The sequence below is a fragment of the Ochlerotatus camptorhynchus genome, unplaced genomic scaffold (assembly GCF_037179485.1).
Source record: "Ochlerotatus camptorhynchus isolate MF236.1 unplaced genomic scaffold, CSIRO-AGI_Acam_v1.1 ptg000262l, whole genome shotgun sequence".
In the NCBI taxonomy this organism is placed as follows: Eukaryota; Metazoa; Arthropoda; class Insecta; order Diptera; family Culicidae; genus Ochlerotatus; species Ochlerotatus camptorhynchus.
The window spans coordinates 2,210,121-2,282,209 of record NW_027040752.1 but is presented as its reverse complement, the minus strand read 5'-3'; the positions used below and the strand labels follow the sequence as shown (position 1 = coordinate 2,282,209).

Here is a 72,089-nt window from a genome sequence, read left to right as displayed (position 1 = left end):
CAGACAGACAGACAGACAGACAGACAGACAGACAGACAGACAGACAGACAGACAGACAGACAGACAGACAGACAGACAGACAGACAGACAGACAGACAGACAGACAGACAGACAGACAGACAGACAGACAGACAGACAGACAGACAGACAGACAGACAGACAGACAGACAGACAGACAGACAGACAGACAGACAGACAGACAGACAGACAGACAGACAGACAGACAGACAGACAGACAGACAGACAGACAGACAGACAGACAGACAGACAGACAGACAGACAGACAGACAGACAGACAGACAGACAGACAGACAGACAGACAGACAGACAGACAGACAGACAGACAGACAGACAGACAGACAGACAGACAGACAGACAGACAGACAGACAGACAGACAGACAGACAGACAGACAGACAGACAGACAGACAGACAGACAGACAGACAGACAGACAGACAGACAGACAGACAGACAGACAGACAGACAGACAGACAGACAGACAGACAGACAGACAGACAGACAGACAGACAGACAGACAGACAGACAGACAGACAGACAGACAGACAGACAGACAGACAGACAGACAGACAGACAGACAGACAGACAGACAGACAGACAGACAGACAGACAGACAGACAGACAGACAGACAGACAGACAGACAGACAGACAGACAGACAGACAGACAGACAGACAGACAGACAGACAGACAGACAGACAGACAGACAGACAGACAGACAGACAGACAGACAGACAGACAGACAGACAGACAGACAGACAGACAGACAGACAGACAGACAGACAGACAGACAGACAGACAGACAGACAGACAGACAGACAGACAGACAGACAGACAGACAGACAGACAGACAGACAGACAGACAGACAGACAGACAGACAGACAGACAGACAGACAGACAGACAGACAGACAGACAGACAGACAGACAGACAGACAGACAGACAGACAGACAGACAGACAGACAGACAGACAGACAGACAGACAGACAGACAGACAGACAGACAGACAGACAGACAGACAGACAGACAGACAGACAGACAGACAGACAGACAGACAGACAGACAGACAGACAGACAGACAGACAGACAGACAGACAGACAGACAGACAGACAGACAGACAGACAGACAGACAGACAGACAGACAGACAGACAGACAGACAGACAGACAGACAGACAGACAGACAGACAGACAGACAGACAGACAGACAGACAGACAGACAGACAGACAGACAGACAGACAGACAGACAGACAGACAGACAGACAGACAGACAGACAGACAGACAGACAGACAGACAGACAGACAGACAGACAGACAGACAGACAGACAGACAGACAGACAGACAGACAGACAGACAGACAGACAGACAGACAGACAGACAGACAGACAGACAGACAGACAGACAGACAGACAGACAGACAGACAGACAGACAGACAGACAGACAGACAGACAGACAGACAGACAGACAGAAGTTCATTTTTATATATATATAGATTCATCTCACTCCTTGATTGATGCGATATAAGCGACTAGCATTCGGTTTATCAGCAGCTCCGGAGTTGTTTAAGAAATCCATGGAAACAATTCTTGGTGATTTTCCTTGGCTAATTGTTTCCATTAATGATATTTTAACTTTCACTTCTAACATTGAAACTCTGAAGGTATATTTATATTATGCATTTTTTTTTAATTACTATTTAAAAACCAACATTATACCTACGAACAGAGCAGACGCCTTAAGGAGAAAAATGTCCTTCTGAATGATGCTAAGACTATAGAAAATGCAAATCAGACAGATTTTCTTGGTTATCATCTATCATCTGAAGGGTTAAAGGCATCGAATGAAAAGCTACAAGCTATCACCAAATTCCGTCAACCAAAATCAACAGAGGAACTCAGAAGCTTTTTGGGGTTAGTCACATTTGTAAATCGTTATTTTACCGGATTTATCAACTATCTCGCATTTCTGTGGAATAATGAGCATCAACAAGCTTAGAATTGTTGAAATCGAGTTTGGCTCAGAATAAAACTTTGGCGTTCTTTGACCCAGGATTAGAAACATTTTTAGTTGCTGATGCTAGCCCGGACTAGCCTGGACTAGGAGCCCTACATTTTTTTTCAAAAATCCCACGAAGAGGTGTTCAAAGTAGTGAGCTACGCCTCTAAGACGCTGTCTGAGGTCGAACCGAGTGTGAAGCCTTAGCTTTAGTTTGGGCACCAGAGAGGTTTCATTATTACCTGTATGGAAAATTCTTCTGGTTGATCACGGATCATAAACCGTTGGTCTCTATTTTTGGAGATAAAGCTAAACCATGCGCTTAGAATCGAAAGGTGGAAACTTCGATTCGACGAAATCAAACATTGCTGATCCTTTCTCAAGGCTTTACGTCGACAGCACATCTGCTGTGCAGAGTTTTGATGAAGAAAGTGAGAGGATTATTCAACTAGTTTCAACCGATTCCTGTCCGATTGCTGTTCCACTATCTGAAATAATAGAGGCAACCAAAAATGATATTCAGATCAGTGAATTGATGAAATACCCTGTAAAACGGTGGCCAAAAACATTAAATCAGTACAAGTTGAATGATCTTTCAACAGATGGGAAAATCTTGTTAAAGGGAAACATGAAGAAACGACTCAGGGGATAAGTTTGGTGAATCCGCATTGATGCTATTGTAAAAGATTATGCTAATTCTTGCGATGGTTGTCTACTAGTTTCGGAACCAGACATCGAACCTATTTATAGGACACCCATTTCTGATGGACCGTGGCGTAAATTAGCACTGGATTTTACTGAAGTTTCCAACGGAATTCATCTACTGGTTCTCGTAGATTACTACTCAAGATACCGTGCTTGGATGGCTAAACCTATTGGGAATGGCTTCCAAGCAAACCAATCGATGTGGCAGAATGCTTTCATCGAAGATCTTTTTGTTTATAAAGTTCGAAGGACCACCATGGTGAGCTCGGTCGTCGCATTCCGGAGTATTTGGCAGTGTTAGGGTTTAGATTAGTATATATGTAGAAAAATAATCAGGTAGATTGATAGGAGCTAGGACAGAAGCACATAGGGTAAATGTCGGCTTCGGCACCCATTGACTACGGCCACACCATTGAAACAAATAACTAAACCTGGATTAGAGCTTTTCGTAGAGGGGATCTAGGATAAGAGATGAGCCTGGTTGATTTTAAGCCAACCGAACTGTCAAAACCAGAGCTAATCGAGCAACGCAGCAAGTCGTTTGTTTTGAATACGCTTCTCTCTTATCCTAAAAACTCTCTCTACGTAACACCTTTGGCAGTTGCGCTATAATCTCGGCTATCATAGCAAAGAAAGTCGTTCCTTCGTTAGTCACGATAATGTTTAAGCGAGTGGTGCTCTGGTGTTGTTCTGGTGACTTGAGTTCTGGATCAGCTTCAACGAACTTCGCATTAACTTGTGTCGCAATATCCGAAGTGAATCGAATGGTTATCATTGGAGCCAAGCCAAATTCATGAAGCACAAATGAAATATGCACAACAACATTGGGGTAAAATTCATCGCTTGTTAGAGATAAACCATAACCTGCCAGTACAGAATACAAAGGCATGAGGTATTTCAAATGATTGTTACTTTACATCAGAAAAATGGTCTCAATAGAGTGTTGTGTTATTGTGTAATGTAATTAGTTGGTTCCGGACCCTGGTGCAATTTTATTTGTAATGCAATGGGAAGAGCGTTTGGGAGTGCATCGTCAAAATCATAAAAAGAAAGCCCTACATCATTATGTTTTCATTAGACTACATTTAACCAGCGTCATACTGTGCTTCTGTTCCAAAATGAATACTAATTTTTATTTCTCTTTCAAAATAACTGGAATTCAACATTCAAAATGATATATTTCATTGATAAATTACTATAAAGGATTATTTTGTTTTAGAAGTATACCGGCCCAGTATATCACGACATCCTGTTTGCGGCAAGGAATCGAACGACTGTTCTTCCTGGAAATGACAGATACATCAGGCAACAACTGACCATCATCAAGTCTGATTGAATACTCGCCACAGTGAGTGGGTTGGCCTCGTAGTCTTACGTCAATAATGCGTTCGTGATTCGGACATAGCCCTTAACTTTTTTGAATCAAAATGCATCCCTCTGATGTAAGCTCCCTGAACTATTACCAGTCATAATGCCGAACACATGTATGTTCTCTATTTGTGCACGAATACCAAATACCCAACGACTGGGAATACGAGGAAATTTTTGAATACAAATTAGCAGACTACGAAAAAATCAAACATAAATTAAACGGCGTCAATAGGCAAATAATTCTAAGAAATGAAGGAAACGTCGAAACTGTAATGTCGAAGAAATACCTTTGATGAAAAAAAAAGACGCTTCAAAAGCACTAAAAAACCAGTCTGGTATAACAGACAAATAAAAAATTTGAAAATCGAAAACAGAAAGCACATAAACATTCCAAAAAATACAATAATAGTGAAAAATTTGGCAATCTATTTGGATATATGCGATCAACTGGATTTATCCATCAGTAATGCATTTGAAGAATTTAATTCAGAAACTGAACTTGCAATAAGGTCCTGTCCTGTCTATTACGTAGAAAACCAAATTAAAATCTGACAATTTTCCATCAATAATACATCTTGACGAACGTGTCGGGGATAGCTCGGAAAAAAATTGTAATCTTCTTGCATTTTTTTTTTTCAAAAACTACGACATTTTCCGAAGAAGATCGCGATTATTTTGCATTTTATCCAGAATTTTCAAGGGACATTGGTGTCAATCAACTTCAAATACAGGATATTTTGCAGGCTTTGATTTGTTTTTTTTCCCTTTGGTTTGTTTTTTTCCGTCGATCTTGTTTTCCGTGCTGAGCACCAATGCTACCGACGTGCCAGGAAGGCAGCTCCCACACCTGGACCCTACCTATCGACCCATCAACTCATGAACCGGGGACCAACGGCTTTACTTCCCATCCGAAGGAAGGCGTGATCAGAGATGTTATGCCTCAGAACATCCCGTCGGCGCCGACTGGGATTGAACCCAGGCTGCAGGCTTTGATGAGCCTCAAAAGTTTTTTTTTTAAAGTCTAGCAATGAAACTCACTGGTCCATTGTCTTGGCTTTTTAATACGTCACTTGAATGTGGAACCTTCCCAAAAATTTGGAAAAGGTCATTTTTAGTACCTATTTTTAAATCTGGCCGGAAAGCTGACGTACATAATTATCGTGGAATAGCCATTATCTCTGTTGTTTTTAACTAGTTCGTTTATTTACTAGACTCAGTCGTGTGTGACACTTTGCGGAGCCAAAATCAGTCATGTTTGAATTTACATTTTAAATAGCAGTAGTTCTAGCACAGACAAACAGACATAACACATTGAATATTTCTCACTGTAAAACATCGTCGCTAAAACATTACCGCCATCTGTTGAGTACACTGTGGTGGGTAGTACGCTGAACAGATGGCGGTAGTGTGAAAACGTCAAACTCAAGGGAAATGACTATGCGCGCCACAGGTGGCGGTGCTACCAACTACGATACTTTTAAATTGACCGTTAAATGCTTGTTCGATGAACAAAATGCGAGTGTTATGTCTGTTTGTCTGTGGTTCTAGGTTAGTATTGGGTACCAATTACTCGTGGCGGATTCGAGGTTAATGGGTAATAATTTCTATTGGAAGGAGCTAGGTAGGAAACTGGTTTCTGAAGCCTCCTTCAGATACTACTCTCGGACGGTTGACCAAATCCTGGCTGGGCAGGGGCAAGTAGCACAGGAACAGGAGGATAATAAGACTGACTGACTAACAAACAAAGGAATTCGTAGATGGCTTGCATGTAGGGAAGATCACGTGTTCCCAATACATCTCTTACTTCACGGAAGGGTTGTCTACCTCGGGCCACTAGGGTATCCAATAGTCGTGCTCTGGAGGCGTCATTACCCGGGCAATACCAAACTGCGTGATCGATGTCATCATAACCGGTTCTGCACCTACATATATTGCTGTCAACGAGGTTTATTTTATAGGGTTGTGCGTCTAGCGAGTAGTGGTTGGACATAAGTCTTGACATCACTCGAATGAGTCCCCGACTTACATCCAGACCTTTGAACCACGCTCTTGAAGAAACATTTGGAATAATGGAATGTAACCACCGCCCAAGAGAATTAATTGTCTAATCGTTTTGCCAACTTTAAAGAGAACTCTGACGAACTAATGGGAAAAATTCATCATATAAAAAATATTTTATCATAAATCTCGTCTTGTTGTGCGCCCACCTTTGCGAGAGAGTCTCCCAGGTAACAATTTGATGCTTAACAAGTGTTGTTTAATCGATTTTAATTCAGCCTTAGATTGAATAATTGCTGTACATAGATCACGTTACCCTTTTTCAGCTTTTAAACATCTAAATCTGGTGATTTTAAGCAGCCAAAAGCTGAACAGTTATTTACATTATAAGCTTTTTAAAGCATTACATAACAGTCTTTTCCAACCCTTGTTCAGCCTTCTAGTTTTATTTCAAAAATAATAATGGAAGACCGCTTCATATCTTATGCATTTATATGGAACTGCTTTAAATTGTTGCTGACTTATTGATCTTACATATTTATGTTGTTAATATAAGTTTAAAAATTACCTTTGGATTTTGGGATTCGAACCGGCAGTCGCTGAATCACAGGCGTCAACCATACCTACTGGACCATTTAAGCATATGTGTGGCAAAAGTTATGACCATTAACTTGAAGCATGTCAAATTAAAGTTGAATTACAGCAACCGGAAGAGTATTATGCAGCAATGCAGAATTGTAAACAACAACTAATATTTTTGAAATGCGGTCTGAAACTTCAGTGCAATATAACAGACAAAACACAGGAATACAAATGTATACTTGTCGCAGCCCACATCTACCAGCTATTCCTAAAAATCTCCTTTTCCTTGTCTCTACTGCTGCCACTGCTGTCATTGCCTGGGATTGAGCAATGTGAGGGAACCGAATAGCCTCAATCAAACTGAGACTATCCGAAAAGATGAAGTAATGGTCTATGGGCTTATCGGAAATCATCCCCAATGCGAAATTGATTGCTGCTAGCTCAGCAACATAAACGAAACAAGGTTCCTGAAGTTTCCGAAAGGCGGTTGAGTATTGATTGAAGACGCCGAAGCCAGTGGATCCATCAAAGCGTGATCCATCAGTGAAAAATCTTCTATTGCAATTGATTTGTTGGTACTTTTCAGAAAAAAATGCGGGGAATTGAGATAGGTCGAAGTTGATCTGGAACTCATTGAATAGCCTGTTTCATGAAGAGATCATAGTCAATGGGAGAACTGTAGTTAGTAAAGCATACACGACATGGGTTATAGCAAGGAAGGCTAATATCCGATGACATATAATTAAGATAGATTCGCACGAATCTAGACTGGATGCTCAATTCGAGCATTTCTTCGAAGTTTTCAATCACAAGGTTGTTACTGACACTACATTTAATCAATATGCTTAATGAGAGCTCCCAGAAACGGTTCTGCAGGGGTTTTACGCCCGCTAGGACCTCTAGGCTCATATTGTGTGTTGAATGCATACAGCCAAGGGTAATACGTAAACAATGATATTGAATACGTTCCAATTTGGTTAGGTGGCTTTTTATATAGTTTAATGAGGTCTTCCGGGTGAGCACCCTACCATGTCCCGGAAATTGATCGTAGAAAGTTGATCCTTTGTTGACACTTTTGTTTCAAATACGTAATGTGGGTACCCCAAGTGCATTTTTAATCAAACCAGACTTCAAGGTATTTGAAGGTTAAAGATTGGGCAATGTCTCTGCCAAAAAGATTTAGACGCAGTTGGGCTGGAAACCGCTTCCTTGTAAACCACTACCAATTCAGTTTTTATGCGGTGAAAACTCGATCCCTAAATTTATTGCTAAGGAAGACAGATTATTTAGGGAATTTTGCAATGGTCTTTGTAATATTTCTACCCGTAGACCTCTCATGGAAACTACGGCATCGTCTGCAAGCTGTCTAAGCGTGCATAGATTATCTAAGGAGTTATCAATATCTTTGACATAGAAATTATAAAGTAAGGGACTTTTTTTTTCCTTTGGTTTGTTTTTTCCGTCGATCTTGTTTTCCGTGCTGAGCACCAATGCTACCGACGTGCCAGGAAGGCAGCTCCCACACCTGGACCCTACCTATCGACCCATCAACTCATGAACCGGGGACCAACGGCTTTACTTCCCATCCGAAGGAAGGCGTGATCAGAGATGTTATGCCTCAGAACATCCCGGCGACGCCGACTGGGATTGAACCCAGGCCTGCTGGGGTGAGAGGTAATCACGCTTACCACTACACCACCGGCGCCGTTAAAGTAAGGGACTTAAACATGAACCTTGGGGTAAGCCCATGTAGCTAATTCTAGAAGTTGTCAGCTGACCTAGATTGAAGGTCATTTGTTTTTGTGACAGCAAATTATACAAGAAATTATTCAAAATAGCGGGTTATCCACTACTGTGCAAATTGCCAGTTGAATATCAGATGAAAGCATTGCTAGACAATCGTTTGTTCCTTTACTCGTTCGGAAACCAAATTGCGTATTTGAAAGTAGATTGTTTGATTCAACCCAATGGTCAAGTCTTAATAGGATAATTTTTTCTAATAATTTCCTCAGGCATGATAACTTAGAGATCGGACGGTAAGAATTGTGATCAGACGCTGGTTTCCCAGGCTTTTGAATAGCTATTACTTTAACCTGTCTCCATTCTGGTGGAACTATATTGAATTCCATAAATGAATTAAGTTAAGTAATCGTCTTTTAGCGATATCGTGGAGGTTTTTTAGACGGTCGAACTTGACCATATCGCTTCCCGGAGCAGAGTTATTCGATGAAAGAAGTGCAATTGAAAATTCCAGTATTGTGAATGGTTCATCCAGAGAACCGTTACTTCGGGCTGTATCCCGTAAAGTTGGTTGTGCTGGAACAGAATCTGGACAAACCTTTTTCGCGAAGTCGAATATCCATTGGGAGGAGTATTCTTCACTCTCATTGGAAGATGAGCGGTTTCGCATATAGCGAGCCTTTTTCCAAAGCGTTGTCATCGAGGTTTCTCTAGAAGTCCCTCTATAAAAGTACGCCAGTAATTTCTTTTCTTTACTTTTAGTAAGTTTTTAAGCTTTTTTTTTCAAGCTGTAGATACTTTTCAAAAAGCTCAGATCTTTCATGTCTACGATAATCTTTAAAGGCATCGGATTTCTCAAGATACAACTTTGTGCATTCGTCATCCCATCCAGAGGTGACGGGTAGACTGCCAATGAATGTATGGGAAAAATTTGACCATCAGATTTCGCTAACAAACCATGTACAAAATGTTTATTGCCTCGAAAAATGACCCTATGCAAAATTTGAGCTCAATCCGACATGATTTAGGGGTGGCGCAAACGCGTCAAAGATTGACTTTTTTTACTTTCGAAAATCTTCCAAAGGGGAACATGAAATTTCGGAAATCAAAATTTTTTTTTTGATGCCAAATACCTTAAAAATGCATGAAACGTCGAGGTTTGGTGTTATCTCGAAATTTTTTTTTTTCAAAAATCGGCTTTTTTTATGAGTTCTATATGGAATATAGAAGATTGATGAGTCGGCTTCTAAAACTGTTCACAACTGTCTTCAACCTGCTTATATATCGAATTAAACCACCATTTAGCATCTAATACGAAATAATTCACTAGGGTGGTCCAATTGTTCTTCATTAGGGTGGTCCAAAAATCAAAATAGGTATGTAAAAACCATTACTTTTTACCAAACGCATGTATCTGAAAATATCATCATGTTGTGTTTTGGAATTTTTAAGAATCCAAACTTCAAAACATTTGATTATGTTACTTTTTAGTATCTGAGACCACGTAAAATAGAAGCATAGACAGACATAAATCGTAGAATAATTCTGAAAACTGTACAGGACAACCGTTAGTGCTGTTTAGTTTACAGTACAATCTGACGAAAGTACAATGACTTTTTAACATATCCACTTAATACGGGACAACCCTTTATATGTGTTTCTTTTAAATTCCTACCCTATAGAGGTGCCAAAAAAGTAAAGCATATTGTTTATCTGGCTTCCTTTTGGGTATTAATTAAAAAACACACACTAACAGTGTTCTCCTACAGGCAAGCAACGGTCTCAAGTACTTATTTCTACGTAAACTTTTCTACCTTGGCTTTTTCTACCAATGCTTTAGTATAAAAAAGGATGCGATCTGAGGGTGTATGATCAATCAGTAGTGCGTTTAAAGAAGACAACAAGCAGAGAACTGATAGTGAATAGTACGACAGTTTGTTAAAAATGGTTGACATTTGGCTAGTTGGAGAATATCTGCCGTCGTTTGGCCATTCTGTTAACTTGCCGACGTATAGTGAAGTTTTTGGTAAATATATGTTTCATTTGCGTGCTGAAAAAAAAGTTGTAAGCTTAGTGCCTTCCTAACAATAAAGGAATTAAAGGATGCTTGGAAAAAAAAAACTTAACACATTAGCATAAAGAAAAAACTGTTGCTATTTTTCAATACCTGCAAAGCCTTATTAGAATGCATACTTAGAATGGTTAAGAAAGACGTCGAAAAAAGGAACACATTTCATGGATCATTGCGGAGTTTGTTTGATATCGGGAAGAAGTTTAAGGCAAAAACCCGTGAAGAAAAGCAGGCGATGCAATATTTGCAAAAACAGCGGGAACAAGCTCATCTTGAAGAAGAAACTGAGGTTCTCCCTACCAATGAAATCATTTCGTGTAGCGATTTTGTGGAAGAAGGGTCAAGCCAAAGACCGGATCAAATTTGTAGTGCAACCTCAATTGAAACATCATCACAAAACGACAGCCAGGCTGGGTCAGTGTACTCGCCTAGTACATCCGAAAGAGCTTCTCCAAAAACAGGTACGTTGTGATGTTTTACTAATGTTTTTTTTTTCTTCTTTTAGATTATACACCTATTACCATCCATATTAATACATTTTGAACGTTCTAGGTTCTCCAAAACCAGCTTTGACACGTAAATCGCAACTGATACGAGTTGTTACAGTTGAGGTAGCTGCTGCATTGGACCGCTGTAAAGTGAGTGATCGAAATGCTGTTTTTCTAATATCGTCGATCGCTAAAGCTTTAGGGCACGATGTTTCATCATTATTGTTGAACAAGGAATCTGTCAGAATCGCCAGAGCCATCAAAGTCCATGTTTATGTCACGACCCCAAATTCATTCCATCATCTCAGTTCTTAGTGTTTTTCAAAAACTGCGGAGCTCTAGGATCAGTTTCATGGATTGAACACTTTTACGGATGTTCCGGATCTTCCGGACGACGGACATCCAGGTTCATGTTTATGTCACAACCCCAAATTCTATCATCACAGTTCTTAATGTTTATTTAAAAAAAACACGGAGCTCTAGGATCAGGATCGTGGATTTACTGCTTTTATGGATGTTTCGGATCTTCCGCTGGACGGTCCGATGGCCATTTGGGTCCATGACCCAAATTTATTCTTATATCACAGATCCTAATGTTAAAAAAAAAAACGTGGGGCTCTAGGATCAGTTTCATGGATTGTCCACTTTTATGGATGTTCTGGATCTTCCGAAGGACGGTCCCACGGCCATCCAGGTACATGTTTATGTTACGGCCCCAATTTTTTTTTTATATCACAGTTCCCAATGTTTTCAAATAACCGCAGAGCTCTAGGATCAGGTTCATGGATTGACCACTTTTACGGATGTTCCGAATTTTTCGAGGCCCGTTCCGTTGTCTCCAGGATCCATATATAGGAACCACGACTGTATTCTGGCTAATTGTGAACATTTGTGCCCATTAATCCAAGTTACAGATCTTGCGCCTCTTGCAAAATCCTACAAACACATCTCTCAAAAAACGTGTAACAATTCTTTTCGCTTTTTAAAAAATTAGACGACTCTATTTTCGATCTTTTTACGATCAAAATTATCTACAAACCCAAGGAATTCTAAAAGTACCACAATTTTTGAAATTCATTAAGAAATGGCTAAGAACTTGCCGTTATACGTTTTTCGGAGGCATCGTATTCGGAGTGTTAACAAATTTATGGTGGTCCTGAAAAGGACCGTTTTGTCGTGATGGTTGAGTAATGCTGAGCTATTAAGGTATTCAACACAGATTAGGATGGCAAGCTGCATGTTGCTTGAAACGGTGACGCACTTGACATAGATGGCCAACAGCGGATCATGACGAGCAACTGAAATCCGATCAGCAACTTATTGCTCCTTCTTGGGCAAATGGACCGCTCAGTGGGCTGCAGCTCGCTCTTGCGGGCAGCCTTTTGTCGTGTACTGGACAACAATCTACAACCACGTGCCGAAAGTACTGCTGCTCCTGATAATGATGACCACTGGACACTACCACTCACAACACGCGGTGAGACCGGAGTGAATTTGATTTTTAAGTCTGTGTTAGGGAAAGCGCTGTTCGCAGTCAATCGGTGATAATTTTCATTATTATAGTAACAGTTGCACATTCGTGTAATTTTCAATAGTGACCTTTTGAAAATTGATAAAATGTTCATTTTAGAAGATTTGTAGATGACATTCCAATCGATTGGCATGTTAAGAATTAATATCCATCCACTATTGACAGAGTTACAAGTGGTCAAAACCTGACCACTTTTCAAAACGCGGTTGATTTTGGTTTTTTGAAATTGAATCTCCAATATGTTGCCAAAAGACGCAACTTACGTTTGTGACATAAATCCACTGCGACCAGTTATTTGATCCTGATCTATTGTGGTACACCTCGCGTCCTTAGTTTAGTGCATATCGTATTACTCCATCATCATTGAGAAATGTTGAAGTATTCGATTTTTTACAGTTGTCATTCTTGCCTTTATCGCAAGGATCCGACTCTAATTGTAAGGCTTCCTGGTAGATATTAATGCCGGTAACGCACCACGGTAATCTACCAAACTCTTCTGGGCTTGAATATTTTTGCCATATAAACATTATTTTTTTTCTACAACTTTGTGTACGACGTCATTCCGACCAGAAAAGCCGTTTTCGTGCTTCTATTTTTTGAAAAATTTCAAGGACCCCATTTTGGAAACTTTACAAGATCTAAAAGGCCCGAATTTTAACAAGAATGTGAATCACTACCCATAACAAACAATTTCACAAAGTTCAATAGAAATTGGAGAAGGTCAAGTCTGATCGAATCGTCGTTTGGCGTGGAACTGGTTACATGTAGATCGATATTTCTGCACCCAGTTAGTTATGATTAAAAAAAAGAAAAAGAAACAAGTAGCCATGAGTAATCACCATGACAGGCTTGTTATCGATATTTAAAATTGAGCTGATTAAACCGATAAATCATTCAATAATCAACTTCTTTATTTACCAAATTTTGACCACCCCAAAAATATGTTTAGTCGACTGGTCAGCAAATGCTTACACTGAAAACGAATTTATCTCGCAGAGTGAGTGACTTTTAGTCATTCGTTGGAAGAAATGTATGAGCTGAATTACTTATAAAAAATATTGCGCAAAAGTCTGTGATTGACAATGACAAAAATCAGCTCTGCTCGCCACTACGAGATTGTGGATTTGCCATGTATTACTATCGTTATCTGAACTCGACGCTGTGGAGCATATTAGTTCATCACAATCCATTTATAAGAACGATGTGACGGTGAAGTCAAGTTAGTCCTTATCAGAGTGAGTGACTTTTAGTCATTCGTTGGAAGAAATGTATGACCTGAATTACTTATAAAAAATATTGCGCAAAAGTCTGTGATTGACAATGACAAAGTTCAGCTCTGCTCGCCAGTACGAGATTGTGAATTTGCCATGTATTGCTATCGTTATCTGAATTCGACGCTGTGGAGCATATTAGTTCATCACAATCCATTTATAAGAGCGATGTGACGGTGAAGTCAAGTTAGTCCTTATCTAGAGTGCTCAGCTGTAAGGTGAAGAACTCAGCGCCTTGAGGTATTTTTGTGGTGCTTAATTCGGTGAAAAAAATTGTACTCAGAAGAATTCAAATAGTGAAACTAACGAAGTGTAAATTGTGTCGCAACTAAGTGTGAGTATCATAATATTTTTTTATGGCCCACCACTAGCCCCCACACCAAAAAGCTCTTTTGAGCCCCCTGGTAGTGCAGTCATCTCAAACTAAAAGTAAGATATTAAAAAAAATAATAATACAATCAAATAAACATATGCTTCATTGGTGTGTGCACGGAAGTGATGAACACTTAAAAAAAAACTAAATAAAGAAGGGAAGTCCAGTGGAACTATGTTCCTTTAAAGGGATCCCAGAAAAACAAAAATAAAAAACTTTTTTTTAGATGGTTACATTTACTATTTAACAACGTTTAAAATAATGTGTTGAATAACATTTATAGAGTGCAATTGTTTTTTTTTTGCGGTTGATACAGATTTAGATTTAGAGACGCATTGATCTGTAGTACTGATTTAAACTGGTTTTGAATAACATTCTGTTGTTGATCAATTTCAATCGCTCTGGCAGTGTGTTATATATAGAAGGGCCGTAAAAACATATTCGCATTTGACCAATACTACTGAAACATCTAGTTCTTACTAAATTATTTGCATATCTCGTGTTGTGACCATGAGAATTAATAGGTAAAATCAAATTATGATACATGTTTGAATTTTTTATTATATCATAAATAAATAAACATGTTTGTAGCTCACACAACCCTCGTATTGGTAAGGCGTTTTGCATGACGTTAGTGTATAGAAGAAGTGTAGAAAGTAGCCGTGATAGTGAATACACAATTTTTAAACATCTGTTTTGCAAAATTTGCAGTTTTTTAAGTTTATATTTGCAGGCACGGCCTCATACAATGATCAGATACTGCAGATGTGAGTGTATGTATCCAGAATAAAATTTAAGGAGTGCACCACGAGGAACAAAATGTCTAACTTGATACATTTAACCACAAAGTGATGAAACTTTACTTTGAATGTGTTCAATATGACTTCTCCAGGAGAGCACAGGATCTAAAACTAGACCAAGATATTTGAGTTTGAACACTTTTTCGACAATTGTCTGTCTAACAGACGGATTCGAGCGTGGATGATATTTTTTCCGTCGAGAGTGGAATAACATGTATTTAGTCTTTACCAAATTTAGAGATAATAAATTTAAATCAAAAAACCTCATGAGAATTCGCAAATCATTGCTAGAAATAAGGGAAGAAGTATCTTGACTTGGGTAGAAGATTGCTGTATCATCAGCGAATAGCCTTGGTATTCCTTTAAGAGACAGATTCCCAAGATCGTTTATATGAATAAGGAATAAAAGAGGGCCAAAATTACTGCCTTGAGGGACACCAATATAAAACGTTTGCAAAGAGCTTCTTGGATCCTCGATAGCTACATCTTGCTGCTTATTAGTTAAATAACTTCGAATAATGTCATTTGCTGCACCTCGTATTCCATAGTATTCTAATTTTTGCAAAAGAATGCTATGGTTCAGAGTATCGAACGTCTTTTTTAGGTCAATGAAGAGGCCACCAACAACGCACTTACTGTCAATTTTACAAGATAGGTACTCTACCAGTTCTACTATGGCTGTAGAAGTGCTATATCCTTTTCTGAAACCGTATTAAAGTTGGTAAAGAATATCATATTGATTCATAAAATTAACTAATCTATTGGTGAACAATTTTTCAAAAATTTTGCTAAAGACAGAAAGACTAGAGATAGGTCGAAAATTACAGGGATCAGACGAGTCACCGGATTTGAATATATGAGTTACCTTTGCTATTTTACATGCAGCTCGTTTATATTTCCTGTCACTTCATTCACATTTGCAGTGTCTCAGAAAGACAGAACGTTCCAATCGAGTAACGTTGTTCAAAGGATTTAAGTTATTTTTCGTTATTTTATTAGCAAGGTTGGTTCCAATTTGGGAAAAGAAATTATTGAAAATTTCACAAACTTCAGAATTTTTAGATATTTTTGAACCATTGTTATTAAGCTCAAAACGAGACACTGGTTTTGAACGTCCCATAATCTCGTTTAAGTTTTTCCACAATTTGGCATGACAAGTACTTTCTAACACATTTTTATAATAATCTATTTTACATCCTTTTTTGGCGTCATCTGTTCTTTTAGACACATGTTTCAACAAATTCTTTAAGTTGTTATTGTGAGGATCTTTTTTTAACTTTTTTTTTTTAAAGATATTTGTGTTTAAGTTTAATCCATTGCCATACGTAATAATTGAGCCAAGGATAATGTTTAGATTTCATTTTGACTTGTTCACTTTTAGTTTTCGTACATTGTGCTAAAATCTGTTGTATGTATTTGTTAAAGTGTTGATTGAATCATTCACATCATCACTGCAAACGAAATCGTTCAAAAAACGAGTGAAAAGATCATTTAGCTTGATTTTGTCAACAATTTTTGTAGTCAAGACAATACATTCTTTAGATCTTTTAATTTTGAGGGAAGAAACTACTAGCAAGTGATCACTCACATCGGTAAAAATAGTATCATATCTTATGCTTCCCAAATCATTATTACTGGATGCAAAATGATCCAAGATGTTTTTACTAATTGGTCGAGTTGCAAATGTATTTGAACAAACATAATCATAGGATTCTAATAGGGTTTTATACCGAACGACAACATTGTTAGTTGATAAATTGATGGGAATATTCATATCACCAACGAAGAAACGAGAACGCGTGTTTTGAACCGACAATATGTTTTCAAATTCATCATAGAACTGGTTAAAATCAAAAGATGGCGGTCTGTATAAACCAACCAATAAAATCAATTTCTCTAAACTTCCAGACGTAGAAATTGAAAACCGCCAGTTGTAACGTCTTTCAACACATTAAAACTCAATCAATCTTTCAAATAAATAGTGATACCACCAGAAGACGTATCACGACAAGAAAATACAGAGTTATATCGTAATATTTTGTATAAAACACAAATATTTGATTTTAGCCACGTTTCGCCAACAACTAACACATCAATTGGGATTTTAATACTATCTAAAAATAGAGGAATACTATCAAACTTTTGCAAACTTTTCATACCTCTTATGTTCTATTGAGCAATTCGGAAATGGCCATCAATGCTTTGAGTATAATTAAAATTAAAATCACTTTTACAATCATGATACACATACAGCCATTCAAGTACGCAAACATTCAAAGAAGACAAAAATTTTGTCAAAAAAAATTTATACAAAATTACAATTCTTCTATTACTTGCTGCTACTATTGATACCGCGCTTACTTTTGGGCGGTGATTTATTACCGTAACGGTTAATCAGTTCATACAAATCATTGCGTGTTTTGATCATTTCCGGCTTAGAGTGTTCATTTTTTTTCACTTAAGGTGATACTCTAAGGAAGTTTTAGTTTGAAACTTTAAAAGCACAAATGTCAGCTTCCACAAAACATACAAATTTGAAATTGCTACTCCTTGTTTGCTGTGCTACTACCAACAGAGAGTAGCAATTTCAAATTTGTATGTTTTGTAGAAGCTGACATTTGCGCCTTTGAAGTTTCACGCTAAGGCTTCCTTAGAGTATCACCTTAAATGTTTCCGCCTCTACTTGCCCATACTTGATGTTGAGTTTTTCTTGGTACTCTCGCATTTCACTCAACGGATTTAATTCGTCGGGCATTGTAATTGTAGTCGGATTACCATTTATCACGTAATTTTCATTAACTGAAGAAGAGAGTAGTTTCCCAAACTCCTTCTTTTTCGCAAAAACATTCTCTTATACATCATTGTCCTTGAAAGTTACGTGAATAGGAATCAACGAGTTCTCAGTTTTATTTTTCCCACTGAGTCTAACAGCTGACATAATCGAATCAGTGCCAATGCTCAAACCATAGCAAGAGATAACATCCCGAACAATTTTTACAGTATCTTCATCAGGAATGAAAGGGACCCCGAGAGCTACAGCGTTGTTATTATTCGCTTGACGAGCACTTTTATCAACTTTGTGTTCCAAATTATGGACGATTTTCGGCATAGCATGTTGCGTGTTCGTGAGCCTATCTATTTTCAGTTATAAATGCTCTTTTTCTTTCTTCAACTCTGAGATTTTTCAATAGCAGTTGTTATCTGCTGTATTTCGCACCTTACACTCTTCATTTACTGGGAGACAGCTTTACAAACTGCTCCCTTAAGTTCAGCGGCTAGCGTATCAACTATTGCAAATTTTTTATTCAGCATTTCAGTGATTCGTTGATAAATACTGGAACAGTTATGCGAGCAGAAATACATCCTGTCTTTTAAACGCCGGGCTGCATTACCAACGAGATTTCGGCATTTGTAGTGCGCCTCAGAGAAGCAGTACATGCAAGTAACCTATTTATTAGCATCTTTCTCAACTTTTTTACATTCGACACATATGCTGTCTTCTTCTTCCATCAGTGCGAGTTTAAAACAAAAACAACAGACCCAAAATCAATCGCTGGTGGTAGCCAAAAATGCACAGCTGCAATAACGAAGCAAACGTTACACACACCAATTCAACAAACTCAATCGACACGAAAGTCGCGTAAAGCTGACTGACAGAGCAATCAAATTATCATGACAAAAGATTTTAATTCGATTTATAATTCAATTTATAATTCAATATTTTTAACAGGTTCAGATCATTGTTGGGTGCCATAGCAGCACACGGAGAAAGAAACCAACTTTTCAAATAAATGTTTACAATGAACACAAAAAATCGAGCTAGTTGATTTTTAGTTTTATCTGGTAAAGCAAATTCATGCCGAAGAATAAACATTTTCAAAGAATAAATGATTTTGGCCATCCACCTTGCATTGTGGAACGCACCAGGAGCTCTTATTTGTAATTTTTCATCGATTTTTCCACCCAAATATAAAATGGCAAGTTGTAGAACCTCTCGGTTATCACCACGGTGGTGTTGCTCTCTAATTTGTTTTTCATAAAACTCCAATAACGCCAATCTTTCTGGTTCCGAAATAGCTATTTTAAAAAAAATCATGAAGTCTTTTCCAAAATGTGCCATGTTGATTGGAATTCCTTAAAAATCTCAACATTTGGAGACTTTGACGTTTCAAATTTCAGAATTTTAAAAGCTTTGCCAAGTAGCAGTTCATGTATGTGGTGTCTACAAGGGAGGCCTATAAGCTGCCTCTTAAACAATTTGTCCAGGTACTGACACGCACCTTTTTTTTCTACCGGTGTTTGATGCAGTAGTATCAAAAGATGTAAACATAATTCTGAAAACAAACGATGAAATAGTCAGAATTCTGAGGTGAACATACAAGATTTAAGATCATACCTGTCCGCAAGCCCCCATTCGACGACTGCATTGTACCAACAATCAATACGAAACTAACGATTTTAAATTGGCTCACTACTTGACTAGCCTATTGGTCCCAAGCAAATCGATTACGTACCCCATTCTAGTCAAAATTCTAGTACTACACTATGTTTGTTTTGATTCGCTATGAAAGTTTGACAGATAAAATGAGGGGTTAGTGGATTTTACTATGTTTCGAGGGGTGAATACGATTAGCTTGGGACCGAAGATAGTACCAGAGCTGAGCCAAAAAGTTGAGCTAGTTTCTTCGGGACCTACCAGTCTTAGAGTTACCTCTATGATTGTACACCGCTTCTGCTTGTTGTGCCCCCGTAGAGTTTTCGATGGGTGGAACAGCCAATAATTTGATAATGCCTTCGCCTGATACAACTATGGCCAAGCGCTCGGTTTTTGGTAGAGCTTTGGATGGTAATATGTTAGGTGCAGCTTAGAATCCCAATGTACTGTTAAATTTATATCTGGCTTAAACGACGCTTTTTAATCATGTTGCATTTGTAAGCGAATTCCTGCTCTGGCGATTCTGACAGATTCCTTGTTCAACAATAATGATGAAGCATCGTGCCCTAAAGCTTTAGCGATCGATGATATTAGAAACACAGCATTTCAATCACTCACTTTACAGCGGTCCAATGCAGCAGCTACCTCAACTGTAACAACTCGTATCAGTTGCGATTTACGTGTCAAAGCTGGTTTTGGAGAACCTAGAACGTTCAAAATATATTAATATGGATGGTAATAGGTGTATAATCTAAAAGAAGAAAAAAAAACATTAGTAATACATCACAACGTACCTGTTTTTGGAGAAGCTCTTTCGGATGTACTAGGCGAGTACACTGACCCAGCCTGGCTGTCGTTTTGTGATGATGTTTCATTTGAGGTTGCACTACAAATTTAATCCGGTCTTTGGCTTGACCCTTCTTCCTCAAAATCGCTACACGAAATGATTTCATTGGTAGGGAGAACCTCAGTTTCTTCTTCAAGATGAGCTTGTTCCCGCTGTTTTTGCAAATATTGCATGGCCTGCTTTTCTTCACGGGTTTTTGCCTTAAACTTCTTCCCGATATCAAACAAACTCCGCAATGATCCATGAAATGTGTTCCTTTTTTAAACGTCTTTCTTAACCATTCTAAGTATGCATTCTAATAAGGCTTTCCAGGTATTGAAAAATAGCAACAGTTTTTTCTTTATGCTAATGTGTTAAGTTTTTTTCTTCCAAGCATCCTTTAATTCCTTTAGTGTTAGGAAGGCACTTAGCTTACAACTTTTTTTTCAGCACGCAAATGAAACATATATTTACGAAAAACTTCACTATATGTCGGCAAGTTAACAGAATGGCCAAACGACGGCAGATATTCTCCAACTAGCCAAATGTCAACCATTTTTAACAAACTGTCGTACCACAGACAAACAGACATAACTCTCGCAAGTTGTTCATCGAACAAGCATTTAACGGACAATTTAAAAGTATCGTAGTTGGTAGTACCGCCACCTGTGGCGCACATAGTCAATTCCCTTGCGTTTAACGTTTACACACTACCGCCATCTGTTCAGCGTACTACCTACCACAGTGTGCTCAACAGATGGCGGTAATGTTTTAGCGACGATGTTTTAAAGTGAGAAATATTCAATGTGTTATGTCTGTTTGTCTGTGGTCGTACTATTCTCTATCAGTTCTCTGCTTGTTGTCTTCTTCAAACGCACTACTGATTGATCATACATCCTCAGATCGCATCCTTTTTTATACTAAAGCATAGGTAGAAAAAGCCAAGGTAGAAAAGTTTACGTAGAAATAAGTACTTGAGACCGTTGCCCGTAATACCCAAAAGGAAGCCAGATAAACAATATGCTATATGCGGGTACTTTTTTGGCACTTCTATAGGGTAGGAATTTAAAAGAAACACATATAAAGGGTTGTCCCGTATTAGGTGGATATGTTAAAAAGTCATTGTACTTTCGTCAGATTGTACTGTAAACTAAACAGCACTAACGGTTGTCCTGTACAGTTTCGGAATTATTCTACGCTTTATGTCTGTCTATGCTTCTATTTTACGTGGTCTCAGATACTCAAAAGTAATATCATCAAATGTTTTGAAGTTTGGATTCTTAAAAATTCCAAAACACAACATGATGATATTTTCAGATACATGCGTTTGATAGAAAGTAATGGTTTTTACATACCTATTTTTGACTCCACTGCGTCCTAGCAAGAAGTACGGTCGACTTAGTTCGCGCTCCGCTATTTTGGAAGTTTTCTCGCTATTCGCTTGATTTAAATTATCAGTTTTTTCTCGCTTAGAGTTCCCAGCTAAATAATTAACTAAAAGTGAGTTTTTTTTCTGAGAAGAAAGTGTGTTTTCGGCATCATCGGAAGGAAAATTGTTTTTGCGATTGCCAATTCGCCAACCATTTTGCGCACCATCGGTGCGTGGTAACGCATACCTGCACACGGATCATCGTCATCGAGTGTCAGCATCTGCCTCCGCATTACACCGCTCATCTATCATCGTGTGTTCAGCTGAGTGCCGACCCTCACATAAGCACTCACCAACGAAGACCGCCCGAACACGCGGATCGAAGATCATCCACGCTGCGCGTCGCTCCGCTGCTGCTGTGTGAACGATCGGTAGTAGTAGTATCGGATTATCAGATAAGTTTTTGTTCTTGTTTCTCTCTTTCGCCCATCAGTTAAATTTTAAGTTTGTGTTCTGTGTTCGTAGTTTTTTTTGTGTATTGTGTCCGAGTGATTATCGTTTCAGTGGTAGAGCGTTTTTCGCTCCCACTAGTACGGCAAAATGGACATTTTGTCGCAAGACGAAATGGACGTTTTGTCGGAAGATGACACTTCTTTGCCACGCGATGGCAAGAAGGGTCGAAAACGTACGTCATCTCAGAAGAAGGATGATGTCATCCCTGGTTCATCGTCTCAGTCTGGCAAAGGACAGGCTCAGATAAACCCCCGATCGCGAGCCTATCCAGATGACTTGACTGGCCCATGGGTTGTCTACTTTCAGCCCAGAAACAAACCTTTGAATGTAATGCAAATTACTAATGATCTGACGAAGCGATACTCGGCCGTGACTGAAATCACGAAGGTTAGGCACAATAAACTTCGTGTCTCTGTCTCTAACCTGAAGCAGGCTAACGAGATTGCTGCCTCCCAGCTCTTCACGCTCGAGTATAGAGTTTACATCCTAGCTCGTGAGGTGAAGATCGAAGGTGTGGTCACCGAAGCGAGTCTGACCCCCGAGATCTTGGAGAAGCAGGCGGTTGGCCGTTTCAAGAACCCTTTGCTTCCCCCGGTGAAGATACTGGATGTTCAAAAACTGGGCTCAGTATCTGTCAGCGAGGGTAAAAAGAGTTTTACCCCCACAGACTCGTTCCGTGTGACCTTTTCTGGTTCAGTCCTTCCTCACTACATCGAGCTGGGAAAACTTTGACTACCTGTGCGCTTGTTCGTTCTCCGGGTCATGAACTGCCAAAACTGTAAGCAGTTGGGACATACGGCCTCCCATTGTGGTAGCAAGGCACGCTGTTCCAACGAAAACGCATCCGTTCGCGGAAAGTTGAGAATGAAGAACCCCAAATCAGCTTGCCCAAATCAAGGAGTGGTGGGAAAAAGGAAGTTTCTACTCCTCCTGGATTCAGAAGAACTGACTATACCCAGGATTTTCCACCTCTCCCGGGGACATCCAAAACCTCTGATGTCCCATTTTTAAGAACAGAAGCCCCTTCTTCATCTGGGTTGTTCTCATTTGATAAAATTGTGGACGATATCCTCAAGTACCTGAATATTTCTGATCCTCTCAAAAGCATTGTTCTGGCAATGCTTCCTACTGTGAAGACCCTCTTGAAGCAATTGACATTGAAGTGGCCCCTCCTTGCAGCAATCATTTCCTTCGATGGACAATTTTCCAAACGAGGTCGAGGATTTGATCACTATTCTACAGTGGAATTGTCGAAGTCTTATTCCTAAATTAGACTCTTTTAAGTTTTTAGTTCACAATAATGATTGTGATGCATTTGCTCTCTTGGCTCTCTTCAGATATTGATCTTCCTTTTTATGATTTTAACATTATTCGACTGGATCGTGAGGATTCGCGTGGAGGAGGGGTACTTTTGGGGATCAAAAAGTGCCATTCCTTCTATAGAGTGAATCTTCCACAATTTCCAGGTATTGAAGTTATCGCATGTCAGGCTATTTTTAAAGGTAAGAGCCTTTGTATTGTTTCTGTTTATATTCCTCCTAGAGCCGTTGTTTATCGAAAACAACTTTCAGATATATGTTCGGTACTTCCTGCTCCACGGTTGATCATGGGAGATTTCAAATCCCACGGTACAGGCTGGGGGGAACTGTATGATGACAACCGTTCTACTTTTATACATGACCTCTGTGATAACTTCAATATGACAATTCTTAACAATGGAGAAGTAACACGTTTGGCTGGACCATCCTCGAATGGAAGTAAATTAGACCTCACACTTTGCTCTAATTCATTATCGTTGGATTGCACGTGGAATGTGATCCAGGATCCCCACGGTATTGATCACTTGCCGATCAAAATTTCGACTGCCAGTGGGTTCAATCCGTCGGAATCCGTTAACGTCGCGTACGACTTCACCCGTAATATCGATTGGACAACGTTCAAGACCGCGATAGAGGAAGCCGTGTCGTCGGTAGAAGGGCTTCCACCGTTGGAGGAATATAACTTCCTCTCCAATCTGATCTTGGACAGCGCGCTTCGAGTTCATACTCGGCCGGTTCCTGGGACGTCTTTGAGTAGGAAACCTCCTTCCCCTTGGTGGGACCAGCAATGCGCTGAGGTTTATCGTAAAAAGTCCGACGCGTTTAAGCTTTTCCGGAAACGTGGAACACCCGTGTATTTCGAAGCGGACTCTTCTCTTGAACGCAAACTCAAAAGCCTCATCAAAGCCAAGAAACGCGGATACTGGCGGCAATTCGTGGACGGATTATCGCGCGAAACGTCGATGAATACGCTTTGGAATGCGGCGCGAAGGATGCGTAACCGGTCTTCGAACAACGAGAGCGAGGAGTACTCAGATCGTTGGATTCTCAAGTTCGCGCGAAAAGTATGTCCTGATTCCGTGCCGGCACAGATGATTCCTCGCGAAACGACGAATTCGGAAGACGAGATCAGCCAGCCTTTTTCAATGCTGGAACTCTCACTCACGCTCCTTTCGTGTGGCAATTCGGCTCCGGGGGCTGATAGAATCAAGTTCAACTTGTTGAAGAACTTCCCAGACGTCGCTAAGAGGCGCATGTTGAACTTGTTTGGTCAGTTCCTGGAGTAATATTGTTCCGGATGATTGGAGGCAAGTGAGAGTTATAGCCATTAAAAAGCCTGGAAAACCCGCTTCAGATCATAACTCGTATCGTCCCATCGCGATGTTATCGTGCATTCGAAAATTGTTGGAGAAAATGATCCTTTTTCGCTTGAACAAATGGGTTGTGACGAACCACCTACTCTCAGATACTCAATTTGGTTTCCGTAGGGGCAAGGGAACGAACGACTGTCTCGTGTTGCTTTCCACAGAAATTCACTTGGCTTTTGCTAAAAAAGAGCAAATGGCTGTATTCTTGGATATCAAGGGGGCTTTTGATTCAGTATCGGTTGAAGTCCTTTCAGACAAAATCCACGCTTGTGGCCTTTCTCCATTAATAAATAACTTTTTGTACAATTTGCTGTCAGAGAAACATATGAGTTTTTCTCATGGAAACTCTACAGCTTCTCGATTTAGTTACATGGGTCTCCCCCAGGGCTCATGTTTAAGCCCCCTTTTGTATAATTTCTACGTCAGAGAAATTGACAATTGTCTAAGTGACAACTGCACGTTGAGACAACTTGCAGATGACGGCATAGTGTCTATGACAGGACCCAAAGGGGTTGACCTGCAAGGATACCTTAGACAATTTGTCTACTTGGGCTGTTCAGCTAGGTATCGAATTCTCCACGGAGAAAACTGAGTTGGTCGTTTTTTCTAGGAAGCATAGCCCAGCACAACCGAAGCTTCAACTTTTGGGTAAGCCGATCACTCATTCCATGTCTTTCAAATATCTTGGGGTCTGGTTCGATTCCAAATGCACCTGGAGATCCCACATTGAGTATCTGAGACGAAAATGCCAACAAAGGATCAATTTTCTTCAAACAATTACCGGAACGTGGTGGGGAGCCCATCCGCAAGATCTTCTAACGTTGTACCGGACAACGATTTTATCGGTTTAAGAGTACGGTAGTTTTTGCTTCCAGTCGGCGGCTAAAACGCACATCATCAAACTGGAACGGATCCAGTATCGCTGTCTTCGTATCGCGTTAGGATGCATGCACTCGACTCATACGATGAGTCTCGAAGTGTTAGCGGGCATATTGCCACTATCTGATCGGTTTTCGGAATCATCCCTCAGGCTCCTCACCCGTTGCGAAGTTATGAACCCACTGGTGATTGCACAGCATAATCCTCATCGTGTATGCTTCTCCGACTTCGGCAATTCAGTCAGTTTTGATTTATCTATGACGCAAGAGATTCGCGGAATCCCAGAACATCATCGTTCCATGATTGTTCCGTCAATTTACGCTGCAAAGTTTGGCCAAGTTGATTCCGCAAGATCGTTCTTCACAGATGGATCACTAATAGAGTCGTCCGCTGGTTTTGGTATTTTTAACGAATTTCATAGCGCCTCTCGAATGCTTCAAGCTCCTTGTTCCGTATATGTTGCTGAGCTGGCGGCAATATACTATACGCTAGAAACGATCGCCTCACTTCCACCAGATCACTATTTTATTTTGACGGATAGTCTCAGTTCTGTCGAGGCTATTCGCTCCATGAGGCCGGTAAAGCACTCCTCGTATTTTCTCATGAAAATACGAGAGCTTTTTAGTGCTTTATCTTTATCTTAATTTTTGATTTCCGAAATTTCATGTACCCTTTGGAGATTTTCGAGAGTGAAAAAAGTCAAACTTGGACGCGTTTGCGCCACCCCTAAATCATGTCCGATTGAGCTCAAATTTTGCATAGGGTCATTTTTCGAGACAATAAACATTTTGTATATGGTTTGTTAGCGAAATTTGATGGTCAAATTTTTCCCATACATTCATTGGCAGTCTATTGTAGAACGACCGCCAGTAAACCCGTGTTGATCAGCACTCAGATACTGCTTGCTGTGAGAGAGCAACGGTTCCATAATAACAAGCTCGAATATTTTCGAAACAGCACTCAGCGATGTAATTCCACGATAGTTATCCACGGCTCGTTTGCTTCCCTTTTTGTGGACAGGAAACATGTGTGCAAATTTCCAGGAGGATGGAAATATACCACTGGAGAGGGACATACGGAATAGACGGTGAAGTGGAGTTAACAAGCAAGCAATATGTTTCTTCAAAAACACGGACGGAACTCCATCGGGTCCAGGGTTGAAGGACGATTTGAGCTGCGTTGCAGCGTTAGAAAGCATCTCAACGTTGACATCAATTGCACCCAGCGTTTGACCATTTAGTGGGATGTTCCTGGCTGCGAGGAAAACATGGTCGTCACTTAGTCTCTCATCAGTGAACACACTGGCAAATTGACAGAAAAAAGGCGGTAAATATCCTGCGGAGTGGAAGCTACTTCACTGTTCACTTCCATTGACGATGGGAGGCCAGATTCTCTGCGTTGCTCGTTCACGTAGTTCCAGAAGGATTTCGGGTGTAGTTTAAGGTTACGCTGAATACCTCGTTGAAATCACAGAAAACATCGACGACTGGCTCGCTGATACTCGTGATTATGCCTCACGTAGTGATGTTTCAGAGAAAACGTGCGATACTTCGTAAATCTTCTCAATGTCACTTCAACCTACGCAGCTCAATCGTCTGCCAGGGAGGGTGAGAGTCTTTGCGGTGAATTCTTTTCGGGACGTGTCTGTCAATGACATATGCCAAGACTTGAGAAAAAGTTTGCGCAGCGGCCTCAACGTCGTCATGATCGAGAATGTTCTCCCAGTCCATGTTTGACAACACATCTACAATGCTTCGATGGTTGGCCTTTCGAAAGTCATAAGAAACCGCAGCAGAAAGACTATCGAAATCACGAACGAGGTTGTCCTCAACAATGACAATCACAGGAGGGTGGTGCGGAACAAGCTTAACTAGTGGACAAGGTGCTGTGGAAATAAACGGAGCATTGTCCTGAGTGCTCACGCAGCAGAGGTCCAAACTACGGTTGTTCTCGTTGACTACGTGGGTAATTTGAGAAAGCGTTGCTACGCTATAGTTATCGAGAAGGCCGATAGCTCCTGCGTGAAATACAGAACGTTCTGGATCTGGATAGAGGAAGCCGCTATGGGATGGTTTCCACGAAACGCCTGCTAGGTTAAAGTCCCCAAAAATGAATAGCTCATCAATTGGAGTCGCTCTTTCCATTACTGTGAAGACTGATTGACAGTGAGTTTCGATGAGTTCAAGATCACGAACTCGATCTGGAGGCATGTACAATGCGCACAAAAATAATGTGCGATCGCCCAGTTTAATGGCTGTCCAAACCTGTTCCACACTGTTCCACGATTCATTTTCCATTGCACTCGCCTCCAATCCGGAACGGACAGCCCCAAGAACGCCACCACCAGTAGATTTTCGACTGTTGTTTGGATTCCGATCGCAACGAAAAACCTCATAATTGGATCCGAACACCTGGCTGGAAAGCGTTCGCGAATCGAGCCACGGCTCACATAGGACAATCACATCATAGCAACAATCCGATATTAATTAATCCGATATTAATTATGTACTCGCCTGTTCTAGCAAGTTGGAAGACCCCCAATCCACATCTAAACTCAGGGCCAGGACGACTATGATGAACGCTGACAGGAATTAGCACGACTGAGTTAAAGGAACCGGGGGCTTCCATAAAGCTTTCCACGATGCGTCCCGGTTGAAAAGCAGATTGGTTCATCCAGAGTTCAGAAGACATCGAGCTAGTTTTCAGAAGGCGAGGTTGGATCGGATGGTTGCGTTAAGTATTCGCTGCTGGACGCGGAAGGTGTCTCAGAAAAAGAAGGTTTTGGAACGAAGACCTCGTCACCGATTCCAAAACCAGGGCCAGGATGACTTCTGATGATTAGATCTACAAACAGCTCGACTGGTTCGGAGGGATCAGAGGCTTCCGAAGCGCTGTGTTGTTGCGTCCCAGATCCGCCCAACAGCACGTTAGTAATTGAAAAGGAAGTATCCTGGAACTGGTGTCACTGTGCTGGACCAATACGGGTGATTTTGGTTACCTTCTTTGACCGGGAATCATCGAACTCACGGAACTGAATGCCCTCCGGCCACGAATCGCAGAAAAGGGCAACCCGTTTGTTTTGGTTGACGCCGACTTTGAAGAAAACGTAGTTTAACGTTGACGGATCTTTTCCTCTGGGAACCAACTTGGCAACCCGAGGTTTCTCGTCTGTTTGCAGACACAAACACTTAGAGACAAAAGATGAAATTTCATCGTTCGTAGTAGTGGGATGAAACGCCGATAAGTAAACCCACACCAGATCATCGTTCAGGTCCACGGTTCTGACCGAGTTGATAAGTGCTTTCTTACCACACAGTATGGGCTTGTCGTCAGTGCTAGATAAAGTACGGCGACGTTTCGGGGTGCCACGATAGGAATCAAAGCGGTCATTTCTGGGCCAACGTAGAGTTGAGCCGACTGCGATCTTCGATTCCACTTTGGCTGCAAGAGCAATAACAGCCGAATTCAATCTCTCGATGTCCTCTTTCATCGAATCAACCGCATTTGGAGCCACAGAAGTCTGATTGACGTCACGGTTCACGATATTACGGAAGTGGCCGTTTGAAAAAAGCGCCGCACAGTGATCGCACATCCAGAAGACATTCTTCTCGTACAATCCAAGTTGATCAAGAAGTTCGAGATCAACTTTGGCACAAATCACGTGAAATGTGTCGCCACAAAAACCGCGACAAACAATACGTTCGAAGTCTGAAATGGTTTTTTGGCACTTCTTGCAAGCCATGATCACTGTACTGAAACGATGTACTCGTACGGAAGGTTTCTTACGAACTAACTTATATGATCTATTCTGGATCTACACCAATGCGTGCGATGTTTTTTTTCTTATCGGTTTGCTACCTACGTTCGGCCCTACTATCGATCGTGAAGCGATCGATAAGGTACGGGATGGAATTATAATGGACATTGGTTGAAGTAGATCAACCATATCACCTATACTGATCAAGTGAGTGATCTTGAAGTGGCATGTGGTGGCTAGAGATACAAAAAAACTTATACCTCGGTGACCGGCGTGAACAAATGTTATGTGGCGGGGTTTGCAAAAACAAATTAAAAAGCGATTCTCTGCCCTGAGGAACAACATTTTTGAAAATTATGCTTTTCAATTAGACCCGAACTCCAAACCCTTTTGGAAACTCACAAAAATTTTGAAAAAAGAAACATCAAAAGCCTATTTTAGCGCTTAAAGAAGGTGGTAAAATTTTGATCACGAGAGTTCCCATAGTTTCAGTTTGGGTCTTACTAGTCCTATTGAGAATCAGGTTGCTCGGGATTATCTGAATATTTTCTCTCGGGAACTAAAAAGTTTCATAATATGAAAGCTCCAGGTTATGACGGAATTTTCTATATCATCATCATTATCATCATCATCAAAAAACTCCCAGAGAGTACCTTGTCTATCTTGGTGAAAAAATCCAGCGATTAAAAATCCAGCTGAAGCCTCTACATAGCTACCGTCCAATAAGTTTGCTTTCTTCAATAAGTAAACTTTTTGAATAGATTATTTTGAATGGAATGATGTTTCACATCAATACGAACTCAATTTTTGCAGATGGGCAATTTGGATTTCGCCATGGACATTCAACTACTCAACTCTTAAGATTTTCCAATTTAATTCGTTCAAACAAATCTGAAAGCTGCTCAACTGGAGTTGCTCTTCTAGACATATAAAAAAAAGCATTCGACAGTGTTTGACATAAAGGTTTGATTGCTAAATTGAAAAAGCTTAATTTTCCACTCTATATTATGAAATTAGTTCAAAATTCGAGTAGTTCAGTTTTAGTACACTGAAGAAGTCTGATCATTGTAGACGAAATACGCGTATCTGTCAAGGATAAGCACATAAGGTAGTGGAATTAAATGGAAATTACTAATCCTTCTCTCTTTCTCTCTATCTCTCTCTGTATACAGGTATTCCACTAAGACGCCCACATTCATCAGGAGTTCAACATTATTTAACTGACATAACTCTGCAGGTAAATTATCAAAATTCCAAATCTGAACGACTACCTGTTAGAGCAGGAGTTCCTCAGGGGAGCATTCTTGGCCTACATTTTATAACATTTTCACTTCGGACCTCCCTGATTTGCCACTGGGTTGCCGCAAACCTTTGTTCGTTCATGACACAGGCATTTCTGCTAAAGGAAGAAATCTTCGTGTTATTTGCAGCAGACTGCAGAATAGTTTAGATATTTTCTGGAAGATTTATGGAAGATTTTTCCCAACGCTTCCAAAACTCAACTTATAATACATCCAAATAAGCCTAGAGCTTCCTTTTTAAAACCTAGTAGTAGTCACTTAGTCACTATGAACGGATTACAATTGGAAGGCAGCCCAGTTTTTACACTCAGAAGATCCCTGCCAATGACCTTTTTCCTTATTTAACCGTCGGTCTCTGTTCCGGAATCTAGTGTCAATCACCGACGGACATCGATTGCCATCCATTGAGGGCAATCGAATATGTATGAAGGCAGCTTCCACACCTACGTAGGATACCGCACCCATTCAAACACATATGGGCCGGGACCAACGGCTTTACTTCCCTTTCGAAGGAAGACGTGACCTGAGATTTTTTATGCCTCAGAAAAATACCACCGACCTCGGCTGGGATTGAACCCGACCCATGGGGGTGAGAAAACAGTCACGCTTACTACTATACCACCGGCTTCGGCAAAATTAATTTGTTGTTTTTATCGATAATCGTACTTCGCATCCAGGGGATTATCCACTCAGCAGTTTGTAGTCCAAAGTGGAATAGGACTAGAAAGTAATCTCGCTTTTTTTTAGTAAGCCTGAACAGGAAACCAGAAGAAGATGAGTTGTACAAACGAATTATTGACAAATGGACTAATCTCAAGTAGTATTACCAGTGTTCGATCGTGGAGATCAAATTCGGATGCCGGAGGTATTACTACCCGCTATATCTGATAGCAGCACACCAAACCACGGGAAAAAGTAATTCACCCTTGTAGCACACTTCACTGGTATCGCAATGCTCTTTCTTGTGACGGTTTCTTCGTCACGAATCACCCACTGTAAATATCACGGTTTCAATCAATCCCGTGATCCATTTATTGTCACCTTTGGCTAACACCGAGATAAGGTTCGGACTTCGAAAGAACTCTCGAATTTACTGCACTGAGAGGGTTTGCTTTTTTGCCCGGAATAAAGGGAACGACTTGGGTTTGTTACCGGTTGCTTTGGCTTTATGTTTTGTACTGATGGGATTGTATAACTTACTTAACATTGAATGGGGTTTGTGCGTACTATAGTTTGTGGGTCGATCGTAAATTTGCAGAAACGTTCCTTATGACCGACAATGCCATTTTGAATCCAGCCTTATTTTTTAAAAGGGCATATAGAAATAAAACAAGCTTATCTTCAGAAAATTTTTTACTCGAAAACTGTTTCCCGATCGGTTTGGTGTCTTCGGCAATATTTCAGATAATCATAACTTGGATCATAACTTGAAAACATCACTTCCAATCGAAATAACGTTAGGGACCAGATATTTACAGATTTTAGGAGTCATAGAATTTGTCGCACTTAAGCTTACATTCATAATTATGGATAGTTTACAGAAAGAGAGAAGGATTAGTAATTTCCATTTAATTCCACTACCTTATTTGCTTATCCTTGACAGATACGCGTATTTCGTTTACAATGCGCAGACTTCTTCAGTGTCTTCTACTTATACTGTACTAAAGGGTGATACGGTCAAAATTTGGTCAATATCAACTTGACGTATTTCTTTCAATTTTGCATTTAAAAAACCTGAACACCCCTCATTTTGAAGGTGTGTGTGTGTAGAATGTTGCTCCTATTTTGATTTTGGAATTCACTCTTCAGTTGTCAAAATGCCGTCCAAGCAAGAAGAGCAGCGTATCAAAATTTTGCTCGCGCATCGCGAAAATCCGAGCTACTCGCACGCAAAGTTGGCAAAATCGCTAAAAGTTGCCAAATCAACCGTTACAAATGTAATTAAAGTGTTTGGGGAACGTTTGTCGACAGCCAGGAAGTCTCGATCGGGGGGAAATCGAAAACCGGAAGCCGCTGAGACGACAAAGAGAGTTGCCGGTAGTTTCAATCGAAACCCTAACCTCTCTCTCCGAGATGCCGCAAATAAGCTGGGTGTATCGTCTACAACCGTGCATCGAGCCAAAAAACGAGCCGGACTATCGACTTACAAGAAGGTAGTGACTCCAAATCGCGATGATAAACAAAATACGACGGCCAAAGCGCGATCCCGGAGGCTGTACACGACGATGCTGCCGAAGTTTGACTGCGTGGTAATGGACGACGAAACCTACGTCAAAGCCGACTACAAGCAGCTTCCGGGACAGGAGTTTTATACGGCCAAAGGAAGGGGAAAGGTAGCAGATGTTTTCAAGCACATGAAACTGTCAAAGTTCGCAAAGAAATATCTGGTTTGGCAAGCCATCTGTACCTGTGGCTTGAAAAGCAGCATTTTCATAGCTTCCGGGACTGTCAACCAAGAAATTTACGTGAAAGAGTGTTTGAATAAACGTCTGCTGCCTTTCCTGAAGAAACACGGTTGTTCCGTACTGTTTTGGCCGGATTTGGCATCTTGCCATTACGGTAAAAAGGCCATGGAGTGGTACGCCGCCAACAACGTGCAGGTGGTTCCCAAGGACAAGAACCCTCCCAACACGCCAGAGCTCCGCCCAATTGAGAAATACTGGGCTATTGTCAAGCGGAACCTAAAGAAGACCAAAAAAAACTGCTAAGGGCGAGCAGCAGTTCAAGGCAAACTGGCTTTCTGCGGCGAAGAAGGTGGACAAGGTGGCTGTACAAAATCTGATGGCAGGGGTCAAGCGTAAGGCCCGGCAATTCGGATTTGGAAAAGCGGAAGCCTAACTGAATATTTTTCCTGAATTTTATACTAATTGAACTTGAAAAAGAAATTTAATTTGATTTTTTATATAAACGATTTCACCGATTTACACGCGTTTTCCCTTGACCAAATTTTGACCGTATCACCCTTTAGGGACGTGTATAAGCAGAAGACATTGAAGAAGTCTCTATCTTCAAACAGGTATTCCACTAAGACGCCCACATTCATAAGGAATTCAAATATCTCATTGATTTCACTTCAAATAAGTTTTATGTAAGCTATACATTTGACACATCTACTAACAAAGGCTGGTGAAAAAAGGATTTAAAAAAATACTTGTTGGCTGTCCCTAGCCGCACATCCACCTCATACTAATGTTTACTAATTGGCGTTCTTCGAAAAACTTGTCGCTTCTAGCAAATATTGACTGTTTATTTTGGAAATTTTCGGTTGAGTGAAAGGATAGTCCGAAGTCTGCTATATTTCACACACAGACTGACGTTTGCTAGAGTAAAGAATTACAGAGTCAACATCAACGCCAATTACAGCCAATATTTAGTAATGATTGTGTTGATAGATGATCGACATCGCAGATATTTCAAACCTTTGCCAAGTTTCCAAAGCGGAAATTGTTTCACAGTTAAAATAACGTTTAAAACATCATCGCTCGTTCTAAAAGCGCCTACGGACCCCACTCCGATGTCCTGTTAGTCTTGAAACCCGAAAGCGGTAGTTATCGAACGTGTTAAGATTTTGGTATCAAGATTTATTTGGATCTACCAGTTTTGCTTTAGCTCACTCACTTGCTTTAGCTTCTTTCGATAGCAGCCGTTTCTTCCATTGAAACGAAAATTAAAATTAAATTGCTGCTATATTTATTTATATTGGTAAGGTAAGCAATCAGGCTAAGGCCTTGTTCTCCTCTGCTGTCCGAAGAAGTCGTCTCCACTCTCTGCTCGATCCATGGCCACACTTCGGCTGCCTCGTAGTCTGCGAAGGGTCTGCAGGTCGTCTTCTACTTGCCCGCTGCGAGTCTCTTCTTCTTGTTCCTGTTGGGTCGCCTTCGAGAACCATTTTTCCTGGGTTGTAGTGCGGCATTCATGAAACGACTTTATTCGCTTTTAAATAAAGAAGACGACCCTATATTCAATCTTTTTACAATCAAAATAATCTACAGACCCTACATGATAAGGAAAAAAATACTCAAAATTAAATTTATAGAAACTCAACGTTGGGTTCTATCATTTGAGATCCACCGTTGAGTGAATTAGCAAAGTTACGTTGGTTTAAATTTACTCATCTATTGAGTTAAAATGTTTTTTTTTCCCTTTATTTGTTTTCCGTTCATTTTTGACGCCACAGAAGCAGCTCCCACACCTGGACCCTACCCCTATCGACCCATCAACTTATGAGCCGGGAACCAACTGCTTTTCTTCCCTGTGTGATCAGAGATGTTATGCCTCAGAAAATCCCGGCGGCGCTGACTGGGATTGAACCCAGGCCTGCCGGGGTGAGAGGTAATCACGCTCAACACTACTCCATTGGTGCTCCAACTTAATCATTGTTAAGCTCAAAACGTAATATTTTTCACTATTGATTGATATAACACTTTCCGTATTTGTTTAAAAGTTACATGTTTGCGAATTTTGTTGCATAAAGTTATTATGAATTAAACAAAACACGCTGTGACTCATAGTAAAAAAGAACTAAATTTTCAGTTAAAAGTACTCATCCGTTTAACTTATTTTTCGATGAAAATCATAGCAACCTGCACTGTGTCGATGCTGTCATATTTTCGTGCTCCATTGCCTCCGTTCGTGCTCCATCGGTCATCGTATTAGTCTTCGTTAGTGCGTGGCACGAAGCGACAAAAAAACATTGGATGCTGGTAGGTTGTGAGTGTTTTTAGTTCCATTGTAGCATGATGATGATGATGATAGCATGATAGTGGCTTACACATTGAAGCACGTAAACTTAGTCCGATAGCAGTGGGCTCTCTTCTCTGTTTATCTTGATCAAGCTTAATAACCTCTGATTGTCCTCAACATGTCGCTGTATGAAGGGCCAAAAATGGATTAGGTGAATTGATAGGCAAAATCGCCTATACGCATCTACGGGACAATAAAGAATCTCCTTCCAGCAACATGATCAGCCAATTGATCAACAAGACGAGTTCCCAAACAGGAAGATGCCGCAATGAGTGGGGTGAAGAGCCCGCCCTCTATCCACGAAATGTTATCAACAGGGAGTTGACATTCCCACTCTCCCCGTCCAAATCGCTTCAATCGGGTGCCCCTTTTTTGTATGTATTTAAATGTTAATGTTATGTAAATGTTATATATAATGAATCATCACTTATGCGAGTCGATTGTTATGAATATTGTCAATAATACTTACATATAGATGAAGATGATGCCACCAATCCAACTTTGAATCGTTCGGAGAAGGGGCTCATGGTTCCACTCATCCTGTATAGTCTTCTTTTTCTTCTTCCGGCTCGCTCACCACCCGAAATGAACGCTCGGTGCATCATAGATTTGATATGGTTAGTAATAGTGTTACATGCAACAGAAAATGATGAGTTTTTTAAAGTAATATTTTCATCTGAATTCCTAGCTAACCACATCGTATCTCAGTGACAATGTCACACTCTGAACCTACATTTAAAGTTATGTCTTGATTATATGGTTACTGTGCAAGTACCACAAGTTCAACAACGCCCAACTATGGACAGTTCAATGCTATGGACACCAAAGAATATATAGAGATAAAGCTCAAAAATACAGTTTTAACTGATAGTGACTCATCAAGCTGTTCCATATTGGACCCTGCCAACCCACGGAACCTGTAATGTGGGCCATCAGAATGGTTCATCGGTTGCTAAGTCAAGTACTGCTCAAACTGAAGCGATACATTTCTCAATGTTTCAACTTTATTCTAATGTAAACTTAATATCGTCTCGCCCATATGCCCATACACACCCAAAACCCATCCCCACACAAAATCAAATAAAAAGGTTTATGGTAAACACGTCCGGACATTAACAGGGAAATGGGTTTACATCTTCACTATCGCAACTACGGGTAATCATCGAAAGTATTTGCATTTTACTCAGGCACTTTTGAGGGAACTTCTTGACTCTAATACCTGAAATGTGCCACGACCAACCTGGCACAACGATGCCGTTACGCTCTCTGATCAAAGCGCAGGGAGTGTTTTAGTTCCGTTGTTTACAAAAATCTTAATTTGTATCTAATGTAGATTTGCATGGACCATGAGCTTCCGAAGAAGTCGAACTTGGTATAAGGACGATGAGGATTTATTCTGCTGCAAACGAGTGGTGGCGCGTAGACGAGTGGTTGCGGAAGTGCTTATTAATTGTTGTGTAATAATTTCAATGGCTGCAAATAAATGCATTTTAACTTTGGTTGTCATATATTCGTTGTCATATAAAGAATGGAAAATTATTAAATTATGAATTATTCCAACGTTGGGTAAAGTTTACCTATTTATTAACCTAATTTTTCCTAGCCCCACTCAAGACACGTTTAGGTGAAAGGAACTCAATTTTGGTACTTTTTTCTTACCGTGTAGAAATTCTTGTGGTACCACTATTTTTGAAATTTGTCAAGAAATTCAAACAAAGTCATTGGATTGATGAAATATTTATCCTGTTTTTTTCAGGTGGTTCAAAATGGATCAACAATCGTATGAAAGTGAAATTAAGTCGGGTGGCCACGGCGAAAAATTCCAAACAGACGTTGCCCTCGTACTGTTGCTGCGTACGCGGGAATTAAGTTCCACTACAAGGATGGCGTATGAAATGAAGATGGCCGACAAGTTTGACGATGTTGTGTTGATTGACGATACAAACAAGGAGATCCACTTAATTCAAGCAAAACACGCCGATACCAAGGATGAAAAGGTTAAAAATATCGATCTGGATGCCCTGTTTCCAACTGGAAATAGTGCCAAACGCACCGGGGACTTTGATTTGTGCAAGTATGCCAAATCCTACATGACTGTGACTGGAAGATTGGAACTAACGGCGTTCAAGAAGATGTTTTACATCTTCACCAATAAGGATCTGAAACAGACCGATAACGAGTGGGTGAAGATCGAAGAACGAGAAGTTAATGAAATCCTACGTTTTTCTGGATCCAGTGCCAAAAACCTGGAACTTATTCCAAGCGAAAAGGCTATCAATTACATCAACAAAGATATCATTGCGATTAAAGATGCGATCAAAGAGTTCTTTCACAGCGGAACGGTCAGCCAAATTTTTGCTCACTATTGCACTCCATTGAAAGACGTTATGATCATAGACCGGAAAAAGTGTCGCTTTGCAAGCAACTTCAATGCTGAACATACAAATCCCAATGTTGCCAAGCTATACACCATGTTGCAAAGCGATCAGGTTGATATGAAGAAAGAAGTAACCGTCAACAATAATTTCCTGGTGAGAGACTCAAGGATCAAACTTTTGCCACCATTCGTTGGTGAGGATGACATTCGTGGCTTCTTTCGCGATTTGACTCTATCGGTGGGTCAACCAAACGATTTGCAACCCATCATCGTTGGTGAACTACTGGCTTGGATGAAGACGTGGATTCAACCGGACATTCTCGGTAAGCTGGGGCAAAAGGACTTGGATCAGGTGTATATCGACCTGAAAGATTATTTTGTCAAATGCAACGAACCTGACAACAAAAATAGGAAGCGTTTTTTGGGTATAAAACAATGCTTTGGACAATTAAAGCGTGGAATGGAGACGGGTATGATAAAGCGCGTAATGGCAGAGGTGGAAGAATGGGAATTTACGTATATTAACCGCCATATCAAGTACGAAGAGACGGCATTAGAACCAACCGGCGGAATGCATGCTACTATGGAAAGGATGGACATCGTAAGGGAATCAGAGGGTAAATTGTTAAGTATTGTTAAGAAACGGTCAGGCAACGACAAGGTAACATATAAGGATAGGACTAGCACAATAATTCGACAGATAAGTGATACTAGATTAGTTGAAGAGCTTCGAGGAAGATTCAAAAACCAGCAACATATTTTACTTGTAGCAGACCCCGGTATGGGAAAAACCATTTTACTGCAGTTTTTGGCATTTCAGGTTCAAAAACAAAGCCACTCTGCAGTATTCTTGGTGTATTTAAGCACGCTTTGTAATGCACTAAACAAAATTGAAAAAGTATCAAACTTAGACGATGTCCGGGAAATTCTCAGCGCTGTTCTTTCAGAGAATAACTGTAATCTCATCCTTAATGCCCCGGAAAGGCGAAATGACGAAGGATATTCCATTATTTTAGCATTGGATGCATTTGACGAAATACATTCCAAATACACCGAGAAAGTAATTTGTATACTTGAACTGCTCAGCTCTATAAAGAGTATTCAGTTCATAATCAGCTCGAGACTCCACGTGCAGGAATTATTGCAAAGGAAGTTCGATGTGAAGCTAATATCCCTAGTCCCTTTTCGGCATGAAGATCAGATCCAGTACTTGAAGAAAATATGGATGAAGGACAGTGCTCATGAAAAAGTTGTTGAAAACTTTTCGGAACTTCTTTTAAAAAAATATCATTCCAGCATTTTATCCAACTTGAGTGAAATTTCCGGTTTGCCTCTGATGATGCGAATGCTCGCTGAAATTTACTCTGACAAATTCGAACAATTTATTTCAGCAGCAAATTCCGACAATATGAAACCGTTTGATTGGTCAGAAGACACATTGAATATTGTGCAACTGTTAGAGCAGTTTGCCAAGACATGTTTTCACAAGAAATTTGTAGAAAAATTTAAGTCCACCGTTGATATCAACGATGCTGAATTCAATTCACTGACTAACGTGTACATTTTGGAACATCAACTGCTAGCGATAAAGCTGCTAGACATTGAAATGCTCATGGATTTATTCACGGTGCCGTTTTTTAAGAAAATATATGACTCATTCAAAAGCCGTTGTGAGAAGGATGCAGAAAAGTCTATTTTGGTGAAAGTAGTCAACAATAATGTTCAGTTCTGCCATTTATCATTTGGTGAATACTTCGTAGCAACATATTTAAGTGATAACATTTCCAAGTTGGAACCAAACTTATTGATCAACGTTCTATCTCAACACGATGTTATTAGGAAACTGACACTGATCAAGCTAGGAGAAAATGAAAACTGCTCCGAAACTTTAAACCATTTGTGCAGAATAAACACGAACGTACCTTTGTGGGTATGCAAGAGTGGTTGTCTGAAATTGGTTTCATCCCTAGAATTTGAAAAGTTCTCCACTATTAAACTAAATTATATGTTAAAAGTATCTGCGAAATGCGGATATTTCGAAATATGTAATTTTCTAATTGATTACAATGCAAATGTCGATAAATGCAATGCGCTGCATTCTGCCGTTGAGAATGGCCATCTGAGAGTTGTGAAACTATTGATAGCGAAAAATGCGGACCCAAATGAGGTGGACGATAGGAGATGGACTGCACTCCATCATGCATGCAAAAACGGAAATGCAGAAATAGTTCAATTCTTTATTGATCGCCGTATGAACACTTCCTCTCGGTCAATCGACGGTGAAACTCCATTTCACATTGCTGCGGAGAATGGCCATCTGAATATTGCTAAACTATTGATAGAGAATAATGCGGACCCAAATGAGATGGACGATAATAAATGGACTGCACTTCATTGTGCATGCCAAAACGGAAATGTAGAACTAGTTCAATTCTTTATTGATCGCGGTATGAACATTTCCTCTCGGTCAACCACAGGTAGAACTCCACTTCTCATTGCTGCGGAGAACGGCCATCTGAGTGTTGTTAAACTATTGATAGCGAATAATGCGGACCCAAATGTGATGAACGATAATAAATGGACTGCACTTCATTATGCATGCAAAAACGGAAATGTAGAACTAGTTCAATTCTTTATTGATCGCGGTTTGAACACTTCCTCGCGGTCAATCGAAGGTGCAACTCCACTTCACATTGCTGCGTGGAACGACCGTCTGAATATTGTTAATCTGTTGATAGCAAATAATGCGGACCCAAATGAGATGGACGATGATAAATGGACTGCACTTCATTATGCATGCTTCGACGATAATGTAGAACTAGTTCAATTCTTTATTGATCGCGGTATGAACATTTCCTCTCGGTCAACCACAGGTAGAACTCCACTTCTCATTGCTGCGGAGAACGGCCATCTGAATATTGTTAATCTGTTGATAGCAAATAATGCGGACCCAAATGAGATGAACGATAATAAATGGACTACACTTCATTATGCATGCAGAAACGGAAATGTAGAACTAGTTCAATTCTTTATTGATCGCGGTATGAACATTTCCTCTCGGTCAATCAAAGGTGAAACTCCACTTCACATTGCTGCGGAGAACGGCCATCTGAATATTGTTAATCTGTTGATAGCGAAAAATGCGGACCCAAATGAGATGGACGATAATAAATGGACTGCACTTCATTGTGCATGCCAAAACGGAAATGTAGAACTAGTTCAATTCTTTATTGATCGCGGTATGAACATTTCCTCTCGGTCAACCACAGGTAGAACTCCACTTCTCATTGCTGCGGAGAACGGCCATCTGAATATTGTTAATCTGTTGATAGCAAATAATGCGGACCCAAATGAGATGAACGATAATAAATGGACTACACTTCATTATGCATGCAGAAACGGAAATGTAGAACTAGTTCAATTCTTTATTGATCGCGGTATGAACATTTCCTCTCGGTCAATCAAAGGTGAAACTCCACTTCACATTGCTGCGGAGAACGGCCATCTGAATATTGTTAATCTGTTGATAGCGAAAAATGCGGACCCAAATGAGATGGACGATAATAAATGGACTGCACTTCATTGTGCATGCCAAAACGGAAATGTAGAACTAGTTCAATTCTTTATTGATCGCGGTATGAACATTTCCTCTCGGTCAACCACAGGTAGAACTCCACTTCTCATTGCTGCGGAGAACGGCCATCTGAATATTGTTAATCTGTTGATAGCAAATAATGCGGACCCAAATGAGATGAACGATAATAAATGGACTACACTTCATTATGCATGCAGAAACGGAAATGTAGAACTAGTTCAATTCTTTATTGATCGCGGTATGAACATTTCCTCTCGGTCAATCAAAGGTGAAACTCCACTTCACATTGCTGCGGAGAACGGCCATCTGAATATTGTTAATCTGTTGATAGCGAAAAATGCGGACCCAAATGAGATGGTCGATGATAAATGGACTGCACTTCATTATGCATGCAAAAACGGAAATGTAGAACTAGTTCAATTCTTTATTAATCGCGGTATGAACATTTCCTCTCGGACAATCAAAGGTGCAACTCCACTTCACATTGCTGCAGGTTACGGCCATCTGAATATTGTTAATCTGTTGATAGCGAAAAATGCGGACCCAAATGAGATGAACGATAATAAATGGACTGCACTTCATTATGCATGCTACAATGGAAATGTAGAACTAGTTCAATTCTTGATTGATAAAGGTGGGAACACCTGCTCTCAGACAATGTTTGGTAGTACTCCACTTCAAATTGCTAAGAAATACGGCCATCAAAGTGTTGTTGAACTGATTACTGCGAACACTTAGAAAATTAGCTGGACGATTAAAAATGAACTTCCCTCCATCATGCATACCGAAACGAAAATGTGGAAATAGTTCAATTCTTGATTCTCGCTCTTGGAAAATCCATGATGTAACTCTACTTTACATTGCTGCAGGGAATGGCCATGCGAACGAGTGCTGTGAAACTCTTGATTAAGGGGTTTCATATGTTTTAATTCAACCAAAAAATCGACACGTGTTAGTATCAGTATTAGTTAACACGAATTTGTAACTGATGTTCGTTGACTGAATTTTGTGCCGTCAAAATATTTTTATCTTTTTTGGTACCTAATTCCACTGAAATAATTTTGGTATCGATGACAGATACGATTATTAGCAATTTGAATAGATTTTTCTCCTTTACTTTACTAAAACCTTTGGTTATTATTAGTTAGGTAGGTTCTAAACATTGTAGTTTCATTTTTTTTTACCTGTGATCTTGACATTTTTACCTACGGGATGAGTACTTAAGAGGGTTAGGTTTTTGATAAGTCTTTAGTGGGAATGACACTGATGAAGACTGTACATTGTAGTCGAAATATGTATCTGTCATGGATACTTCGTAGATTGAATACTAGCGACACTCACGACTCTTTTGAAACTCTCAGTCAGACTACTTTCAGGAATAATGCTGGGGAGTAAACATTGATTCCAATCTTAATGAGAATACCAGAATCATGAATTTCGCTATTCCCGGCCACGCCCATCTTTTCCATAGCTAAGGAGATGTTCTTGTAGTACTTATTTACCGAGGGGCCACCGACTTAGCGACACCCTCATAAGTGCTACGGAGTTGGAGGTTCGGGTAGGGTCCTCGGTAACGATTCACCTCTCAAGTGGGCGATGCAACCAAAGTTTATTTTGTTTAAGCTCTCGATAGCCGAACAGTTAGAAATACATAATCTTACACCTGACGGAATCCATCTTTGACATAAAGGATGAGACGTACACAAACATGTCATGTAAAATAAAGTGCTCCGAGACTTAAACGTTCGAAATTTCACGTCTATTATGACTTAACTTTATGTCAAAATTGACGCTCGTATATGTCAGTCTCAGAGCATCTAAATCTACATTAATATTTCTAAGTGTGTGATCAAGATGTGAATCACATAAATAATGGTTTAAATTGACTTTTCCTCACTTCCCCCTTAATGTTTTCAACTGCTTTCATGTTGTTATTACTGTTATACTTTGTACGTATGTTTTTTTTACCTATGCGAGCATTGAATTTCTCCATTAGAAATAAACTGTAGAACTAGGAATAAAATGTACCCATGAACATCAATGGCAAGACTGGATTTCTTACATCCTCTGCATGTTTTCTTACAACAACTGTAATGGCGGTTCTTGCTATGGACGTTTGTAGCGTACAAACAAGTTTTTATAGAATAAATATTTTCGTAGAAAACCTTTGTTGGTTGATTTTATAGCAGCAGTGCATTTGAAGAAATAAACATTGTCGAAAAATAAGCTAAGCTAAATAAAAACAAAAGTATTTAAAACAAAAATTCTGATTAATCCTTTTACCGCTGACAAGTGCCTTTCTCATTTCATTTCATCTTCATTTTGTAGTATAGAAGGGGGTCAAGGGCCAGGTCTCTGGTGTGTTTAGGCACCATTCACGCTATACCAGTAGACAGGGGGTTGGCATCACAGCATCTTTACCAGCAGGTTAAATAAATTCTGTGTGTAGTAGGCAAAAATGATTGAGGACGTGCTTAGTGAAGACGATTGGAAAATGCTGAAACGGGTTGGTTTCACCGCGTCTGATGTGGATCGAAAAAGCCTCTGACGGTACTCGGTAAAGTGGACGCAGAAATCGAAATCGGCGATGCCAACTGCCATACAACCTTCTTCGTGATTCAAGATGGAAAATGCTCGCTGCTGTGTGGAAATTCTGCAGAAAAACTTGAGGTAGTAAAGTTTCTGCATGCGATGTCTACTGAGGAGTTGCCTCACATCAAAGGTAAGAAGTCTACAATTTAATAATTAGTTACGGTAGATGCTTCATTTTGCGTGCACTAAATATATTATCTTAAACATTTAGATATGATGTGCATCTATAAAAATAGACAAGTCTGTCCCTCCAGCAAGACAAGCTTATCGACGTATTCCCATACCGCTTGAAGAGATTACACTTCTCAAATTAAAAGAGTTGTAAAGTCAGGGTATCGTATAAAGAGCTAACCAAGCATCAGAATGGGTGTCTCCCATGCTTGTGAAGTTCAAATGAAGTCAGAATAATCATAGATTTACGAGAAGCGAACAAGGCAATCGTTCGCTACCCACAATGGAGCAAATTATTTGTTAACTGAAGGGAAGTATGGTCTTCACTAAACTGGATGTAAAACAAGCATTTCACCAGTTACTACCAGTCGAGAAGAATGCAGATATATCACGACATTCATCTCACCCCTTGGATTGATGCGATATAAGCGACTAGCATTCGGTTTATCAGCAGCTCCGGAGTTGTTTAAGAAATGCATGGAAACAATTCTTGGTGATTTTCCTTGGCTAACTGTTTTAATTGATGATGTTTTAATTTTCTACTCTTAAGGTATATTTATATTTGGCAAGTTTTTTTAAAAGTAATATTTCAACCCAAAATTATACCTACGAACAGAGCAGACGCCTTAAGGAGAAAAGTGTCCTTCTGAATGATACTGCTTAGACTATAGAAAATGCAAACCAGATAGATTTTCTTGGTTATCATCTATCATCTGAAGGGGTAAAGGCATCGAATGAAAAGCTACAAGCTATCACCAAATTCCGTCAACCAAAATCAACAGAGGAACTCAGAAGCTTTTTGGGGTTAGTCACATTTGTAAATCGTTATTTTACCGGATTTATCAACTATCTCGCATTTCTGTGGAATAATGAGCATCAACAAGTATTAGAATTCAGTGTTCACTCGGCTGTCGACAAAAGCAGGCCACTTTCGATGTGTGCTACGCGGTCGTCTGTTTACTCGGCAGCAACCATTGTTTGGTCCTCCTCATTGTTCTTCATCAGCAGTTCTTTCGGTCGATGCGTCGTCGACTTTGGAAAGCAACCGTTTCGTGATGAGCGTGTGAGTGCTGACCACGTTTTGCGTCCATTGCTGCAATGGACGCACTCTGACCCTCGTTGGCGTACAACAATTTGCCATACAATGAAACTAGTGGAAGCGGCTCCAGTTCTGATGGAGGAGGCTTTTTGGATAGCGGAAGATAAAGTGTTTATTGTGTTGTACCTTTCGACTATAGCTTTAAGATGTATTGTATAGTGACCATGAATCCTTGGCTCTGTTAACTTAATTCGGTTGAGCCTTATCAAATAAATTAATATACAAAAAAAAAAGTATTAGAATTGTTGAAATCGAGAATAAAACTTTGGCGTTCTTTGACCCAGGATTAGAAACATTTTTAGTTACTGATGCTAGCCCGGTAGGATTAAGAGCCGTCCTTTTTTTTTAAATCCAACGAAAAGGTGTCCAAAGTAGTGAGCTACGCCTCTAAGGCGCTGTCTGAGGTCAAAAGACGTTACGCGCAAACCGAGCGTGAAGCCTTAGCTTTAGTTTGGGCACCAGAGAGGTTTCATTATTACCTGTTTGGAAAATTCTTTTGGTTGATCACAGATCATAAACTGTTGGTCTCTATTTTTGGAGATAAAGCTAAACCATGCGCTTAGAATCGAAAGGTGGAAACTTCGATTCGACAAAATCAAACATTGCTGATCCTTTCTCAAGGCTTTACGTCGACAGCACATCTGCTGTGCAGAGTTTTGATGAAGAAAGTGAGAGGATTATTCAACTTGTTTCAACCGATTCCTGTCCGATTGCTGTTTCACTATCTGAAATAATAGAGGCAACCAAAAATGATATTCAGATTAGTGAATTGATTAAATACCCTGTAAAACGGTGGCCAAAAATATTAAATCAGTACAAGTTGAATGATCTTTCAACAGATGGGAAAATCTTGTTAAAGGGAAACATGAAGAAACGACTCAGGGGAAAAGTTTGGTGGATCCGCATTGATGCTATGGTAAAAGATTATGCTAATTCTTGCGATGGTTGTCTACTAGTTTCGGAACCAGACATCGAACCTATTTATAGGACACCCATTCCTGATGGACCGTGGCGTAAATTAGCACTGGATTTTACTGAAGTTTCCAACGGAATTCATCTACTGGTTCTCGTAGATTACTACTCAAGATACCGTGCTTGGATGGCTTAACCTATTGGGAATGGCTTCCAAGCAAACCAATCGATGTGGCAGAATGCTTTCATCGAAGATCTTTTTGTTTATAAAGTTCGAAGGACCACCATGATGAGCTCGGTCGTCGCATTCCGGAGTATTTGGCAGTGTTAGGGTTTAGGTTAGTATATATGTAGAAAAAGAATCAGGTAGATTGATAGGAGCTAGGACAGAAGCACATATGTGATTGGCAGGGAATGTGTTATTTCCTTTTTATTCGTTGTTAATGGTGCGTTTCAGGATAATATTTTCCAATCAAAAAACAATCCCATCCCATCTTTTGTATGAATTAAAGTGTTCACTTTAGTGTATCAAGGAAGTGGTGTCGCTTAACTTTGTTGAATCAAGTGTTTAAGGCTTCAAAAGATCCTGTTGACCAATGATTACTTCAAATAGTATTGCCAAACTAAAGCTAACCAAGACACCATTATGGAATGCTCTTCGGCAGGGGAACTATGCCATTAGCGCGAAGCATTTTTAAACCACTGATGCTGGCGCCAACTAGTATTGTGTTCCACCGTTAACGTAAGATGGGTAAGTGTGTCAGTTTTTTTGATCTTAATGTTCCTCTAATTGACCCTGTCTTGTTGAAGGGGTAGGTTCAGTTCATTGTTTGATCTCATGCTTGCTGGATAAAATTATCAACATGGTTTGCCGCTATATCTAGTTCAGGTCGCTTTACATCAGTTTTAGACAATCAAAGAAATTTGAATGTTCATTACAAAAATGAATTTCAGAGAAGGACCTTTCGTTTGCGTTTATTGTCAAAACCGTCAACCAAATTACGCAAGGTCAACGGTTAACCTGGTGCGCAAAGGCAATGAATTAATCTACGAATTAATTACTTAGCTCTTGCGCAAATAAACAGAAGGATAAAGGTCTACGGCCACACCATTGACACAAATAACTAAACCTGGATTAGAGCTTTTCGTAGAGGGGATCTAGGATAAGAGATGAGCCTGGTTGATTTTAAGCCAACCGAACTGTCAAAACCAGAGCTAATCGAGCAACGCAGCAAGTCGTTTGTTTTGAATACGCTTCTCTATTATCCTAAAAACTCTCTCTACGTAACACCTTTGGCAGTTGCGCTATAATCTCGGCTATCATAGCAAAGAAAGTCGTTCCTTCGTTAGTCACGATAATGTTTAAGCGAGTGGTGCTCTGGTGTTGTTTTGGTGACTTGAGTTCTGGATCAGCTTCAACGAACTTCGCATTAACTTGTGTCGCAATATCCGAAGTGAATCGAATGGTTATCATTCGAGCCAAGCCAAATTCATGAAGCACAAATGAAATATGCACAACAACATTGGGGTAAAATTCATCGCTTGTTAGAGATAAACCATAACCTGCCAGTACAGAATACAAAGGCATGAGGTATTTCAAATGATTGTTACTTTACATCAGAAAAATGGTCTCAATAGAGTGTTAAAGTGTTATTGTGTAATGTAATTAGTTGGTTCCGGACCCTGGTGCAATTTTATTTGTAATGCAATGGGACGAGTGTTTGAGAGTGCATCGTCAAAATCATAAAAAGAAAGCCCTATATCATTATGTTTTCAATTAGACTACATTTAACCAGCGTCATACTGTACTTCTGTTCCAAAATGAATACTCATTTTTATTTCTCATTCAAAATAACTGGAATTCCACATTTAACATGATATATTTCGTTGATAAACTACTATAAAGGATTATTTTGTTTTAGAAGTATACCGGCCCAGTATATCACGACATCCTGTTTGCGGCAAGGAATCGAACGACTGTTCTTCCTGGAAATGACAGATACTCAGGCAACAACTGACCATCATCAAGTCTGATTGAATACTCGCCACAGTGAGTGGGTTGGCCTCGTAGTCTTACGTCAATAATGCGTTCGTGATTCGGACATAGCCCTTAACTTTTTTGAATCAAAATGCATCCCTCTGATGTAAGCTCCCTGAACTATTACCAGTCATAATGCCGAACACAGCAATTGTATGTTCTCTATTTGTGCACGAATACCAAATACCCAACGACTGGGGAATACGAGGAAATTTTTTGAATACAAGTTAGCAGACTACGAAAAAATCCAACATAAATTAAACGGCGTCAATTGGCAAATAATTCTAAGAAATGAAGGAAACGTCGAAACTGTAATGTAGAAGAAATACCTTTGATGAAAAAAAAGACGCTTCAAAAGCACTAAAAAACCAGTCTGGTATAACAGACAAATAAAAAAATTGAAAAATCGAAAACAGAAAGCACATAAATATTCCAAAAAATACAATAATAGTGAAAATTGGGCAATCTATTTGGATATATGCGATCAACTGGATTTAGCCACCAGTAATGCATTTGAAGAATTTAATTCAGAAACTGAACTTGAAATAAAGTCCTGTCCAAAGAACTTCTTCCATTACGTAAAAACCAAATAAAAATCTGACAATTTTCCATCAATAATGCATCTTGATGAACGTGTCAAGGATAGCTCGGGAAAAATTGTAATCATGTTGCATTTTTTTTTTCAAGAAATCTATACGACATTTCTCGAAGAAAATCGCGATCGCGATTATTTTGCATTTTATCCAGCATTTTCAAGGGACATTGGCGTCAATCAACTTCAAATGCACATCTCACTGCGTCCTAGCAAGAAGTACGGTCGACTTGTTTCGCGCTCCGTTGTTTTGGAAGTTTTCTCGGTATTCGCTTGATATAAATTATCAGTTTTTTTCTCACTAAGTGACTCCTGGCATAGTTCCCGGTAAATTGATCCAAAAGTGAGTTTTTTTTCCTCCCCCATGTGAAATTCTTCTATCATAAATCTCGCCTTGTTGTGCCTTTGCGAGAGAGTCTGCCCGTCAATGTGAGAGTACCCACACAAAGGTAATCATATATGATCTTTCGACCAGCAAACTCATCTGCTCCCTTACCTTTGAAAGGAAATAAGATGAGTGCCTACCCTGTTTCATCGACCGAATAGCCTCAATCGAACTGAGACTATCCGAGACGATGAAGTAATGGTCTATGGACATATCGGAAATCATCCCCAATGCGAAGTTGATTGCTGCTAGCTCAGCAACATAAACGGAACAAGGTTCCTGAAGTTTCCGAAAGGCGGTTGAGTATTCATCGAATACGCCGAAGCCAGTGGATCCATCAAAGCGTGATCCATCAGTGAAAAATCTTCTATTGCAATTGACTTATTGGTACTTTTCAGCAAAAATGGGGGGAGTTGAGATAGGTCGAAGTTGATCTGGAACTCATTGAATAGCCTGTTTCATGGAGAGATCATAGTCAATGGGAGAACTGTAGTTAGTAAAGCATACACGAGAGGGGTTATTGCAAGAAAGGATAATATCCGATGACATATAATTAAGATAGATTCGCACGAATCTAGACTGGATGCTCAATTCGAGCATTTCTTCGAAGTTTTCAATCACAAGGTTGTTACTGACACTACATTTTATCAATATTCTTAATGAGAGCTCCCAGAAACGGTTCTGCAGGGGTTTTACGCCTGCTATGACCTCTAGGCTCATATTGTGTGTTGAATGCATACAGCCAAGGGTAAAACGTAAACAATGATATTGAATGCGTTCCAATTTGGTTAGGTGGCTTTTTATATAGTTTAATTAGGTCTTCAGGATAGGTTCATTTATTTACATCATGGCTTCACCGGAACAAGCACGTCACGATTCGATCCTGCGCGCTCAAAACGAAAATCCCAGTCTATCTACTTCTGGTAGATTTCGAACAAATTCCTGAGCAGGAATTTCATACCTCGGTTGACCGGAAGAGTGCCCCGAGTGAAAATAAAATCAAAAAGAAATTGAAATTCCCCAGAAAGTTCCTTGTCTGGCAAGCAATCTGCAGTTGTGGGATTAAAAGCGAAACTGGGACCATGAATAAGCAAATTTACCAGGAGGAGTGCCTGCGGAAAAGAATACTGCCTTTTCTGGAGCAGCATGAGGTGGATTTCCTATTCTGGACGGACTTGACAAGCTGCCACTACTCAAGTTCCACCAAGTAGTGGTATAGTGAAAATGGTGTCACCACAAATGGTGGTGACTCTCCGGAACTAGGGCCAATTGAGTAATATTGGTCAAATTTAAAGCACATACTGAAGAAAAAGGCTGGAACTGCAATTGGCCTGCAAGATTTCAAGCGGAAATGCAATTTGGCAGCCAAACACTTAAAATGCAGGGCTGGTAGCAGGTCACTTTTTAGTGACTTGGTCACTATTTTGAAGCCAGTCACTAAAAAGTCACTTTTTACACCAAAAAGTCACTAAAGTCACTATTTCCCTAAAAATAGTCACTAAAGTCACTTTTTTACTACTAAAATAGAGTAAAGTTTAAAAATATCCACAAAATGTTTAAATTGAGTGTTTCGCACTAAGAAAGCCTACAGTAGTTTTAACAAAATATACATATCTGTTAAAAAATTGAAAATTTTACCCATAGTGACCAGTGAACCGCAAAATGTTAGAACACCAGGAAAACTAATTTCGATTTAAAAGAGAATTTTAAAGCATTCTAGGGATGACACCAAGATATATCAGAGAAGAATACCAAAGTACAGACTACAAAAGTCTCATGTGTTTAAGTGTTCTGAGGACCGATTTCTTCATCTCCGCTTAAAACTTAAGCCAGGTTTACCTATATAGTTAAACTCGGCTTAACGCATACGAGCGTCGCTTTTGATTTTTGTTTAAATTATTAGAGACGCAAAATTCAGCTCTGAAACAGTTTTGGAAATAATTCTAATGTTATTGAGAGTGCATTTTAACGAGAATTCTGAGAAGAATTCTATGATGATTGGATGAGGATTCTAGGTCCAATTCTAATAAGAATCCAAAATTAGTTCTGGAATTTTGCTTAAGGGGGCTCTGATGAAAATTCCTTGAAAATCTCGTGAACTCCAAAGATGGTCTCTGCGGATAGTTCTAAAAGAATTCTGGGGTGATTTCTGACGATACTTCCAAGGGAATTCTAAAGAGTTCGAAATAAATCCCGAGAAGAATTCCAATGGAATCGAATTTTGAGGGTTCAATCTCAAAGGAATTCTGATGAGAGTTTCAAAGTTTGTGATGGATTTTTGTTTTGAGAATTCTGAGGAAATACTATGGGGGTTCTAAGGAGAATACGAATTGAATTTCCAATTGAATGCAGGGGAGAAGTCCAAGATTATTTTTTGCAGAAATTTATGAAACTTCTGAGGTTAATTGCATGGAAATTCTAAGGATGAATTTATGGAAGGAGCCTTCTAGAAGAATCAATAAAAAATCGAAAATAATCTACTTTAACTAATCATGTGTTATTACTTCATCATGAATTTAACGATTTACATAGTCGGAGATGCTTAACGTCAAATCAGACTTAAAGTGGAGATTTTATACGATCGATGAGAAGATTCAATTATAGAGTTGATAGTTCCGTTATAGTACGGCAGTGTGAAAATTTTTTATACAAAGTAAAAAGCGAGCAAAGGACAATTTTGAGGAAGGTACGAATCGGGTAGTTGTTTACGTTAGATGGCGACTTGAGTGTGAAACAAATCGGCGATCATCCCTTTTGCCAGTGGTAGCAAGGGGAAACACCCCTCACCATCCCTCATTAACGGATGAGCTTGGTAAAGGAGATGCTCTACTCTATTCGTACCTTCCTCAACATTGTCCTTTGTTCGCTTTCTACTTTCTATATACAAATTTCACACTGCCACACTATAACGGAACTATCAACTCTTTACTTTCATCTCCTCATCTATCGTATAAAATGTCAACTTTAATTCTGATATTTGATGTTAAGCGTTTCCAACTACGAAAAAAATCTATTTCCAAGAATTTTGTTGATTGTTCTGCAAAGAATTTCAATAATGCAATATTATGTTTGTAAAAGCTTATTAGTCTCTAAGTTTAAGAGAAGGGGAATTGTTCTAAAAAAGTTCTTGAGGTCATTTTGAAGAAATTCTGTAAAAAGTTCATAGCATATTATCAAAGTTATCTACCTACACGGTTCGAAAAAGTAGTGTAAATTTCTGTTCAATATGATGCACATAAAAGGAGCGTCACATCTCATCTAAGTTTACATTATAAATCGTGTAAAGTTCTGAGACATTTCATGAAATGTTGCAAATATTGTATACAAAAGCCCATATCTGTAAACAACATTGCTTACAAGTTGCTAGTTTGCGTTAAATGAAATACAAATTTACGTGAATAAATGTTTACATCACAATTATAATTCAGAATTGTTTGCTGTGTAGATATATCAAATATTTAGCGATTTCTAACGCAGAATCAAATTCAAGATCATAAAAAATGGGAATTACTATTTGACAGTCATCATGCATAACGTAAGCAAAAGTAAAATATTCAAATCACTTCAAATGCTCTTCACAGGAGATTTCGTTGTGAGATTCGATTAAATTAGAAGAATTTATGAAATTTTAAAAAGTTCATTTCAATATCAAACCGTACTTGAATTTCTAAGTTGCCATATAAATGGTTACTTATATAGTTTTTTCAAGTCACTATTTGGTCACTATTTCCGTAATTTTAGTCACTAAAGTCACTACTATTATATCGCATCAGCACTACCAGCCCTGAAAATGGGAACAGGGCTCGTGCAAAAAATGATGGGCCTTGTACAAAGAAAAGTTTGAGAAATGGCCTATGGTAAGAAGGAAGACTGAAACATTGGTCTTACAATAAGCATAATACTTAGAAATGTATAGCTGCTACATTGAACTATGAAAAATAAAACGCATTGTGTTCAACCTTTATAATGTCGCTTTCCCAAGTCGACCTAATAACTCATTCAACCTTGTTCGGTCCAGTACATGTTCGACCCAGTAGAATAAGTAGCAACTCCTGTTGTAGAAGAATTATGCTATTTTTCACAAATTCTAAAATTAGATCTGGGTATCTATATAATTTAATATTTTAAAATGCTATCTCGACGTTTCATTCCTCATTTCGAAAACAGTTAACTAATAACTAGGCAATGTCTTCTTATTAGGTAACTAAGCAAATGCGGAGCACCTTCGTGATGGAAGTTCTCAGATCGCATAAAGATCATCATAGTTCATATCTAAAAAGCGTGACGTGTTAGAGAGAAGATTTTTTTTTATTATTATTATTATAGTCACTTTAACACTCTTGGGTTATTCGTGACTCGTCCCCGGGGTGAGATTTGAATTCGTGACTTTGGCGTGAGAGGTATCGATGTTAACCACTACGCCAGGGTCGCCCCTGAGAGTAGATTTATTCTAGACTTTAATTCAGAAGACCATAACAATTTCAAATATGGCAAAATATATCTGTTATTGAAAGTCGTGTTACACAGTGTTGTCAGTTTTTAATCTAGTTGTGCAAGATCTTGCAATATAAACTTTTGACGAATGCTTACAGATACGAAATCGATGCCTACCTTTTTTGGATGATGACAAATTTATTTGCATGATTCTATTTCTGAAAGTTTTGTGATAATGTTTGAGTCACATTTTGGTAACGTTTTAAAATGATTTTGGTAACTTTTTAGTCACTTTTTTAAATGGTTGGCTGCTATCAGCCCTGGACTCAGTCAGTGACTGAGTAAGTTCCCTTTTGAACTGCAACTGAGTAAAATTTCCGTGAGATAAAAACAAGAGGCAATAAAATTCTACTCAGTTATTGAGTAGAATTGAAATAGAGTGTAAAATGCAATGTATAGTTCTAGTAGGCTTCAAGCGTTAAGCCTGTAAAAGATTTTCGTAAAATATATTCCATTATTTGATTTTAAGGGCGAAACTGCTCCGTGTCCGCTACCTCTTTCAACTTCATACCTAAGCCCACAAGGCCCCGGCAGTTAACAAATTCCGGTGATCGATAAGGAACAAGTTCATTGACATATGTAACAATTTGCCGTAATTTATTTTACCGAGGTCTTCAATTTGCGTAGACGTGTATACTGCTAAGCTCGCACAACCCATCGGACCACGGTTGCTTCTCTGTTATTGCCAGACCAGCTGTAATTACACAGAGAACCAATAGTCGTTGCTTGGGACTAGTAATCATCCTCAATGTGTAAAAACTGGTGTTCTCAAACTAGGTAATACCAGAAAGGAATGGGTAGGAATATGTTGACGTGACACTCGCTTTGATGGAAGCCGAGAACACCTTTGCACTTCCACGAGGAATCACTGGGATGTTTGGTAAGAGGGCTAGGGTTGCAGCAGGGTTCGTTTTGGCAAACGATAAGCTGAATTGATGTCTGAACGATCATATAACGCGAGCGATCCTGGGATTGAACCCATGGTCTTCTGCTCAGTAAGCAAAAACGATCTCGTTCATCGAGTTCTGTTATTACCATGTTGTCATATTAACAAATAAAACGATTGACAAATCTTGAATGTGAATGGGTTTGAGATTAGACTCACGATGTTCTGCTCAGTAAGCAAAAACGGTCGCTCTAAGGCCACCGAGCCCTTCATTCACATCATACCGCTATTCGGGTTTTTGTAACCATTTAAACCCGGCACCGACGACGACCACTGCAAGTGACGATCTTTCAAATAAGAAAACTAAAATCTACGAAAAAGCACTTAGGCCTTTATTAAGTTCCACTTTCACGCGACGTTATTTTCGATATGAAATACACAATATAAAAATACATAACTGGAGCGGTCACTACCCGAGTCTTGCCACTACAGGTATACCTCGATATAACGTAACTAAAGTGACAGTTACGTTATATCGAGGTATACCTGTACTAACAAAGGCACAAAAAATAACTAGGTTCAAAATGCGTTCTTTGCATACTGAAAACACCTGTTCAGGACTAGGGCCCGGCGAAAAATCCTACTCCAGTACCGCAACACGAAAATTGGTAGATAAACACGAGCGTTACTGGATTGAAAAGATAAAAAATAAAAAGGAACGAACTCACCAAGTTTGACGATGTGTTGATGTAGAAGATTCGACACTCCGGGAATCTTCTTGTGCCTTTGGTGTGCGATTGATCTTCAGCAAGCACATTTACACACTGCTGGTTACAAAAAACACACCCGTGCAAAGAAATGGATCCAATAAACCTCACTCTCGCGGAAGGAATCTCGTCGTCGTCGAACGGCAAAAAAAACTACAAGACAGGGTTGTACGCAATGGTGACGTAGGACTACGTGGTCTTATATAATAAATGGTAATGTGTATCTTTATTCAGCCAGGTATTAATCTGAACCATATTTTAATTATTTTCCTTACCTCATTTTTATATTGTCATTTTCTGTTCTATTTACTATTGTACAGATTTGTCTAGAATCTGATGAAATATTGCTTGGAGCCAATGCCCATGATTGTGTTGGGTAATTAAAATTTTTATTCAACAGATTGCGTTCAACGTATCCACATCGTATAATGGCCCCATCAAGCAGATCGCTCGTAAGTTCACCGGGGGGAAGGCTCCTCTCAAACAGATGGCTGCCGGAGGAGTGAAGAAGTCTCATCGCTACAGACCAGGAACTGTCGCTCTGCGTGAGATCCGTGGTTACCAGAAATCGACCGAGCTGCTGACTGCAAGTTGCCTTTCAAGCGTCTGGTCCGTGAAATCGCCCAGGACTTCAAGACCGATCTGCGCTTCCAGAGCTCGGCCATTAATGGCCCTAAAGGAATCCAGCGAGGCCTATCTGGTCGGTCTGTTCGCCATCCACGCCAAGCGTGTCACAATTATTTCATGTTCCATTTTCGGTTTTCACAAAATTTATAGTATGTGTACGGTGGTGTCTGGTTTTGTGCCCGTAGCATAAGAAGTGAAACTCCTCCCCTTTTCAGTATTTTGCTGTATGTATTGTTCCCTCCCTGTATTAATAATATGCTACTCGACGCAGGTATAAGTATACCCTCGACGAGTGAAATAAACCGACCTATATGGCCGGTCTGTTTGCCATTGACGCAAAGCGTGTCACAATTATGCCAAAGGACATTCAGCTGGCTCTTCGTATTTGTGGTGAACGCTTTTAATTTCTCCGTCGAAATCTATCAAAACCGGCCCTTTTCAGAGCCACTAAAAGATTCCACAAGAGAGTTGGGAAGGACATTTCTGCTGCTTACAACTGATCGCATCACAGTGAATCCTGATCTAAAAATTGCAACCAGCAAGTGCCCTAGAACCAAAAGCGGTGCGATGCTATGACGATGACTGTAAGGGGCTTAGAAGCAGAAGGGTGAAAGCCAATTCTCTTTTTCAATTTCCTCTTTTGTGATGACCATGGTTTCCTATTTCGCACTATTTCTGCTATGCTCTTCTATCATCCACAACAACAAACGTATCAATGAATGTGTTTGTCGTCGAGTTAACGTTATCTGACCGTGCACTTCGTAGTTTCTCCTCCGTGAATGATCACAACTCAAGAGCAAATTATCATTACGTCGAAAGTAACAAAGGTAAACAAAATCGAACCACAGACAAACAGACGTAACACTGCATTGTGTATCTTCGTTCACGCATTTAACGGTTGATTTGAATATTATCAGTTCCGCGAACTACTCGCCGCAGCGCTGGCATCGGATCACTTTGGCGTTTCTATACATTCTATAGACCTTGTATGCAACCTTTTTTGCGAGTTAGCGAGCAAGCTTGTTTTCCGCGAGAAGCCAGAGAGATGTCGATACTGAGGACCTATGATTTGAGATACTATGTTTTCAAGACAAACTTTTTCAAAGTGTTACGTCTGTTTGTCTGTGATCGAACTATCAGTGTCAATCTATGCTCCTGCTATTACACTATATACTTTGCGAATATAGGATCACATCCCATTTTTAAATTTATTTACTAGTCAAATTACTTTTTGACGTAATCACCTTCCGATCAAAATAGTTTTCGATGTTACTTAAGTCACCCGAGTTCTATGGAGATGCCGTTTGCCTTAAGTAACAGCGTCTGAGAAACCCGTGAAAAGTGTACGTTCGTCGTTTCGCTTTCTCATTATTAAAGTGAATAAATCGAACTGTTTGTTACTAAGATGATTTCGGTGGTCCTAAAATGATAATGGCTGCACGTAAGAAGACGTAATTGATAATTCTTCCGAATATCCTGGAAAATACACCTTGACTTTAGTAACAATAAGGGCCATCAAACGACGCATAATAACTTTTGACTTAAACACCAGTATTTTTTAGCATGAAAGCTAGCGATTTGCATTTGTATGATTAAAACCCTGCTAAATATGTTAAACATTGCTATCACTATGAGATTATATGTGTTTAATTGGAAATAGGAATAACTTTTCGGCGTCTGGCTCGACGTGGTTATGTCAAGCGCCTCCGGTCTGATCTTCGAGGAAACCCGAGGTGTGCTGAAGGTGTTCCTAGAAAATATGCGTGATGCCGTCACCTACACTGAACACACCAAGCGCAAAACCGTCACGGCCATGGATGTCATCTACGCTATGAAGCGACAGGGACGCATTCTGTACGGTTTCGGAGGTTAATACTTATCACCAATGTAACAAAACGGCCCTTTTCAGGGCCATCAAGTTCATTTCAGAAAAGAGTTAGAATAGAATTTATGTAGAGTATCCCCTGCTTCCAAGTTTGGTTACAAGATTACAACTCTAGAGAGCAGCGGCGCTCGTGATGTAGTGGTAAGCGTCCCAGCAGGCCTGGGTTCAATCCCAGTCAACGCTGCTGGGAAGTTCTGAGGCATAACATCTCTGATCACGTCTTCCTTCGGGGTTGCCGGTTCATGAGTTGATGGGTCGATAGGTAGGGTCCAGGTGTGGGCATGCACAGTTGTGCACACCAACTGCTCATTTGGTAATAACTTTTCACTCAGATGTTAAAATTTATTTTTATTTAAAGTAATTAATAAATTAGGCTCATAGTTTACTATAAATATGCGAAGATTAGGTAAAGCTTAACATTTGAATCAACACTAATCAATTTAACACTTAAATTCCGAGATGTGTAGTGAGCATTTCTCACCTCATTTTTACAACACAAAAACAAATACAGTTTACTACTAGCATTAAAATCACTCTATTCTATCTACTGCTTCGAAAAGAACTATGTCCCGTCAACTGTGTGCAAAGTTATTAGCAAATGAGCAGTTCGTGACAAAACTGTGTAAATCCAAGGAAAAAAAGCAACATTTTGTGTCATTGGGGGCGTGTGGTTCTTAATTGGCAACAAAATGTTCCGCAATTGTATCCTCCCTATTTGTACACGCCCGTAGATTGTAGGCGAATGTCACTTCGACTTCTTTCATCTAGGAACCATTCTCTGATGACTGTGTTGGGGAAGCAGCACATGCATGTACGTAATTGGTGGATTTGTTAGTTATTTAGAAGCTTTTTGACAATGCTTGACATTTACCACTTTTGACGTTGGATAACGTCTTTCGGCAACATACGGGGGTACACAATTGAAAACAGTCATTTTGGATGCGTTACGAAAAATTAAAAGATTTTGAACGATAATAACTCAACCGTCTCTCGATAGATTTACGAGATAATGGCATCAATCGATTGGAAATATTTCTAGCAATTTGCTGAACTATTTCAAAACTATTGATTTCATTCTGTAAACTATTGAAAAATGGTTAAAAGTAAACCATTGTCTAAAGATGGTGAAAATCGATTGATTTTTTTATATTCTTATACTTTCTCCAACCGAGACATCAGATGCGAGTATCTGACACCTCTGATATTTTCTGTTCTACTATATAAGCGTCCAACAAGGTCGCCCGTTCCATCATTGTCTATCCGATCGTCGACCCAGCAGCAGAGCAGCAGTACCAGAGCAGCGGAAGCAGAGCAGCGGCAGCAGAGCCTGGGGGCGAAAGGGCAACTACGAGTGCGTTGGTACCAGTGCTCCGGTATACTGGGCCACCGTCATGGAATGCCCAGCTGCTGCAGTTCTCAGTCGGTCGTATTCACCGTCTGCTCCGCAAGGGCAACTACGCCGAGCGCGTTGGAAAAATGGCCCTTTTCAGGGCCACAACATTATCAAGAAAGAGTTTAACGATTAATTTTCTAATGCCTTTCCGATACTTGAATATCGAAAATTGAATCTTCTCAGAGCCATAGATTCCATTTTTATTGCATTTCTAAAAAACTTATTTCAGAATCGAACTCGTCTTCACAGACTGTGTGAAGAAGAACGATGCATCATCGAGCACAACCCGTTCCGTTCCAAAATCGTCCTCATCACAACCTCCAAAACAACCATCTACCCTCTCGACATCTCGAGTGGTTTTCCCGGTTCATCATACCACCTAGCGCTGTTCTACTGATTGGTAATAATATTTACCCGGAGTTCACCGCACTCCTGGTTGAAGCAAAGCGCCCGGCATGCAAACCGCTCATCATGACCCATGAACCCATGCTCGGCATAACCATCATTCCAAAACCACAACCAAAACGGCCCTTTTCAGGGCCACCAATAATTCGACAAAGAGTTAGTTTTGAAGACAATTTCTTTCCAGAATATCACAGTTACACTTAAATTTGGGGACTATACTGGGGTGTGGGAACGCTGGAAGGGGAGATGCTGTCTGTCTTCGAACTACCAACATCATTCCAAAGCTCCTCCAAGGCGACAGAGTAGAGCAAACCCAACAACATCAGCCCAACAAAACGGCCCTTTTCAGGGCCACCAAACTTTCGCAAAAGAGTTATTAAGGAATATTCCTAAAATATAATATACACAATTAAGTACAACACATAACAGACGTTATCCAACGCCAACTCTGCGGTCGTATCTAGTATACAACCCTTCCAACTTTTTCAATAGTTTCAATTAGAAAATCAACAGTCAAGAGCATTGTTATCGATGCGTAGAAATGTTTCTGACCGATTGGTGATAAAATAATTGAAATTGGTCCAGGGGCAGCTAAGTTATTAACGTTCAAAATCTTTCATAATTTCATTTTTTGCTTTTCATAAACTGTACCCCATCTTCCCGAAAGACGTAGTCCTACGTCAAAAGAACTTGGTGAGCAATTTTGTTATATGGAATTTCCACTGAAAATCAACCGTGAATGCACGAATTCCACCACACTCAACTGCGCAACACATTCAGAAGCACTGTTGGTACACTTTCGATATCAATTTCGGTCGAAAACACTTAAATTTTTGCAAAAATAGTAGCGAGGGATCCAACATCAACACCAACCGTGTCGAGCTCTTTCACGCACCTTACAGCGCGTAAATAAACTCCATGAATGGAAAGAGATGCAAATCACCACAAAGCAAGCAACACCGTTCCGTGCTCCGTGTCCGATTGGTTCATTACAAGTGTTAATGCAATTTTAATGAAAATAAATGCTCACCTTTTGTTTCGTGATAATTCGACCATATTCCATTGGATTATCAGCATGGTCGATTTCCGCAACAGATGTCGCTAGTAAAAAAAAGTTACGGCTGTTTTTTTTTTGTATACGGAAATCGGAACATTGTTTACACAAAATTTAAAACCTTTTTCGAAAAAAAAATAGCTTAAAATTTTACCCAACTTGTCTATCAAATATTTTGTCTGTCTTTGCTTATAAAATCAATATTTTTGCAAATTTTTCGAAATCTTCAAACATTTTTTGAATATATTTTTCCACATAGGAAGGTGGCGCCATGCTGTCAGTAGTTATGAGATCAAATCTGACAGTTTACATTAATTCATTATCCACGTGGATGAGGTGGGTGCTTCTTTTTTGTTGTTGCCTACATTTCGCGGTTGTGTATTCTGATTCACGGATATTGTGTATTTGCTCGCCGCGTCAAACGAGCAACACAGAGCATCACGGTTGGAATCATTATTATTGACAGAGTGAGAGCAAATTTTCTGTTTGTAGGTTTTTAATCTTTTTCGATTAAAGCTGTCGGTCTTTTTTTCGTGATTGTAGAAATGTAAACGAGGAAGGGAGTTCATTTCAATTCTCAACATTGAACATGAGTTAATGTTGAGTTTTAATATTATCATCATCTCATCAAGTTGATGACAATGATTGACTGGTATTTATAATATAAATCTTTCTTTCACCTCGAGAGATTTCAGCTACTTGAAGATGACACTCGGTCGGTGATTGTTTCGCGGCAATGCTACCTGAAATTAGAAACGAATTAAATTTCTTAAACAAACTAGCACGACTAGTTTCAAATAAGAAGAAAAACTTCAAAATAAAATAGAAATAACACATATTTACGTATATTACACATTGAAAATCTTACTCGTGTTAAGTCCCTGTCAGGTACTTTGACGCACCCTGTAATTTGTGGATTTTATACTATTGTTTTGGTATGCTCCTTCATTCCATGCTGTTGTAAAAAAGTGAAGCAGAGGGATACTTTATAAAATTTTATTTATTGTCATTGTCAAACACACTGAATGAGACGGAAATTTGAGGCTTGCAAAAAATCGTCCTCATTTGTGGGTGGTACTGTAAAACGGGGTGTCATTGGGCCGAAATTGAAAAATGTTTATTGATGCAAATATCTTGAATATACAGAAAATTATGACTAGAATATGTTCCGTGAACACCGGGAAGTGTAGGTAACATTAACAAGTTGTTTCACTTAAGGGCTGTATCCACATTAATCCGGACACCTTCAAATCACTGTAACTTTTGAAATATTGCACGTAGGAGTGAAAAAATTCGCTGACGTATAGCTGGGAGTCATTGATGAAAAAGACTATGATTGGTGTTTACATTACATGTTAAGTGTTCAAGATGGTGGCGAATGAAAAACGGACGTAATGCAAATCCTGACTTGTCATTACGGGAACTTGCAAAAGAATTGGATTTACCTATAAATTCACTGTTCACGGTGTGCTCAAATCATTTTCGGAACGTTTGACGGTCGAGAGGAAACCGAAAAGTGATAAAAACATTGGACGTGGTGATCCTGTCATGGACCGAAAGGTGATGAGGATATTGAAAGGAAACCCGAATCTCTCTGGCTCGTAAAATAGGAATGTCGCCTATTTTTGTCCATAAATCAAAACAGCGTTAGGAGTTGAATTCGTATAAAATAAAAACAGTTCCAAATCGCAACGACAAACAGAATTTGACGGCAAAATCACGGGCTCGACGTTTGTACTGCGAAATTAGACGAAGTTTTCATGCGTTGTTATGGACGATGAAACTTATGTCCTGGAGGATTCCAAGCAGCTTCCTAGGCTGTATTTCTATTCTGCTATGACCAAAAATGCTGCAGCTGAGTATTTCAGGAGGAAGAAGACGGCAAGCAAGTTGCACGTGTTGTCGAAAGAGTAAATCTTTCGTCACGACAGGCACAATCAACAAGGAGATTTACCAGAAAGAGTGCCTGCAGAAGCGATTGCTACCCTTACGCAACAGCCACACAGAAAACTCTTTGTTCTGGCCCGATTTGTCATCATGCCATTATGCTACTGTGATGGAGTAGTACCAACCGGTGTAAACTAACGATTTTAAATTGGCTCACTACTTGACTAGCCTATTGGTCTCAAGCAAACGATTAACGTACACCATTATAGTCAAAATTCTAGTACTACACTATGTCTGTTTTGATTCGCTATGAAAGTTTGACAGATAAAATGAGGGGTTCGTGGATTTTCCTATGTTTGAGAAGATTTTCCGAAGATTTATTCGCTAGTGTAAGATTTATTGAGCATCAAAATTTGAGATTTAGATGTGTCGCCCCCCTCGTCAAAAACACGTTATTAAAAATGTCCATAGGCAAACAAAAGTTAGAACACACTTTTATGTTGATAGACGAGGGTGTAATCATAACTAAGTGTATTCCTAATGAAAGCTACGTTACATTTATAGATTTTAAGATATTTCAACCAAATTTATGTTCTGGCCCAATGTCACCCGACATAAGGTTTTACATTGGTCTATTTTTTAAATTAATTTTAGTAAAATGAGATATCAGTTACAATCAACCATGAACATATTCACATGCTTAAAATAGTGATCCTTGATAAGGTAGGAATTGTTTTTTTTTTATTTAATGGCCCAATGTCACCCCTACTTACGGTACCTATAACCTACCTATCTACTTACTACAAAGAATTGCAAATATGTGCCATAGCGGTGGGACTCGGAAACTGTGGAAGAGGAAGAGGGAAGCAATTTACAAACAGAGTGATTACGAGATGCCGTTCCCGTGGTTACAAGCGTGGTGTGAAGAAGGCTGGTGGAAATCCGCCAGGGCAAGGCGGGTCACGCGGTATTAATTTTCATTCGGTGCCGAAATTGCGAGTGTTGTTAATTTTAATGATGTTTCGACTGGTTCCCGTTTGAACCGATGACCGAAAACGGACCAGAAAAAAAATAGAGCCGAAGGGGATTTGTTGTTGCGTGGGGAGCATATCAGGAGTGCTGCAGTGTATCACCGAAAAATCAATAGTGCACGCACTCTGTCAGGTTTGAGTTTAATAACTTCGTTTGTTGGGTGGTGGTGGCTTTGGAAAATTGATCAGTTCGTTGGAATTGCAATTTTACATGCGGTCGTGATATTGTATCCAAATCGCCGATTTTCCTTTGTTTTCTTTCGATGGGATCGATTCGGATGAGATTTATTATGAAACGGAAAACCTCTTCTGTATGGATGATCATTTCATGGGAAATTTTCTGTTTAAGGCCAAATATGAACTTGTGTTCGGAAAATCATTCTCAAATATCATTAATTGAGCCTTCCTAAAGGGCCACATTAGATCCGTTTGGATTGCGTGGACGTAAATTGGACAGTTAGGCAATATATTTAGCTGTCACTTTGCCGCAACGTGTCATATTCGAATCTAATGAGGGTGGTCCTTGAGAGAATAAACTCGCATGAAAATCTGGCCATCATATCTCACGCTGGAGATTCTCGTGCATTTTCACGCACACACACTCGACCAGTGTGCGAACTGGAATAATAGTGCCAATCCCCAAACCGAATTCTACAGAGTCTGGCCCTGCCGCTTTCCGACCCATCACACTGACCAACTGTATTGCGAAGGTTTTTGAACGTTTCGTGAACTGAAGATTAACAACCGAGCTAGACTCGAACGGACGACTCGACAAATGGCAGAGTCGCTCCTCACTAGCATTGTTGTAGCCGCCAACATATTCCGAGTCAATACACAACCAGCTTGACAAAAATACCGAAGAACAGCCCCCATCTGATGCTGTACTCAAACAGAAGGGGAAAATGAGGGGAAATATTGAAACATGAAATCAAACTTTTTTGATTTTGTGTTAATAGGCTCATCAATATATTCGTCTTCAATATTTACATCAATATGATTGTCAATACTTTTGAGTATTGACAATATTTTTGCTCGTGTGGTGCTTGCTTTAGTGTTCATGATTAAAGGGTGTCCCACATCAAATTGCATCACACGAAAAAAAACGCTGTTGAAAATCACCTAGTTGACCGATCCTTTTCAAACTTTCAGACAATAAAATATAACCCATTAGTACGCTTTTGGCATATTTATTTCATTCAACTTCAATACCATAACCGTACGCTCGCACCTTACGGCTAACTCCAGTCATTAGGTTTTGTACAACATCTGGCTGCAGCTTCTTCTGTACGAAAACCCACTTTTTCTTCATGTCTTCCTCAGATTTGACCTCCTTGGGATGGCACTACTGTTTCATAATAACCCAGGGCTTAGTTCCGGTGCGTAGAGTGGGTTCATGTCCTTGGGTACGAAAGTGACCCCGTTGGCTTCGTACCACTCCAGGACAACATTTGAAAAGTGGCACGAAGCTAGATCCGGCAAGAAGATGGTAGGGCCCTCGTGTTGCTTCAACAGAGGAAACAGACGCTTCTGTAGACACTCCTTAAGGTAGATCTCCCGGGTTACAGTCCCGGTAGTCACGAACGGCGCACTCCGTTTGACACATGAGCAGATCGCTTGCCAAATCATGTATTTCTTGGCAAACTTTGAAAGTTTCTGCTTCCTTACTTCCTCCGAAACATCAAACTTGTGCTGGGCTGGAAAGAACAGTAGCCCCAGAAGCTGCCGGAAGTCCGCCTTGACGTAAGTCTCATCATCCATGATGATTCAATGATGCATCGTCAGCATCTGGGTGTACAGTTTCCGGGCCCGTGACTTTCCCACCGTATTTTGCCGTTCGTCACGATTTGGAGCCTTCTACACTTTGTACGTATGCAGTTCCTCCCGCTCCTTGGTTCTTTGAACGAAATACTTAGACAGATTCAACTTTTTGGCCACATCCATGGCCGAAACATTGGAATTTCACTTAAACGCTTGTGATCCTGCTCACTGATAGAATATCCACTCCTTCCGTTCGATGCTCAGAGTTTTATAGTAACGTTTAAGGACACAACTCACCGTTGACTGCACGATTCCGAGTTGTTTTCCGATGTCCCGATGAGAGAGTTCAGGATTTGCCAGGTGCTTGCGCAAAATCAATTCGCGATGATGCTTTTCGGGTGATGCCATTTTTTACAACTGGGTAATTTTCTACAGCGTTTTTTTCCGTGATGCAATTTGATGTGGGACACCCTTTAGTAAAGATTGCCCGCAGCTTTTGCCACTTTTCCTTGAGATATCCATCCGTGCTCTCGTCTATACGTTATGGATCAGCAGTGCGGTACATATATATTTATTTTTTCCTAGCCACAGCAAAACACAATATTTCCTGCATCGTAGATAGAGTCGCCCCCCTCGTTTGCGAATTCGTATCCTTTTGAAACCTACCGGACCGGTTTGATTGGATGTTGTGGGTATTGACGAATTCCATCTTCTTTGGCTCAGTCTTCCCCGACTGTAGCAATATTCCTTGTTCCGCTCCTGTGATGACCGCCACCTCTGAGACTTCCGACACTGACCAGATATAAATTCATTCCTCGCCGATAGCTTGAAGTAGCCGGACGTAGTTTGTTCGTGTCTCCGTTGCGGGTATTGGTTTCGTAGCCGGTGGAGTTTTTTTTCCCACCATAGTGGTTTTTTATATCGCGCGTTATTCCTACCGTGGACGAAGTTCAGTGCCCAAGGCAACCGCAGTCAGCAGAGGAAGTAGCCACCTTTAGCGACGCTATAGGTGGACTATCATCTCACCGTCATCATCTCCACCACTCCAAAGCAGCAAGCAACAACAACAAAGCAGCAAACGGAGTGGCTGCACCAGCTCACACAGCCGGCACCGGCCGGTGTTAAGTATACTATACAATAGTCTTCTCTAGCCCATTGCCGCGCTTTTGTTATTCAATTTTGCGCGTGGCTTTGCCCTCTCCCCTGATAGGGTTGTGAGGGCTATAGTGGTGCAACTTCTTGCAACTAATAAAAAGTTTTTTTGTTTTGTTTTTTTTGATAATTTTTTTATTGTTTTTTTTTGGTTGTTCATACACTGGGCAACAAAATATTAACAACTAGTAGTTAAGTAGATTAATTGGTGAAGGTTTTTTTATATTTTTTTTTCCTTTTTAAGCGGTTGTGCACCGCTTTTGCGCAACACTTATGGCGTCTTCGGATGTCTACGTTGCGCGAACCAGGTACTACCAGCCGTCTTCGAAAGGACCATGGGTTGTCTTTTTTCGGCCCAAAAATAAACCTTTGAAAACTCTCGACATTTCGAGAGATTTGCTGCGTAAGTATCCGGGAATCTTGGTACATAAAGAGAGATTCAATAAACTGCGTGTAGAAGCACCGACTTATGATGTGGCAAATAAAATTGCTGAACACGAGCTGTTTAGTGTCGAGTACAACATCTACATCCCTTCTCGAGATGTGGAGATAGAAGGTGTGGTCTCCGACGCGAGTCTGAGTGTCGAGGACTTAAAACGAGCATCGGGTTGCTTCAAAAACTCGAAAATCGGAGAGCAGGTACAGATACTGGATGTCAGGCAACTGCATTCAGTATCTTTGCAAGATGGCAAGAAAGTTTATCAGCATTCAGACTCGTTTCGGGTGACTTTCGCTGGTTCAGTTCTCCCAAACTTTGTTAAAGTTGATGGTGCTTTTTTTCCGGTGCGGTTGTTTGTACAGAGGGTATATAATTGTACCAACTGCAAAAGGCTGGGACACTCGGCCAGCCATTGCGGCAACAAAACTCGTTGTGGCAAATGTGGTGAAAACCACAAAGAGGATTCTTGCCACAAAGAATCAGTAAAATGCGCATATTGTGGCGAGAATCCTCACCCCTTGCAGGAGTGCCCGATGTACAAACAGCACTCCGATAAAGTGCAGCGTTCAATCTCTGGACGCTCCAAGCAGTCATATGCACAAATGGTGAAGGCTGCATCAGCCGTCCAAGATGAAAACCAATTTTCGATTTTGTTAGCTGATAAATCGGACTCTGACTCATCCGATGAGGGTGACTCTACGGTGGTACACGCTCCTTTGAAAACAAACGGATCCTCAAAACGAAAATGCTCCTCCCCGAAAGTGCGCCGTAAGAAAACTAAAGTCACTCCCAGAGGATTGCAAAATTCCCAGGGTAATAGGGATGAAAAAAAAACATTAAATCGAAGGCTCCCACTGCTCCACTTCCTGGCTGCAGTAAGGATTTTCCGCCATTACCCAACAAAGATAAGAAAAACAAAAAAGCTGCTCCTCAAACTTCTCAAAAGAAATCCAAGTCCGAACGAGGTTTGCTAGCTTTTTCGGACATTGTGGAATTCATATTAGATATGTTCAACATACAAGACCCTCTTAGAAGCTTAGTTTCTGCCTTGCTTCCAACACTAGAATCATATCTTAAGCAATTGACTGTTTCATGGCCCCTCCTTGCATCAATCATATCTTTCGATGGATAATTCGTCGAACGAGGTTGAAGATATGATCACTGTGCTACAGTGGAACTGCCGTAGTCTAGTGCCTTAACTAGACTCGTTCAAATTTTTACTTCACAATTCTGATTGTGATATATTTGCTCTCTGTGAAACATGGCTTTCTTCCGATAAAGAACTCAACTTCCACGATTTTAACGTTATACGCCCGGATAGAGACGATTCTTATGGAGGAGTACTTTTAGGGATCAAAAAGTGCTACCCTTTCTACAAAATTTCCATTCCTGCTCTATCAGGCGTCGAAATCGTCGCTTGCCAAATAAATGTGAAGAACAAAGATCTTTGCATAGCTTCAGTATACGTTCCACCAAGAACCTCCATTAGCCGTAGTCAACTCTGGAATCTAGTTTCGATTCTTCCATCCCCAGTATTAATTCTGGGTGATATGAACTCCCATGGTACTGGGTGGGGCGATCTATATGACGACAATAGAGCGGCTATTTTTTACGATTTATGCGACGATTTCAACTTGACTATTTTAAACACTGGTGAAGCGACACGTATAGCAAAACCTCCGGCTCGAGAAAGCCGACTCGACCTATCTTTGTGTTCTAGATCGCTATCATTGGATTGTCTGTGGAAGGTTATCAATGATCTCCATGGTAGCGATCATTTGCCAATCATCATTTCAATTAAGTGTGCCCCTCACTCTGTAGAACCATCTCGAGTTCCATTTGATCTTACAAGGAACATAGATTGGCATAAATTTTCAACGGCGGTGCCAATCGGTGCCGAATCAATAGATACGCTTCCACCATTGGAAGAATATCGATTCCTCGCCGATTTGATATACAAAAGCTCACTGGAAGCACAAAAAAGAAAAGTTCCAAGTGCGCCCTTCAAAAGGAGACCAGCCACACCTGGATGGGACGAAGAATGCACAAAATTGTATGTAGAAAAATCTGATGCTTTCAAAGCTTTTCGTAGACACAAAACCTCCACATACTTCGAGGAATATTCAAAGCTTGAGACAAAGCTGAAACAATTAGCCAAAGAAAAGAAACGCGATTATTGGCGCAATTTCGTCGAGGGACTCTCACGAGAAACCTCAATGAACACCTTGTGGAGGGTGGCTCGGAACATGCGTAACCGCTCATCTTCTAATGAGAGTGAAGAATACTCCAACCGATGGATATTCGATTTCGCTAAAAAGGTCTGTCCGGACTCAGCTCCAGCACAACACATTCTTCGAGAAGCGTCTCCGAGCGGCAGCTCTCTGGATAGACCATTCACAATGCTGGAATTCTCTATGGCTCTTCTTTCATCGAACAACTCCTCACCAGGAAGCGATATGATTAAATTCAATCTTCTGAAAAATCTCCCAGATATCGCTAAAAGACGCTTGCTAGACTTATTCAATTCCTTACTAGAAAACAACATTATACCGCCTGAATGGAGACAGGTCAAAGTAATAGCCATTCGAAAACCTGGCAAACCAGCGTCTAACCATAACTCATACCGTCCGATTGCGATGCTTTCGTGCATTAGGAAATTGTTGGAGAAAATGATCCTTCGGAGACTCGATCAGTGGGTCGAAACAAATAACTTGCTATCAAATACACAGTTTGGGTTCCGCAAGAGCAAAGGAACAAACGATTGTTTGGCGCTGCTTTCCACAGATATTCAACTGGCCTTTGCGCACAAGGAGCAATTGGCTTCAGTATTCTTGGACATTAAGGGGGCTTTTGATTCAGTTTCCATTGAAATTCTGTCAGACAATCTGCACAGATGTGGACTTTCTGGAATTTTAAATAATTTCTTGTACAATTTGTTGTCAGAAAAGCAAATGAACTTTTCCCTTGGACAACTGACAACTTCCAGAATTAGCTACATGGGCCTGCCCCAAGGCTCATGTCTCAGCCCTCTTCTTTATAACTTTTATGTCAAAGATATCGACAACTGTTTGGCAGAACAATGCACGCTAAGACAACTTGCAGATGACGGTGTGGTTTCCGTAAGAGGTCCACATGCCGTGGATCTTAATCTTTTGGGCAGAAACATTACTCAATCATTGTCTTTCAAGTACCTTAAGTACCTTGAGGTCTGGTTTGATTCAAAGTGCACTTGGAATACCCATATTACGTATTTGAAGCAAAAATGTCAACAGAGGATCAACTTTCTCCGTTCAATTTGCGGCACATGGTGGGTGCTCATCCGGGAGACCTCATAACGCTTTATAAAACAACTATTCTCTCTGTTCTAGAGTACGGCTCTTTCTGCTTTCTCTCGGCAAGAAAATGTCACCTAATAAAATTGGAACGAATTCAATATCGTTGTCTGCGTATTGCTCTAGGTTGTATGCACTCAACGCATAACATGAGTCTCGAGGTTCTGGCAGGAGTAACACCCATCCAGAACCGTTTCTGGGAGCTCTCTCTCAGAATACTAATCAAATGCGGAGTGACGAACACACTTATAATTGAAAATTTTGAAGAAATTCTTGGGCTGAACACACAATCTCGATTTATGAGAATCTACCACCACTACATATCGTCAGATATGTGTCTTCCTTGTTACACTCCAGACCGTGCTCACTTCACCAATCGCAGTTCCTCAATTGAATATGATCTAACCATGAAACAAGCAACTCATGGGATTCCAGATCAACTTCGAACTATTATTATCCCGCGTATTTTTACTGAAAAGTACCAACAAGTCAATTGCAATAGAAGATTTTTCACTGATGGATCACGCTTTGATGGATCCACTGGCTTCGGCGTATTCGATGAATACTCAACCGCCTTTCGGAAACTTCAGGAACCTTGTTCCGTTTATGTTGCTGAGCTAGCAGCAATCAACTTCGCATTGGGGATGATTTCCAACATGCCCGCAGACCATTACTTCATCTTCTCGGATAGTCTTAGTTCGATTGAGGCTATTCGGTCGATGAAACAGGGTAGGCACTCATCTTATTTCCTTTCAAAGGTAAGGGAGCAGATGAGTGTACTGGTCGAAAGATCATATATGATTACCTTTGTATGGGTCCCCTCACATTGCTCAATCCCAGGCAATGAGAAGGCGGACTCTCTCGCAAAGGTGGGCGCGCAGGAAGGCGAATTGTATGACAGGCAAATTTCACACGATGAATTTTACCATTTAGTGCGTCAGAGTACCTTTTCGAGTTGGCAAACCGATTGGGACACTGGAAATCTTGGACGGTGGTTACATTCAATTATTCCTAATGTTTCTTCGGAAGCGTGGTTTAAAGGCTTGGGCTTAAGTCGTGACTTCATTCGCGTGATGAGTAGACTTATGTCCAACCACTACTCGCTAGATGCTCATCTCAATAGAATAAACCTCGTGGACAGCAACATCTGTCGGTGTGGAAACGGTTACGATGACATCGAACACGCAGTTTGGCAATGTACGGATAATGACGCCGCCAGAGAGCGACTTTTGAATACCCTCGAGGCCCAAGGAAGACAACCCTGTATCCCTATCAGAGACGTGTTGGGTACCCGCGATCTCTGCTATATGCAGTCGATTTATGTGTTTCTGCAAATGTCTAGTATAAGAATTTAATTCGTTTGTCTTTTGTATCTCTTTACTAGTTTTTGTTTGTCTTGTCTCCCGTCTCGATGAGCCTCATCGTCGCTTACTGGTCACCATAGCCGGACGAACTCCAGACGAATCTAGAACCACACTACCGTTCACACTGGCGACAATGCTCTGATGAGGCAACGATACCCTACTCCCAAGCTCCTCCCCTTTTCCTATCCTTCGACAATGTACCCCTCTAACCTCGAGTAAGCCGCGAGTATCCGGCCCAACTCCTACTAGACATAGAATTAAGTGAATTTTGTTACAAACAAAGAACAATGAATTGTCGGCTCCGTAAAGCTAACGCGATTGAGCCTTACAAATAAACGAACTAGATAAAAAAAAACCAGATATAAATTATTTTATCCGACCCATTTTTGATGATTTTCTTA

General features: G+C 40.1%; 1 long non-coding RNA gene across 1 annotated transcript; it reads left to right on the top strand.

The window, feature by feature from the left end:
• Positions 1-13,802: 13,802 nt before the first annotated feature.
• Positions 13,803-40,375, top strand: LOC135705235 (uncharacterized). The gene is made up of 3 exons (XR_010517830.1): positions 13,803-14,105; positions 30,582-30,646; positions 37,210-40,375. It is a non-coding gene; the product is annotated as an uncharacterized LOC135705235 (long non-coding RNA).
• The last annotated feature ends 31,714 nt before the right edge of the window (positions 40,376-72,089 follow it).